Source organism: Erpetoichthys calabaricus, chromosome 1, assembly GCF_900747795.2.
Source record: "Erpetoichthys calabaricus chromosome 1, fErpCal1.3, whole genome shotgun sequence".
Taxonomy (NCBI): Eukaryota; Metazoa; Chordata; class Cladistia; order Polypteriformes; family Polypteridae; genus Erpetoichthys; species Erpetoichthys calabaricus.
The window spans coordinates 19,631,450-19,703,538 of NC_041394.2; the positions used below are offsets into that span (position 1 = coordinate 19,631,450).

At 41.2% G+C, this 72,089-nt stretch overlaps 2 protein-coding genes across 2 annotated transcripts; one reads left to right on the forward strand and one right to left on the reverse strand.

Moving 5' to 3' along the window:
- Positions 1-8,227: 8,227 nt before the first annotated feature.
- On the forward strand, positions 8,228-10,942 carry LOC114645275 (putative transcription factor Ovo-like 1). The gene is made up of 2 exons (XM_028793148.2): positions 8,228-8,404; positions 10,513-10,942. Exons 1-2 carry the CDS (start codon positions 8,290-8,292, stop codon positions 10,818-10,820), a joined length of 423 nt encoding a protein of 140 aa, XP_028648981.2. The 5' UTR covers positions 8,228-8,289; the 3' UTR covers positions 10,821-10,942.
- Positions 10,943-11,035: 93 nt separating this feature from the next.
- polr2i (RNA polymerase II subunit I) lies at positions 11,036-40,618 on the reverse strand. The gene is made up of 6 exons (XM_028796062.1): positions 40,465-40,618; positions 25,794-25,848; positions 19,300-19,373; positions 16,951-17,025; positions 11,893-11,944; positions 11,036-11,290 (listed from the first exon to the last, which is right to left on the reverse strand). Exons 1-6 carry the CDS (start codon positions 40,524-40,526, stop codon positions 11,228-11,230), a joined length of 381 nt encoding a protein of 126 aa, XP_028651895.1. The 5' UTR covers positions 40,527-40,618; the 3' UTR covers positions 11,036-11,227.
- Between the last annotated feature and the right edge of the window lie 31,471 nt (positions 40,619-72,089).

Genomic DNA, 72,089 nt, shown 5'->3' on the forward strand with positions numbered 1-72,089 from the left:
ACACGGACAAGTTTTCAGTCCAATTAAATCACAGGCATTAATGACAAGGACAGGTCCTGCAAGAGGCATCCAGCCTGTGGCTGTCTTGAAGTGAAGTCACCTTAATACTCACCTGGCAACTGGGGCAGAGACAGTCAAGGCACTATAAAGCAAGGGAAACAGTGACAAAGTGTGAAAAGAGATGCCACGCTCATTCCTGGTGAAGAAAAAGCACAGCCCTGCCAGTGTCCATCGCTGGAGTGAAGCACTGGACCAGCAGAGGGGAGACAGATACGTTCCAGGTATGTGACAATTTGTGTCTAGATATGGGGTGCCATTCCTGGAGGAGCAGCGGCACACAGCAGTGCATTCTTTGATAATTCCAAACTGCTCACTAATCAGCTTCAATTCTGAAATGTTCACTATGGCCACAGTGGGACAATGGCCTGTCCATCTATCTGTCATATAGTGCCTTTAAATCTTCTCTTTCCTTTTATCATGCAGTGTCTTTTAGATGGCTACCAACCTATTATTTAGTGTCTTTCATATATATCTACTCTATTATACATATATACAGTATATACAGTGGTGTGAAAAACTATTTGCCCCCTTCCTGATTTCTTATTCTTTTGCATGTTTGTCACACAAAATGTTTCTGATCATCAAACACATTTAACCATTAGTCAAATATAACACAAGTAAACACAAAATGCAGTTTTTAAATGATGGTGTTTATTATTTAGGGAGAGAAAAAATCCAAACCTACATGGCCCTGTGTGAAAAAGTAATTGCCCCCTTGTTAAAAAATAACCTAACTGTGGTGTATCACACCTGAGTTCAATTTCCGTAGCCACCCCCAGGCCTGATTACTGCCACACCTGTTTCAATCAAGAAATCACTTAAATAGGAGCTGCCTGACACAGAGAAGTAGACCAAAAGCACCTCAAAAGCTAGACATCATGCCAAGATCCAAAGAAATTCAGGAACAAATGAGAACAGAAGTAATTGAGATCTATCAGTCTGGTAAAGGTTATAAAGCCATTTCTAAAGCTTTGGGACTCCAGCGAACCACAGTGAGAGCCATTATCCACAAATGGCAAAAACATGGAACAGTGGTGAACCTTGCCAGGAGTGGCCGGCCGACCAAAATTACCCCAAGAGCGCAGAGACGACTCATCCGAGAGGTCACAAAAGACCCCAGGACAACGTCTAAAGAACTGCAGGCCTCACTTGCCTCAATTAAGGTCAGTGTTCACAACTCCACCATAAGAAAGAGACTGGGCAAAAACGGCCTGCATGGCAGATTTCCAAGACGCAAACCACTGTTAAGCAAAAAGAACATTAGGGCTCATCTCAATTTTGCTAAGAAACATCTCAATGATTGCCAAGACTTTTGGGAAAATACCTTGTGGACTGATGAGTCAAAAGTTTAACTTTTTGGAAGGCAAATGTCCCGTTACATCTGGCGTAAAAGGAACACAGCATTTCAGAAAAAGAACATCATACCAACAGTAAAATATGGTGGTGGTAGTGTGATGGTCTGGGGTTGTTTTGCTGCTTCAGGACCTGGAAGGCTTGCTGTGATAGATGGAACCATGAATTCTACTGTCTACCAAAAAATCCTGAAGGAGAATGTCCGGCCATCTGTTCATCAACTCAAGCTGAAGCGATCTTGGGTGCTGCAACAGGACAATGACCCAAAACACACCAGCAAATCCACCTCTGAATGGCTGAAGAAAAACAAAATGAAGACTTTGGACTGGCCTAGTCAAAGTCCTGACCTGAATCCAATTGAGATGCTATGGCATGACCTTAAAAAGGCGGTTCATGCTAGAAAACCCTCAAATAAAGCTGAATTACAACAATTTTGCAAAGATGAGTGGGCCAAAATTCCTCCAGAGCGCTGTAAAAGACTCATTGCAAGTTATCGCAAACGCTTGATTGCAGTTATTGCTGCTAAGGGTGGCCCAACCAGTTATTAGGTTCAGGGGGCAATTACTTTTTCACACAGGGCCATGTAGGTTTGGATTTTTTTTTCTCCCTAAATAGTAAAAACCATCATTTAAAAACTGCATTTTGTGTTTACTTGTGTTATATTTGACTAATGGTTAAATGTGTTTGATGATCAGAAACATTTTGTGTGACAAACATGCAAAAGAATAAGAAATCAGGAAGGGGGCAAATAGTTTTTCACACCACTGTATATAAATATATATATTACCTATCTATCTGCTATACAGTGCCTTTCATTTTTATTTACCTACCTATCATATAGTGTCTTTCACATGATTTTCTCAATAACACTGCAATTAATATCTATTTTACAGTGCCTTTCATTTCTATTTTCCTATCATATAGTGCCTTTCATGATTTTCTCTATATCTGTAACACTGCCTTTCATATCTATTTTTCAGTGTTTATAGTGCCTTTCATAATGTCTTAACATTCTAATGCAAAGCAGGTGCGCTAACCATTAGGTCACTCTCACACACTGACTAAGATCAGATAGATGTGTTACTTACCATCTGTACTGGCACAGAGTTTAGCACTGCTGCCTCTCAGCTCCGATGACTTGGGTTCAAATTCTGGAGTGCACAGAGTTTGCATTTTCTCCTTTTGTCTGTGTTGTTTACCTTCAGCTTGTCTGCTTTCCATCTCAAAGACATGCATGTTAGGTTACTGGTAAGTTAAGGTGAGTACATGTACATTGAATGGCACCTACCTATGGTTGCTTCCTATCCTGTGCCTGGTACTAAGGAGATCAACACCACATCCTCACAATCTTGGACTAGATAAGCAGCTCCACAAAAATGAATGGATGGATGAATAAAGGTGTGCAAGAAAACAATGCCACACGGATGTAAGGAAACCGTGCAAACTCCACACCATATGTGAGGGGACAATCAGGCCCTGGAACTACAAGGCAGCAGTATAACCAATGGGGCCGCTTTGCCACACACTTCCACCTTAATAAAAGGATAAGTGTCTGTGTATCTATGTGCCCATGCAATTGTTATGTCTCTGTCATTCAAACAGATGGCACATCACAAACATTTGTAGTAGTAAAATGCATTGCATTTGTCATTCCAACAGATGACGCATGACAAACATTTGTAGTAATAGCTGCACTATATGTTGGAGTGACAAGTGCAATGCATTTTATTACTACATGTATTGCAAAAACACATCCCAACAGACGCTGCACCACAAACATTAATGCTGAGGGCTACGGTGATTACTTAGACAAGAAGCACAGCTAGAACTTAGACAGAAAGAAAAGGCACTATTAGATACATAGATCAATCCATCCATCCATCCATCCATGGGCACCTTCACTTGTCTATATATATATATATATATATATATTTTTTTTTTTTTTTACAGACTGTGTCATCATGCCGACATCAAACCAGTCACCCTATCACTCAGTGTCTTGTCAGCCTCAATTGGTCACTGGTCTCTGTCAAAGGGAGAGTCAGCCAGTAGGAGTGTGGAACAGAGATGGTCTCGAGTTGGGTGATCCACAGACATCCAGAGGTGGTCTGCACCCATACTGCACAAACAGCCTCCAACATGTTCCCAGAGCCAAGGTGAGTTGAAACCCAGGATATCAACTTGTTCTCAGGGGCCTGGTGCTAAGCACATACAACTGATCAGTTGGGTCCACATAGGACCCTCTTCACCTATGTGTAAGAGTGATGCTGAATGCCTGTCACTATGAACTCACTCTGTTTGGGAGATTCTGAAGTCAGCTGGAAGAAGGTTATGTGGTCTGATGACACAAAATTTGAGATTTTTGATAATCAGACATAACACTAGTATTGAACACGGCACATTTTTGAAAACACACCATGCCCACTGTGAAACATCAGGTTGTGGAGATGCTTCTCTGCAGAAGGCCCTGAAAGGCTTGTGAGGGAAAAATGAATGTGAAAAATTCACAAAGAACCTCTGGAGGGAAACCTGATGGGGATTTCCAAAAAATCTACGCCTCGGGACAAGATTTGTTTTTCAACAAGACAAGCCCAAGCTTAAAGCCAAAGCTACATGAGAATGGCATTGAAAACAACAATGTCAATGTCCTGACTCATGGAGTGGATGAGTCAGAGTCCAGATCTCAAACCAATTGAGAATTATTGGCTGGACTTGATAAGGTCTGTACACACACGGCTACCATAACACCAGACAGAACTGAGCAGTCATCAAAGAAGATGATGAAGAAGAATTGGGAAAACTGGCAGGGCTGTTAGAGAGAGACATGAGCACAGATTGAAGGCTGTCATCTACTAACCACAGACTTGAAGAGAGTGAATACTGTATATAATCACTCATTTTATATTTGTTATATATTATATATATATATATATATATATATATATATATATATATATATATATATATATATATATATATATATATATATATATACACACAGTGCATCCAGAAAGTATTCCCAGCGCATCACTTTTTCTACCTTTTGTTATGTTACAGCCTTATTCCAAAATGGATTGAATTCATTTTTTTCCTCAGAATTCTACACACAACACCCCATAATGACAACGTGAAAAAAGTTTACTTGAGGTTTTTGCTAATTTATTAAAAATAAAAAAACTGAGAAATCCCATGTACATAAGTATTCATAGCCTTTGCTCAATACTTTGTTGATGCACCTTTGGCAGCAATTACAGCCTCAAGTCTTGTTGAACATGATGCCACAAGCTTGGCACACCTATCCTTGGCCAGTTTGGCCCATTCCTCTTTGCAGCACCTCTCAAGCTCCATCAGGTTGGATGGGAAGCGTCGGTGCACAGCCATTTTAAGATCTCTCCAGAGATGTTCAATCGGATTCAAGTCTGGGCTCTGGCTGGGCCACTCAAGGACATTCACAGAGTTGTCCTGAAGCCACTCCTTTGATATCTTGGCTGTGTGCTTAGGGTCGTTGTCCTGCTGAAAGATGAACCGTCGCCCCAGTCTGAGGTCAAGAGCGCTCTGGAGCAGGTTTTCATCCAGGATGTCTCTGTACATTGCTGCAGTCATCTTTCCCTTTATCCTGACTAGTCTCCCAGTCCCTGCCGCTGAAAAACATCCCCACAGCATGATGCTGCCACCACCATGCTTCACTGTAGGGATGGTGCCAGGTTTCCTCCAAACGTGATGCCTGGCATTCACACCAAAGAGTTCAATCTTTGTCTCATCAGACCAGAGAATTTTCTCTCATGGTCTGAGAGTCCTTCAGGTGCCTTTTGGCAAACTCCAGGCCGGCTGCCATGTGCCTTTTACTAAGGAGTGGCTTCCATCTGGCCACTCTTCCATACAGGCCTAATTGGTGGATTGCTGATGAGATGGTTGTCCTTCTGGAAGGTTCTCCTCTCTCCACAGAGGACCTCTGGAGCTCTGACAGAGTGACTATCGGGTTCTTGGTCACCTCCCTGACTAAGGCCCTTCTCCCCTGATCACTCAGTTTAGATGGCCGGCCAACTCTAGGAAGAGTCCTGGTGGTTTCGAACTTCTTCCACTTACGGATGATGAAGGCCACTGTGCTCATTGGGACCTTTAAAGCAGCAGAAATTTTTCTGTAACCTTCCTCAGATATGTGCGAGAAAATCCTGTCTCGGAGGTCTACAGACAATTCCTTTGACTTCATGCTTGGTTTGTGCTCTGACATGAACTATCAACTGTGGGACCTTCTATAGACAGGTGTGTGCCTTTCCAAATCATGTCCAGTCAACTGAATTTACCACAGGTGGACTCCAATGAAGCTGCAGAAACATCTCAAGGATGATCAGGGGAAACAGGATGCACCTGAGCTCAATTTCGAGCTTCATGGCAAAGGCTGTGAATACTTATGTACATGTGCTTTCTCAATTTTTTTATTTTTAATAAATTTGCAAAAACCTCAAGTAAACTTTTTTCACGCTGTCATTATGGGGTGTTGTGTGTAGAATTCTGAGGAAAAAAATGAATTTAATCCATTTTTGGAATAAGGCTGTAACATAACAAAATGTGGAAAAAGTGAAGTCAAAGGAATTTCTGCTGCTTTGAAGGTCCCAATGAGCACAGTGGCCTCCATCATCCATAAGTGGAAGAAGTTCGAAACCACCAGGACTCTTCCTAGAGCTGGCTGGCCATCTACACTGTGCGATCGGGGGAGAAGGGCCTTAGTCAGGGAAGTGACCAAGAACCCGATGGTCACTCTGTCAGAGCTCCAGAGGTCCTCTGTGGAGAGAGGAGAACCTTCCAGAAGGACAACCATCTCATCAGCAATCCACCAATTAGGCCTGTATGGTAGAGTGGCCAGATGGAAGCCACTCCTTAGTAAAAGGCACATGGCAGCCGGCCTGGAGTTTGCCAAAAGGCACCTGAAGGACTCTCAGACCATGAGAAAGAAAATTCTCTGGTCTGATGAGACAAAGATTGAACTCTTTGGTGTAAATGCCAGGCATCACGTTTGGAGGAAACCTGGCACCATCCCTACAGTGAAGCATGGTGGCGGCAGCATCATGCTGTGGGGATGTTTTTCAGTGGCAGGGACTGGGAGACTAGTCAGGATAAAGGGAAAGATGACTGCAGCAATGTACAGAGACATCCTGGATGAAAACCTGCTCCAGAGCGCTCTTGACCTCAGACTGGGGTGACAGTTCATCTTTCAGCAGGACAACGACCCTAAGCACACAGCCAAGATATCAAAGGAGTGGCTTCAGGACAACTCTGTGAATGTCCTTGAGTGGCCCAGCCAGAGCCCAGACTTGAATCCGATTGAACATCTCTGGAGAGATCTTAAAATGGCTGTGCACCGATGCTTCCCATCCACCCTGATGGAGCATGAGAGGTGCTGCAAAGAGGAATTGGCGAAACTGGCCAAGGATAGGTGTGCCAAGCTTGTGGCATCATATTCAACAAGACATGCATAAACATGCATACTAACAGTAGGATCAAAGAATATTCTGGTGTCTCAGTTACATAACAGCAGGCAACACATTACTAACCCTGCACACACATGTTAATACCATGTCACATAACATATACAATTTTCTGTCATGGACTCCATTCAAATAAACGTTAGTGAGAAGGGTGCAGTCACAGCACATTCCCATGACCACCAGTCATTGTAGTCATATATAACCAGTGACCCACCCCGGCAAAATCAAACACCTTGTAGGGGTGGCTCAGTGTGCATGAGTGCTGACAACTGATCAATGCTCATCTGGAAGTACAATACATAAAATGCAGCCACAAGGAATAAGGGACACGTGTTTTGGACCTCACAAACAGAAGAGAAGCTCCTCTCTCTGATGCCTCTTGTTTAAATGTACTTTGACCAAATAGAAAAAAAGGCAAAGGCAGATATTACAGCTGAACTCACTGTACCTGTCAACACTGCATACAGAGCCAGCTCTATTAGGAGGCACACAATTGGCTGTAAGAAAAGGAGGTGAGGTTACAAGAATTTGGAAATGTGAAAATGAGCTGGAATGTCATCACGCAGTCTAATGTGACAGCCCCTGCATTTTCTAGTCATGTAACTGGACATTCTCAGGCAACAAGATCATAATAATAATTCTTTACATTTATAACACACTTTTCTTGCTACACATAACACTTTAACACAGTGAGTGGGGAGCCACTTTAACCACCACATACAGTATGTGCAGCGCCCACCTGGATGATGCAACAGCACCAGTTTTGTTGTTAGGTGGTGTAGGGGTGAGAGAGACAGGAGCTGATTAAGGAGCCAGAAATACCAGGCCATGGTGGTCAATTTAGCCAGGACATCAGGAGACACCCTATTCTTTACAAAAGATGCCCAGGGTTCTTTTATGACCACGTAGAGTCAGGACCTCGGTGTTGGGTCTCATCCAAAGGATGGCACCATGCTTTACAGCACTGCGGCATTAGGATCCTTAGGGTAAGCGCCCCCTACTGGAAACTGCAAATGCAGTGGTCAAGTTGGACATTCCCCTTTGATGAGAAGCCATGTAGTGTGACAAATATGAAATTATCAAGTGTTATAAGCCTTAAAAAGCTAGTTAAGTAAAATTAGGGTCAAAGAAGCTTGGGCCAGTAGTAGCAGTTATTTGTTGCTAAAGAAAAAAGTGGCAGAAATTAAATCCTGCAGGCACCGTACCCTGCTAGGGTTGGAGTTGGACACCCATGGTAGGCCTTGCTCTCAGCACTCTAGTACACTGTGTCCTCCCTCTCAATTGTCTTTTTCTTTCTAATTGTTTTTTGTGTCCTTATTAGGGTCGGGCAGCCCATTCCCAAGGGGATTTCCTGTGCCTGGTCTGCAACAAAGTGTTTCCACTTCAGCGCATGTTGACCCGTCACTTGAAGTGCCACAGCGCAGTCAAGAAGCATGTGTGTCGCTACTGTGCCAAGGGTTTTAATGACACCTTTGACCTCAAAAGACATATGCGCACTCACACAGGTAGGCACTGATGAGGGATCAGTTTCCAAACTCTATCGTGATTACCATTTTGTAACAGCATGTACAAAATAAGTCACACATGAAAAATAAATTTGTGCAAATACCTTCTTTTTTTTTTTTTTAATATGACAAATCAACTAAAGAGGCCTATCAGCTCCAGCCACCCCAATTCAATGGCCAGGTTGGATCTCTCTGGGCATTCCGATAGCCCCAAAATATCAAAAAGGTGCTTATTTGGTAAGCAGTATCTCTGAACTGACCCAACGTGAGTGAGTGTACAGAAGTGTATGCCCTGCCACAGAGTGGCATCAGATAATGCAGAGGTCCTCACATTCAGTTCTGGGGTCTACCCCCCACTGCAGGCTTTTGTTTAAACCAGTGTAACAATCAGTGAATCTTTTTATCTCTAAAAGTATAGTTAGCTGATCTTATTTCTTCTTCTTACTCTGCATTCAGAAAGTACAATAGTGTGATAAACATTTACAGTATATGACATTTAGAAATGCGGCACGGTGGTGCAGTGGGTAGCGCTGATGCCTCGCAGTTGGGAGATCTGGGGACCTGGGTTCGATTCCCGGGTCCTCCCTGCGTGGAGTTTGCATGTTCTCCCCGTGTCTGCGTGGGTTTCCTCCGGGCGCTCCGGTTTCCTCCCACAGTCCAAAGACATGCAGGTTAGGTGGATTGGCGATTCTAAATTGGCCCTAGTGTGTGCTTGGTGTGTGGGTGTGTTTGTGTGTGTCCTGCGGTGGGTTGGCACCCTGCCCAGGATTGTTTCCTGCCTTGTGCCCTGTGTTGGCTGGGATTGGCTCCAGCAGACCCCCGTGACCCTGTGTTTGGATTCAGCGGGTTGGAAAATGGATGGATGGATGGACATTTAGAAATACTAGCATTATTGTCATAGCTTTATATGCTGAACTTTTATTTTTCTATTCCATCCACCCCCCCTCCCATTTTTTTTTCTCAGGACTTTACTCTCTTAAGATCCTCACACATTTTTGGCAATAATCAGTCACAGATTTCACTTGCATAATCTTAGCAAGTTTGGGTCAGCTGTGGCACAGTGTTCTGGTCCCAGTTGTGTAGCCCGATATTTCCAGTGACTTGGTCCAACCACAAACAAATAATTTTGAAATTGTCCTAGTCATAGGAGCGGGCCTGTATGAGAGAGAGAGAGTGGAGAACTAATGAGCACTCATCTAGAAGAACAATGAGTATAATGCAGAAAAAAGCAATAGGGAGCGGGGTTGTTTTGGACCTCAGAAACAGACAAAAGGCTCATCCGTCTGATGTCTCAGGTTTGTTGTACCACAAAAAAAAAAAAAAAAAAAAAAAATAAAGCACCAAGATTGGGGATGAACACGCAGTACCTGGAAAGCTTTTGTACAGCTCTAGCAAAGTCAGGAACCTGGAAATGTGAAACTGTGTTGGACACTCAAACAGTCAATTGTCATCCACCATGATTCCTAGTCATGCAATTTGACATCCTCAGGCAATGAGATTAGTAACTGTAGTCATCGAGTATTGACATCCCTTCGACTAGAAGTCTTGTAATGTGACACTGGCTTCAACTGTATCCTAATAATGACAATTCGCACCGAGCCAACTAGACAGTGGGGCAAATGACAATGAATGCTGAAAAGCCACGGCTCCCTCAGTGTCCCAGCCAGTAACAGTCTCATTAGTAGATAATGGGTTAAATGACCCAAACATCTAGAACAGGAAAGTGAACATCATGATTTTCAATCTTAAAAACCAAGATTAAATACACTAAATTATCCCTCCTGGTAACATGCATAAATGCTTAAAAAAAATCTGCAAAAAAGCAGTAAACTCATCTTTGTACACAGAAACTGAGAAACAATACCTTGTTTAGTTATGGCAGGAGCCAAATTAAAAGCAGAAGTTGGCTACAATGATAACCTGTAGCCACAGTGGGCCTGTAACAATCAACTTAAGATTGACATAAATATTTGCCTCCTAGCCTTTGCTTATGTCCCACATGGAAAAAACTGCAGCTCCCCATGACCTTATAGTTTAAGTAAATGAGTTTAGAAAATTGATTGAGCATTATTTATTAGTGCTTACTATGGATGTCTTCTTCTTTGTAGGTATACGGCCATATCGATGTGAACTATGCGAGAAAGCATTTACACAGCGTTGCTCGCTGGAGTCGCACCTTAAGAAGATTCACGGAGTGACCCAGCAATATGCCTACCGTGAGAGGCGTTCCAAGATTTTTGTGTGCGAGGACTGTGGCTACACATCAACCAATGGAGAGGAATACTATTTACACATGCGGGAACATCACCCTACCAGCCCTGCACTTCGGCGCTATTTCCGCAAGCATGCCGCCAGCACAGCCACCAAGCTAGGCACAGTGCTGTTCTACCGTAATACAGGAGCCTATTACCTCTGAAAAGGCACAAAAATACTCATCCCAAGTACTAAGCCTTAACTGTGATGGTTAGACCTGCTCAACTTCACACCTAAAAACAAAACAAACAACAAATGATAGCTGTAATACTTGGCCTGCTAAATATGAACAAATACAAACCATTCACAAACATCTAAACATTGTACACCAAAATATAACTGCACATGTGCATTAAAAACGACAAACCTGTGTATGGCTTGTTTAAAAAAATCTCTTTTATTATTGTACAAAGGAAGCAGTTTTGAAACATGCTCACAGTTCACATGTTCAGACCTTCTCCAATGTTTTGTATAAAGTCATACAGGATCTTCTTATTTACAACGCTGATTAGAGCTGATTAAAAAAAAAGAAACACTAAAACCCATAAGCGAAGAAAACTCTGGTCTTTCTTATTCAGTCCAGCGATGACCACAATGTGGTGCTGTGCATACATAATACAATCTCATAGCGTCCTGAAAAAAAAATAAAATGTGACAAAAACAACACATGTGAGACTTTCACTTACATCACCAAGCAATATGATGAATCTGGAAAACATCCTGCACTTTTAGTGTAAGAATAAGAATGTGGCCACATAATGGCACAGGGGTTAGCACAATTTCTTCCAGTTAAGGCCTGGTTACTGTCTTTGTGGATTTCATACACTCCCCTTGGCTGTCTGTAAGTTCTCCAGTTTTCCCTCCCGTATTCCAAAGAAGTACATGTTAGACTGAATGACACCTCTAAATTGGCCCACTGTGAATAAGTGTGGGCAGGTGTATGAATGAGATTGCTCTGTGATGCATAATGATTAAACACTTAAAATGCAATAAGGGTGTGAAAACTTTCTTTATGATTTTCAGCAAGACATCAATTGCAAAGTATACATACTTTCTGGTATTTCTGATGTAAACTAACATATTAAAATGCAACAGCATGGCCTGAACTTAAATGAATAAACTACTTTGGGGGGTGGGGAGGGGTGGGGTGTAGGTGTTGGGGGAAAAAATGAAAAAAAAAAAAAGCCAATACAGAACAGGGTTACCAACCTTTACTACATATGCAATAAACATACCTCAGCTTTCATACTGTGAGACTGGAAGAATACTGCCTCCTTGTGGCCACACCTAAAGAATTGGGGGAGGAAAAAAATGAACTTTTATAGTATGTTACTATAGAAAGAATTGCACCATTACAAATAAAGCAATGTGTTGTCAAATTTATGTATAAAACACTCATTTCATAGTGCACTTAGCTGGAAAATAAAATTTGGGGGCTCTCAAGTCATAACAAATCTCAAATCAATTGCCTGGCAATGTTTGTCAATGAAGTTTGGGTTATTCATTCATCTATACACTTTCCTAAACCGCTTATCCAGGGCAGGATCATGGGGCAGCTGGAACCCATTGCTCCTTTCTCTGGCTCAATTATTAATGGCAATACCTGGACTGGACACCAGTCCATCACAGAGCAAGAGAAACATGTCCAAACCCCATCTAACAAAAACATACACATACACACAGTCTAGGGCAAGTTTAGTATAATACACAAGAGTTATATGAAGCTACTTGGTGCAGAATCTACAGGAAAATTAAGTTGTTAAAAATAAATCTATAAATGATGCGACTTTAATAGTCTGGATTCATATCCCAAAGATTTAGATTTTCTGTGTCATAATACCTATTTTATAATAGCCAGTTGTTCTATTCTTGCAAAGTGGCAGAATGTTTTGCAAATATACATGTATAGAATACCATTAAATTATACCTGGCTGGAACACATGGAGAGAGCAGGGGACTGAATCTGTTGCATGATGAATAGCTTATACATGTAAGAACTTCATTGTACTCTGTACACATGAGAATAATGACCTTTTAAACATAAATACCTATAAAACCAATGCCAGGAAGAAGGACTGGTCTAGAACAAGATGTCAATGTTAAAATAGTAAACACTGTTTAAACTATAATAGAAATCTTTAACTATAATTAACATTTTCCAAAACTACAATACTGGAAAGGTATCAGAGGTGTGGTTAAGGGCACAAAGGGCAGGGACGTAATCAGTGCGAGTGTATGACCCGCTAGCCATGTTTTTGAAAGTTTGGCCCTGTGCCTTATTAATTGTCATCGCAAAGGCAAATCTAACAGGAAATTGTCTTCGTGTTAAAGTAAAAGGCAAATTATCCGCGACAAACAAACTGTTTTACACGCTGCATACCAAACCCGCGGCGTAGTAAACGCTGCATAATCACGCCGCTTTTTTGATGTTTTTTAATCAGAGGGAAAAAAACGGAACATTTGCAAAATCCGTAGTGCTGCTTTCAGTAAGTACAATGCACACGCGTTTAATTTGTCGGCCACTTTTTGCCAGCCGTCTTTTCTGGTTTGGGCTGCTTCTACAGTGTTACCGCTTGTGCATATTAAATCTTGAAATCCTTCGAGTAACTAATTATTTAACTAACACCCACCCACCCAGCTTGTGTGAAAAAAATGCGCCCGTTCTTTCATCATTTTGTTGCAGCCTATCAAAGACATGCTGATCTTGTTTTCTAGACTCAATATACATTGGCTTTTCACTCAGTGCGAGGGCACGCATTCATTTCGGATTATTACATCCAGCTAGTGAATTTCCCATTGGGATTAATAAAGTATCTATCTATCTATCTATCTAGACTAATCTGCTACACGGCTGTGTTTGAAAAACCGACTTATCCCGGATGAGTTTCATCGGCATTAATGATTAGGAATCTGGTTGGAACAAAACCCTGCATCCACAGGGGTTCACCAGGACCGAGTTTGGGAAACACTGCTGAACACAAACGAAACCGACTCAGGTGAGGAGTGGGGGTGGGCAAAGTAGTTGCAGCTATTGGTTATTCAGTGTTGTTTGCCTGGGTGTCTGATCTGCGTTGACTGACATGGCTATTTTCTGCGTATCCCATGGTTGTCTCCCAGCAGTGTGAATGCCTTGAGAGACAGGGCGTCCTTGTGTGGTGAGTTGTTGTGAGTTTGTGACCACCTCGCTGACGTTATCCCAATGTTGGCAAACAAAGCCAACAGCCATGATCCGAAGTTTGATGTCAATGACATTTTTCCAAAAAAAAACCCGACTGAATGAAACAAACAGTTACCTGATGCAGGAATTTCTATAACATTGAAAGAAGTGTTGTTTCCATGAAATACATTTGAAGCCGTAGCCATGGAGGGCAAAAGAACAGTCAACGTGTTTCACAGCTGGATTTGGACAGCAGCACAGACCAAAGCGAGTATGTGTTTGATGAGCTGTTCGAGTTGCCGGAGGGGTAGAGTTTCTGGGCGGGGCTTCGTTGTTCGTTTCCCATGGTTTTCGATGGTGGACGTGGTCGGGTGTCGTAACCGAAATGAATAATGAAAAGTCAACGTGGCTCAGAGGTGCATGTGGACTCCTAGCACAGACGAAAGGGACTAACTGGGTGGTCGGTGAGTTATTGCATCCGGGCACATGAGCAGGCAGTGTGAATGCCTAGAGAACGAGGGTAGACGCGGGCCGGGGAAAACGGAGTGTTGGTGGGCTGGGAAACATCTTTTCCTGTGTTCCTGTAGGACCATCTAAGAAGACGCATGTTTGTCGCGGATGCGGTGGACGCCGGTCGGGGAATAAGGAGTGTTGGTGGGCGGGGAAACGTCTTCCATGTTCCTGCAGGACCATCTAAGAAGACACATGTTTGTCGCGGATGCGAATTGCTGTATGTAGCGTGTAAAACAGTTTGCTATGGTGCACGCGGTCGTGCGTCGTAACCGAAAAGTCAACGTGGCTCAGAGGTGCACGTGTACTGTAGGACAGACGAACATAAATGACGGTGTTTTTTCCGAGTCGTCGCATCCGAGTTGGTGGCCGTGGCTCTGCGAGTTGTCGTTGTATCCAATGGTCTTAGAGTTGGTGGGTGTGGCTCCTTCCTGCGTGTGCCATGGGCGTCTTACTTATCGGCGGCTTAGTGAATCCACGCCCCTGCCGGCGTGCTTTCCATGGGTGGCTACTTGTCGGCGGCTTAGTGAATTATATATATAGATTATATGCTCTGGGTTATATAGTTATGTCTAAATACCTTTGGACTTTGGTAAAATTGTTATTTTAGCTTTTTACCAATAAATATTGGTGCTGAAGCTGTATACTGAATGTGAGGTAAAAGTGTAGAATGCCAGCTTTAATTTGACGCTATTTACATCAAACTTGGGTGAATGGTGAAGGAACTACACACGTCATCCCCTTTTTATCTATTGGGCAATTAATTGACTGATAAGCTGCATGGCCAGGTGTGAGAAGTCACATCATTATTTCATTGACAATTAAGCAGGTAAAAGATCTAGAGGTGATTCTAAGTATGTAATTTGCTTTTGGAAGCTGTTGCTGTAAAATCTCACTAAGAGGTCCAAAGAGCTTTCAATGCAAGTAAAGCAGACCAAAATTAGGCTGCGACAACAAAGAAAAACCCATCAAAGAGATAGCATAAATATCAGGAGTGACGAAGGAAACAATTTGGCACCTTCTTAAAAAGAAGCAAAGCACTGCTGAGGTCAGCAACACCAAAAAAGCCCAGACCACCACAGAAGACAACTATGGATGGATGATCACAGAATTCCTTCCTTGATGAATAAAACATCTAACCAAATCAAAGCCAGGAGGTAGTCTGCAGTCAAGAAAAGACTTCATAAAAGCAAACACAGAGAGTTTACCACAATGTGGAAACCACTGGTAAGCCTCAAGAATAGGAAGGTCGATTAGACTTTGGTTGAAAACATATAAAAAAACGCCTGCCCAGTTCTGGATCAATATTTTTGGCCAGATGAAACCAAGATCACCGTGAATCAGAATGATGGGAAGAGTATAGAGAAGGGAAGGATCAGTTCATGATCCAAAGTGCACCACATCATCTGCGAAACCTAGTGAAGGCGTTGTTATGATATAGGCATGTATGGCGGCAAAAGAAACTGTGAGACAAGTGTTTATTGATATGAAGGCCGACAGAAGCAGCAGCAGGATGAATTCTGAAGCGTATATGGTAACACTGTCCTCTCAGATTTAGCCAAATGACGCAAAATGGATAAAGCAGCACTTTACAGTACAGGTGGACAACGATCCAAAACATACTGCAAAAACAACCCAAGCGCTTTTCAGTCACCTGACCTCAATCCAACTAAACATGCATTTCACGTGCTGAAGACAAAATAGGAGGCAGTAAAGTCCATAGAGGGGCAGGGGCTATGTATAAAAATGGACGTCATTCCTAAATGGCTCAAATAATATTTTTGTAAACCCCCTTGAGTTAAAGCTGTAAGTCTATACTTCAATCACATCTTGCATGCTTCATTTTAAATCCATTGTGGTGGAGTACTATGGCTATGGTGGAGCTTCACATGGCTGAAGAAACATTACTCACAGCCACTATCATAAAGTAGGGAGTTAAACAACTGGGCTGTACAGTCACAAGACCTTTAAATTGGCTACCCTTCACTGCACAGCAGCAGCACATGCAGGACATCTGCAGTGCAGTTAGTCACAATATATAATATAAAAGTGACGTCCCAGCAATATTGAAGCTCTAACCTGAGTTATCTTTGATGTTCTATTTTTGATATTCCACCTAATCTCTATATGTGTCGTGCAGCATAATTATCAACATTTCTGTTGTGCTAAAGGAAAGGAATTCTGGAGCATATCTTCAACTCCTGCTCCAAGGCACTGGGAGAAGAAAGGTATTGGCGGCACCATGATCAGGTGCTCAAGAAAGAGCATCTGCAATGTTCTATACTCTACTCTACCCTACCCTACCCTACCCTAGATACCAGAGGGATAACCAATGAAAGCATCTATAAAGGAAACAAAAATGCAGCTAGAAGAACCTTGGAATTAAAAAAAAAACCTGTAACCATCTGATTAAATATTATTTTTGCTCCTCTTTCGGGTGATTTTTTTTTGTTGAGCTCTCATAAGGCAAAGCACAGCTTTAGAGAGGAAAAAGATAATTTTATGAAAACTATTTGGAAAATGTTTTACATTCATGGTATTGTATCATATAATGTGCAGCTGTGATTTGATTTTTTTTTTTACATCTATCAAGATACTTTAATGTTCTACTTTTGAAACAACATACTTTGGACAGGGATGATCTTCAGTTCTTGGCAGGGTAGGATCCTGGGCAACATCTGCAATGATCTGCGTCAGCTCACTGCAAACAAGAGACGTAATTTGCATGATGAATACAGAAAGGGAGAAAGAAAGAAAAAAGTGATCACACATGCAAAGTGTTCATTAAAAATGTAAACACACATTCACAACTTTTATATTTTTGGCCTATTAATGTAAAATTAAATAAAATGTAACTAAAAAAAGTGAAAAAAAAATGCTCTTATCTACAGAAAATCAATTACAGGAAAAAAATCAAAATAGGTTGAGTAAATTTTCATACACCTCAAACAGTAACTGGTAACAGAAGTCATTCTTTAAATATCAGCCATCATTCATTTTGAATCAGTCTGTCTCCACATAGCAGATTTTGATTTTACAATGTTTAACTGTTGAAATTTAGGTACATTTGTAGAGAATTGATGATCAGCTGAACTCCAGGTTATTCTATGCATTATCATTTTGGTAAGGTCTGAGATCTGAGAGGTCTCAATTTGTTGTCCTGATGCTCCTTCTGTTGCTTATACTGACAACACAGAATCATTGTGTATCTCACAGTGCTATAATGAAATTTATGAAAACCTTCATTATCATGCTACTCTTACACATCCATGTAGGGCTAACAATCCAATTTACAATAGTATGATCATAATTGCACCATATGTCTTAACCTATGAAATAATGGACTTGATTATGACAAGATTTAAGGCCTCTGGGCTATGTTTTTGATCATCCACTTATTCACCCATTTCTCCTTTTGTGATGTACAACTCATTGAAAACAAAGGTTCTTATTATTAAATATTCTGGCCACAACACTGGAGGCAAGACCACTGTGTAATAGCTGCAGGAGTAAATGCAAAATGTTTTGCATGATTATCATAATCTATCTTCCCCACTTCAATTCTAAATTCTACAAGTGCCCAGAATTCAGTAAGAAGTTCTATCTTTTTTATGGAGAACCATTCAAAGAATTATTATAGGACTAAAAGTCAAATTGTACATGAAGTGAACATACTTGAAGGCAGTCTGTAGTTCTTCTAATAATGCGGTATTAATGCAAGGGCTGATGGAAAAATTTTGGGACAATGCATGTCATATGTCTAAAGAATATTTGTGGTTGTAGGCTTAAAAAAAAATAAAAGAAAGCAGATTCCCCCATTCACTTTTTTTAGTGTACCAAAAATTTTTCAAAAACGTGCAGCAGGAAATTTTCAACATCTTCCTCTGAGCAAAAGTCTTGCCTCTTTTCATCTCTTTCATTCATGACCACCATCACAAATTATGGGTTATACTACTAGGTGTGACAACTGAAGGAAAAAACACAACTCGGTCCAATTATGGATAAACAGTCACAAGGCCTTCAGCTTGACTTTCCACCAGTATACACAGACATGTGCAGTGCAGTCAGTTGTAACACTTTTAATTGTCCCTCATGATTAAAAAAACAACACCCAGGCAGATTGCATTTCTACCCCAAGACACCTTTGATGTTCAACCTGGTCCATCCAAACTCTAAGTGGATCAGGGCAGAAGTACCAGTATGCCCAGTGTTCCAAAGGAGAGGAGCACTGCAGTAGATCCTCAGCGTCTGCCCCCAATCACCGGGAGAAGGACAGTATTGAAGACACTATAACCAGGTACCTAGGGAGTTCAATCATATGAACAACATCAGCACCTCTATCCAACAATATGCATCAGCAGGTTTGCAAGAGCAGCACAGCAGACCCACTTCCAAAAGAGAATACTTGATTGGGTTCCTCATGTCTGTGTATGCTGACTTAGGGAACCAGATGAGTTTCCCCAGAGTCCACCTGCATGACCGCCTTGAGACTTGAAGTTATCTTGCTGTTTGAATTGAAAAGGCAAGTGATCAAGCTGAAATTGACTGTTCCCTGGAAAGACAGAATCGAGGAGGCTAAAGATATAAAATGGTCAAGTATGAATACCTTGTGAAGCAGTGTTGCAGCCGGGGTGTAAGTCTGATGTGAAAACGTGGGCTGTAGTAGTTTCACAGGTAAGTCTGTCTGTAACGTGCACAGTGTATTGGGAGTAATGAGAAAGAAAAACAGAGTTTGATGGCTGTGCTTCAGAAAGACTGTGATGTGGAGTGTGAATGATACTGGGACATAGGCAAAGGCCTGAATGCCTGAGTGACAGTATCTGATGTTGAAAGATCCAAAACACCTGATAACCCAAGGCTACATCACTGATGATGTATCTCAGTGAATCAGAAGATATATAATTCAAAAAGTCAATAAAAACAAATTTACATTTTAAAATATGAAGAAAAAAAAAAAAAACAACTTTATACTTACTCAACCTCGTGGGTTATCTTGTTAACATAAATGCAGCTATTGTCCGCTTCCTGTTGATAATCACAGTTTCTGCACTAGAAAGACAACACCGCATTTATTAATCAAATGTTTGAGGTTAATAGAAGGGTTAATCAACACGCATAGTATGCCTAAATGAACTGCACAAATGAAAGAATGCTATTAGCAGATTGGAGTGGGACACATTCCAAATGAATAATTAAGGATATTAAAGTATATTAAATGAACTGACTGTGCTAATCAAATTGAACATCAATAAAACTAAAGTATAATGATAATCTTTAAACATTTAACCGTGAAACCTGTTTACGGATCCCTGTCAATGTATGCAAATAATATAAAAAACATCATCCAATCAATACATGACGTTGGAGAGATTTTCTTTTTCCTAGAGGGACACTTATGGAGAACTTTCTGTAGCACGCCAAGAATGTAATGTAATGTAAGAATGTAATAAGTCATAGATGATGAACAACAAAAGACAATGGTCTGTGAGCTTTAATGCAAGTTTTACCATAATTCAATTTGAGAGATACTTACACGTTGAATTAAATCATTATGCAACGCATTTAAAGAAGAGAGTGCCATATGGTTCTTTTAAGTGAATTTTAATTGTGAATTTCCCCTTATGTGAATTTCCCCTTGGGGATTAACAAAGTATCTATCTATCTTTAATTTTGCTGTGTCTATGTCTCATATGCTATACCAGTTTGAAAATGATTATTGTTGGATTATTGTCTGCATTTTAAGCCATGTCATTGTTATGATAAGTTGGTACTTTATAAAGTGAGGGTCCAAACAAAAAAAAAAGAAACCCCACATACTGCTTCAAAACAGCTTGATGCACCCCTGCACACACACGTTTAGACATGTATTTATGGTTATGGTGATACAGTATGTTAAGTTATGTCTGAAATTAATTCCCTCCTTTTCCTTTTAAAAATTCTGGACTGGTGGGTGGTGGTGAGCTATGAACAAAGTTAAGAATTTAACAGCAATTTCAATGTTTATTAACATCTCACATTTATTGTAACTTAGTATTTCCAAACCTAATGAATCCGATTCAGACTGGCAGGGGGGAAATGAATGTAAACTCTGCAATTAACATTTTAACATTGTTGATTTAGTCAAATATATCTCTCTATTATAAAAAAAACTCTTGGAAGGAGAAGAGACGTGACTGTCTCAGAGAGACACTTTCACGTCCCGCGAGACGAGTCTTCGTGCCAAGCGATGTCTCGCGGGGCTTCCGGCTCCAGGTGTAGTTACAAGAGCTTATGCAAAGAGATTTGGAAAAGTCCTGTCCATGTAACCACACACACGGTTCAATCATTTCTCAGTTGTGTGAAAACTATTCATCAGACATATTTCTTCTAGAGAGAAAAAACGATATTCACTCACGGGCAGTTATACGTTGCATTGTCACGATGTAATTCCAAACACAGAAACAAAATTCAGTGCGATATTGATGAAAAGGTAAAAGCAAAAAGAGATCGAATATATGGACATAGGTGATATGACAGAAGTGCGCTGCGCAAGATGCAGATCACACGGCATGGCGGCAGCAGCAGCAAGCCAGCAGCTGATCGAGCAAAGAGGAGGTAAAAACAGTGTGTGTGTTTCCCATTGTATCACCGTTTAAGAGGGGGTGTCAGAGGAGTAGCCGCGTCTCCTTGGGGTGTGTTCAGCCCCCTCTCTTCACAACCTGAGCGGCAGAGACGCAAAGTGGGTAGTGTTTTTCATTTGTTGGGGGAAGGGGAAGCGAGCGAAGCCCTCTAGTGTGTGTGTGTGTGTATAATATTTGACAATACATAACATCTCATTTGTACTAATGGCATATATCCACTTTGTCTTTTCTAGCTGTTTAGCAGTTTATGCTACATGCATTAAGCCATGGGGGAAAAAGTAACTACACCCCAGAGAAACTGCTGACTTTTTCAAAATATCTAAACAAGCAAACATTAGAACTTTACACAAACAGTGTCAAAAGGCAAAGGAAATATGTTTGAACAAATGACACCTAAAATTGAAATGGAGTATTCATTCTCATAGTCTACACTAACAAAAATGTAGATTTGTCACATAGAAAAAGTCAGACCCTAGATTTATCACCAGTTCAAATCCAGCAAATCAAGTGTTTCAGATTGGGTGCCAATGATTAGGGAGGTAAACAGGTGGACCCTGTCTTATTTAACCTGCAGATATCGAGGATCTTGTGTTCTCTGTGCTATTGACATGTGTGGTGTCATCGTGCCAAGATCAAAAGAGCTCTCGCAGGCTCTTAGAAAGAAGGCTATGGATGCTTAGAAGTCTGGCAAGGGATTTAAAAAGATCACCAAGTTGTTTGAAATCAATCTTTCCACTGTAAAAAAAAAAATCAAATGGCACAGATTTCAGATGACTACTAATTATAAAGTATCTATCTATCTATCTAGCTATCTAATTTATCCAGGACTGGCTGGCCCAGCAACTTAAGCCCAAGAGCTGATAGTTTGATACTAGGAGAAGTCTCCAAGGACCCCAAACCTTCATTGTGGCATTTGCAGGAAACTCTTGATAAAGCTGGTTTCAAAATGAATGCATCTATAATCAGAGAGAGTGTGCAGGCTTAGTTTGAAGGCTTAGCTATCCAAAAAGAATGTCAGAGCAACACTACAGTTTACCATTGAACATTGCTTTAAGCAGTACATGCAAGAAAACCCACAAACAACTTGCAATTGAAGGAATTTTGCCAGGAGGTAAAAAAAAAAAAAAATCTTAAAGTCAATGTCAGAGACTGGTGGGCAGTTATGCAAAATGTCCAGAAGTAGAAAATTCTGCTAAAAGAGGGAATACCAGCTTCTGAAGCCAAGGGTATACTTACTTTTTACCCCAGTAAACCATTAATGATTGAAAAGAAATGTTCTTTGTGTTTTTATTCAAATATATCATTGTTTGTATGAAGATTTGCTATTTACCTGTTCAAAAATATTGAAAAAGGCAAGTTTCCATGAAATATGCTTACTTTTTCACATGACTGTATCTGTCAGAATATTCCCGAATACAGCAATTAACTATTTCCCCTGATTATCAAAGTATTAATCATAGTGCACTTGCTGCACTAACTGTACTACACATGTGACAATAATGACCCTTTACACCTATATTAAATTTTCATAATGATGCAATCATTGCAGCACCAAATTTTAGGTTTTAATTTAATGTGTTAAATTTAGCAAATAAATTTGTAATTGGGCATTACATTTGCAGATATATGCTCCCTACTGAGATTACGTCATCTTCTTTTCACTCAACAAAACACAGGACATGACCAAGGTACATAAAGTTTTGTACACAACTCATATCTAATACTTTTAAAAAATTCATAATAATAGAAATAAATTTACTAATCTCATTCTTACACAGTCAAGGTGTACACGGTTTCTCTGCCCAAATGGAATCAAAGTTCCACAGCTTGTCTCCAGCTACTGCTTCTCCACCACAGCATTTTACTGCAAGCTAATTGTGGTTGTTAAAATCCTAGCCACTACACAACGTAACATAACACACCAACATATGCAGTGTGGCGCCTTTATGTTGGCCACCTTACCAACAGTCCACCTCTATGAAGCCAACACTGGAACTAACTTTAGAGGGTGCGGTACGTAATGCAACATAACACTTTTATGCCTAGTTAACCGACCCTAGTATCATGGGAAGGTTATTGCTTATCCCAGCAGAACTAGGCGAAAGGCAGAGAAACAGCTCTGCACAAAGCAGAAGGCTCACTTCACTTTCTGTGTTTACCCAGTTGCCTTCTAAATCTTTTTTCCATCACTCATCAGGGGTCTCCAACCTTTTTTCCCCTGAGGGCTACTTTTACAAAATGAAAATGGCCGAGAGCTCCTCATGTTTTCTAACTTTTATTGTCATAGCGTATTCCATCCCAAACAAACTGAATAAGCTTGTTTGCCTGAACATTTACAAAATGTTGGTGTCCACAACTCACATTTTGCATTAAAACGTCACATAAAATATTTATTTCACCTACAAGTGCATTTTGTATGTCTGTATGCATTTTCTTGCGTATCTCACACTATTTAATTAAAACATGAATGCTGTCAAAACTAAACAATGCAATTCCAAATCCAAATCCACAGATATGACTTATTCATTTGTCATTTTGTTCCATGTCACTGTGTCACTTTATTCACATATCCAGTTCCATGTGTGATGTGTTTTTTAGTTAGTCAGATGACCGGCACTGCATGGAGTCAACAAGAGAGGCAGGTGTGTGGTGGAGTGGAGCCACTGAGGTTGACTCTTCTGAAGTCATTTCAATGTTCGTCTCTCAGTCTTATTATGAACTTTGACTTCATGACATTCATGTCAGACTCACAGGAGTATGGAGACCCAAACAAAGCAGACATTTTCAGAGCTGCTTGGTGAAGATTCTTAGAGTTATCTGGCTCTACTAAGCTCCAGAAATGATGAGAATGCTGTTGAGTCTTTAACTGCACATTATTTTGAAGGTTTACTAATATCTAAAATCCAATGTCTGTCTATATGTACAGTGTAATATTCAATCATTTTCCTTAATAAATACATGACCAAGTATAATATTTTTGTCTCATTTGTTTAACTGGTTTCTCTTTATCTACTTTTAAGACTTGAGTGAAAATCTGATGATGTTTTAGGTGATATTTATGCAGAAATATAGAAAATTCTAAAGGGTTCACAAACTTTCAAGCACAACTGTATGTCAACTTTAAACGAGAGAACTACTTAACTGACTTAAATCGGGTTTTTTCCATAATTTGCTTTAACATTTTGGTCCGGTGGATTTTGCGACTTCTGTCATTTCACTATGCAACAGAGTTCGCTTGTGGTACCAATTTATTTGCGCGAATCCGAAATCCGCACAACGAGCCGAAGGGAGGGGCCTTCCTCACTCACCCGCCAGCTTCAGGGCGTGTTCCTTAACTCCGCTTAGCTAGCGAACGAGAGAACAATTAAATTCAACTTTGATATTTAAAATAAAGTGTTACTTAGGTCTTGGTGAGTTAGAGTCCGGATATTCTCTCAAGTGTATGCCACATTGAAAAGACAGATTACAATTCAGATTATGAATCATGATTTTGTGTTAAAAGGATTGTGATATGATTTTTTGGAAAGATCGCCCACCCCTAATTTGACTAATCAAGTTTTCAGATTTATGTACGATTCATTAACAACTTTGGCGAGCTACTTGGAAAGGGATGGCGAGCTACCGGTAGATCGCGAGCGACGTGTTGGAGACCCCTGCTCTACATGGTCCCAAGCACCTCCAATATTGCCTTCTCTGACCTCATCTCATGCCCGCCACCTGCCATCCATCTTGGTGCCACAGTAGAGTATATGATTAAATAAAATGAATTACATTCAGAAATTTTGATATAGCAATGAATGAATGAATCAAATTCAATTAATCAATTTCATTAACTGGGTAGTTCAAAAGAATCAAAATGTCCATCACTACTGCAGGAACTCCAGTGCCTATCTAGAAAGAACTGTACACAAATCAGGAACCCACCCTGTTGAGTGTACCATTTCATTGCAGGGCACACAAACAGTGCCTCAAAAATTACATTTTACGACAGGCTTAATCCAGCTCAGTGTCACAGGAGGACAAACACTCAATTTAGAGTTACCAATCGAGCTAACATTCAATTATTCAATGTGGGAAGAAAACTGAAGAACCCACAAAATAAATTTCCATAGAAAACTGCTGTTTTTACAGGCGACACTCTCTCCGGAAACAGATCAATTTACTTGTTAAACAATCAAAGACAAGTGAGCATTACAATGAATGGAAGGATAGAAGCTTTTTACACCTAGGAGAAGAAATTAGTTTACTAGATTAACACATGTACATGCATTTCAACAGACAACCTCCTTTTAGAATAATTTTGTAAATTGTTTTGTGAATTTATTCCTCACTGCGTAAAATGGGACAGAAAATGCATCCCTATTTGCCATGATGTCAGATATGTAAATCATAAGGCAGGAGGTCTAATCTTTACCACTCACACACTGTGTGACCCTGATCAAGTCATTTAGCCTTCCAGTGCTCCAAATGAAGCAATATGCAAAGAACTCTACAGTACACTTTGAGTAAAAGATTCAATTTAATAAATACATTTGATGCATGTGTAAAGTAAAGATTATTTCTTGAAGATATAGATGGTCATTATTATGATTTACTTCAAAACAGTGGATAAAACACATAGGCAGTATAGTGTAGTGGGCCCACTGCTGAAACTGCGTGACCATGAGCGAATTGCTTCATCTGACCATGCTCCAATTGGAAAAATGACAGAAAAAAATGCAAACAATTGTGTTTCAAATGTACGCTTGCCTTAGATAAATAATAAATAATGCTAGTAAATAATAAATTGTTTAGATGTCCCAGAATTCACAAAAGTATATGAAAAATGCCAGCTAATGGCAGAACTCACCGCGTAAAGTAGTATGCGATTTTCTTTGTCTTCTTTGGGATATAACATGTTATTACTGAGGGGAGAAAATATACAAAGATCAAAAGCTAAGAATACATTTAAATAATAGTTAAATTCAAATATATAATATACATATACACACGTACTCATAGTATAATAGAACCTTTATTTAGAAAGGAATCGCTTAAAAATTGTTAATGTGAAATTGTTAAATGCTGAAACAGTTGAAAAAAAAATTACTGTATAAAATAATGTTTCTTTTTATTTTTTTACAATAAAAATATAGTTCACTTATTAAAAATGTGTTACTGTTTTGGTAATACCATAAATACTTATCAAATAAAATTTAACAAATAATCCATTTTTTTTTACAAAACAAATATTATATTTGAAAAATTTACCTTCAACACAAAAATGTAAAATGTGGGAAAATGTCAAATATGGGAATGATAAATTGAGTGATGCTGTATATTAAGTAAACAAATGCTGCATGTGAACGTAAAAGCAAAGCAGCTAATAAAAAAAATCTTAAATGACAGTAACGTAAAATGAATTACTTCCTGTAAATATAACCTATGAGTTCTGATGTACAGGTATGCATTGAAAGCAACAGTATAGAGCAAGTTTACAAAGTGTTTAGATGCTGTTAAATGCTGCTGCCTTTTTTGTCATTAATACAACATCCTAGAATACAAATACAACATCATTAAATCGAAAAAGAACATCACTGCCTACGTACTTCTCAAGTTCGCTATACGCTTATACACCATTTGCACATTATAATACACCAGTAACGGCATACTGCATGGTAACGTGCAGTGAATACACTTGACTTATAGTTTTCATCCTCTTTCTCTGCATGTTTATCATTCGTTTGCTCAGAGGTTGATGCTCTTGCTCCTTCCTGAGCATCTTTTCTGTTCTCCACTCTAGCGGTCCGCTTCTTCTCTTCTTTCGTCTGCATCTTTTTTTGCGTTAAAAACTGATTAAGTCAGTTGTTGTGTTGCAATTACTTAGTACGTTTTCCTTAATTTTTCACTTAAGAGGGCACTTAAGAGTTCAATCTGCCTCAAGAATGATTTAACATATGAAGAGGTAGGGGAAGTGACGGTGAAAGTGGTAGGGATGAGAATGGCACCCGTACACATATGCCACACAGCCACCCTGCTGCATGTTGCCGGGAGTGGATTCTACAATACAATAAAAATAAAAAAAGTAATAAAAATGATCACCCCAAAAGCAGACAGTAGCAGTCACGCAGTACATGTATACAAAATTTCAGGTCAATAGGTCAAACAGTTTGATTTAAAATCCTGGACAGACAGATGGACAGCCACAGTAGCGTATTATCTAAGAAGATGATATATGTCAATACTGCAACAGTAGAGCCACCAAATGCCACAGGATAAGTGTTATCATTTGGCCAAAGCAATGGACTCTGCATCAGGGACTTTAATGCAACAGCATTCGGTACATTTGGCCCGTTATCTGCAATCTTGTAGCTACTCCTGCAAGCCCCCAGGCAGCCAGTGCGACTCTCAGTTCTTAAAAAGCTGTGTCTCTGTTGTTGAGGAAAGCAAGAATATCTGTTTGCAATTTGCTTTCAGTGTACTGTAAATTCTTCATCAATAAAATTAACCATTTTGTACAGGCATGTTTCTGTAGTTTTAATCATTTGGAGCCTTGCCTTTTTCATAATAGTGTGTAATGCCTACAGTTATCTGATTTTGTTTTCAATGGCCTGCTGGATATGGACACGTGTTATGTGTAAACAGGTAATGGTTATCGGTGTCACAAACCTAACCGTTACTGGGACCTGGTGTTGCTGCCTTAGCTTTCACTCACAAACTGTACTACATGAATGAATTTTGGATGGCTGAATACATGTTGGAGTGAAGTACTGCAACAGTATTCATTTTTGATCAACATCATCACTATTAATAACAAAATAATGTCCAATTATGGATAAGTCTCTTAATTTTTTTTTACTAAAATATGTAAAAAGTGCATGATGATTTAAGTTCAAAATCTATATATTTAATTCTCTAAGCCGCCGCTAGAGCGGCACGACACCCATGAACGCACACAGGAAGGAGCCACGCCCACACCCATGAAAGCACACAGGAAGAAGCCATGCCCACCAATTCTAAGACCATTGGATACGACGAAAACTCGCAGAGCCACGCCCACCAACTCGGACGCGACGCCTCGGAAAACACGCCGTCATTTCTGTTTGTCTGTGCTACAGTCCACATGCAGCTCTGAGCCACGTTGACTTTTCGGTTACGACGCACGACTGCGTGCAACATCGCAAACTGTTTTACACGCTACATACAGCACTTCGCATCCGTGACAAACATGCGTCTTCTTAGATGGTCCTGCAGAAACACGGAATACGTTTCCCCGCCCACCAAAGCAGGACCATGTAAGAAGAGGCATGTTTGTCGCGGATGTGAATTGCTGAATGCAGCGTCTAAAACAGTTTGCGAGGGGTATCCCATGGGATCCTTAAAACAATCCTTTAAAACTGAGGTTAAAACACAATGAAGGAAGCAGTCTTTAAAAACCAATAAGCCCTGTGTGCCTCTGTTTCATTAGCGTCTCACCTGCTTCACCGATGCAGGCCCTGCAACAGTCGAGACGCTCTCTCAGCAGCTGGCCTTCTCTGTGCCTGACTCCACTATAGGCTGCAACAAAATTCTGAAAGTATGGGCGCATTTGTTTCACACAAGCTGTGTGTGTGGGTGGGTTGGTGTTAGTTAGTTAATTAGTTACTCGAAGGATTTCAAGATTTAATATGCACAAGCGGTAACACTGCAAAAACAGCCCAAACCAGAAAACACGGCTGGCAAAAAGTGGCTGACAAATTAAACGCGTGTGCATTGTACTTACGGAAAGCAGCGTTACAGATTTTGCAAATGTTCATTTTTTTCCCTTTGCTTAAACATTTAAAAAGCGGCGTGATTATGCGGTGTATACTACGCAGCGGGTTGGTATGTAGCGTGTAAAACTGTTTGTCGCGGATAATTTGTCTTTTACTAATACACGAAGACAATTTCCTGTTAATACTTCCGTTACATTGATATAGCGGTGTTCTCAGTATTCAAAGCGCTATCCACACAGGGAGGAACCGGGAAGCAAAACCACAATCTTTCACAGTCTCCTTACTGCAAAGCAGCAGCACTACTACAGCGCCACAAGGCACTTAAAGAATACACCGGGCTCGATTTTGTTTTCACTTCTGTTTACAGCGATCGGATCGTAGCGTGCATTGTTGCAATGTTACTTTTCTTGGTGGCTTATTACATTACGGATGTTTCACATGTTCATTTTTTCCCCTGTGCTTAAAAGACACTAAAAAGTGTTTCTCAACTGTGACTCCGGAACATCTCAGTACGCAAGCTATATTAAGCGTCAACAACACAGACTCGCTACACCTTAATCTACAAGTGCTGACACTTATCCCTACCGACGAAGTAACTTTCACCAGCGTGGCCTTCTTCGTCACTGATGATCCCGCTTTCAGTCACGGACAATTATATGTTGCTCTCTCCAGAGGCCTATCTTTTCATTCACTTACAGTGGTATCCACAAACCCACCCCATTTGGACAACTGTGTCATTCAGGAAGTGTTCACCCATCAATACATAATTATGCGGCGTATGCTACGCTGCGGGTTGGCTAGTTACTTATACTTCTCTTTTTTTTCTGGAGCCTGCTGCAAACAAGGGAAAAAGAAATCCGTAACAACTAAACCTCCTAATCATGTCTTTATTTTGTATACATCAAATTACAGTCACCTCAATGATTATGTTAACAAGCAGGTGAACCAAAAAACTGGCCACTGACTGTAAATAAATAGACTTATACTGATAACGCAGCCCTAATATGGTGAGCAGACAACCTCTTTTAGATCCCTAAAATATCGGAACAGTCAGAATTTATAAAATTCTAAAGAATGTCTGGGATTTTGTATTACTTGCTACACAGACCAAGTATTTTTCTATATATTAACTCTTTCAGGGCTGATGTCAACGTTTGTCGAAATTCAGGGGTAGAGGACGGTAATCAGCTGTAAACTACGACAAAACTTGCCCTTCCGTTTTCCTTCAACTCTCTTTGCTAGAAGGAAAGTTAAGTAGCTTTGTTGATTTGACCAAGCAAACAATTTCTAAAATGGCATCGACATGTAGCAAGAGACTAAAGTGGATATGCAAATTAAAATACTCCATGGATGTTTTACGTATTATCACTGAATCGGACTTTGACTTGTCAGACTTGAAATTTGATGCAAGTGATCAGGAGATGGAGATCGAAAACAAAAATGAGGTACTGGCATCAGCCGATCAGTCCCCAGCTGATCTTGTGCTGCTGAACACGTTTGGGTAGCTGATGCGCCATGGCAGCATTCGCCTGGGAGGACTACCACTTATGATGACGAGAGGTACAAACTATACTGCGTCACACTGTGACTGCCACCGCTGTCCACCTGCTGTGCAAAGACAGCCAAGGCAGCCAGCCCACTGTGCATTCCTGCTGGCCATCGAGGTGCCCCTGCACAGCCAGAGAAATGCCAAACATGCGCCAACAGCTGCCACAGACGTTTTAGATTGATTTACGTGTGAAACCATTGCTTTGTGTGCTTTTCAGAAAACTGAGTTTTTTGGAACAAATATTCAGCCCTCAAAGAGTTAAAAAAATAATAATCATTCAATGCTGGTAGATGTTTTGAACTTACACACACACCAAAACTTGATGAAGGGGCTGCTAGAAAACTCAAAAAGGTTTGTTCAGAGAAAAGCATGCATGGCAGTTTGGCTCAGTTCCTAGAAGGACAGGGCAGAGCTGTGTTACAACTGAACACCATCACCAAAAGTCCAAAAGATGCACCAACAAAAGCATAGAGTGACCATGTAGGTGTCTGGAGCAAATAAAGGCATAAGCAACTTCACACATGTACACTCAACATTAAAACTTCTTTTAACAAAAATGGCACCTCAGTGGGCTGTCTAGTGAGACCCGGAAAAATAAATAAATAAATGGAAGCTGTAACTTACAGGTCAGTGGAATGCATAACCAAGTCTGACTTCATACTGCATTTGTAGACGTTTTTGTCATCATGGGTAATGATAATGGTTTAATTTCTTTCACTATGTCTCAAAATATCTGTTTAAATGTCTTACTTCATCAGATGTTTTTGTTTTTTGGTGTTGATCTTCATCTTCTTTATTTTATGTGTTGTAGCTTTGATTTGTTTTTCACAAAAGTAGAGTTGTTTGCATTTGTACCCAGCTGGGATGGCACTCGTAATTTTGTTTTATATTATTTTGCAATGACAGTAAAGGCATTCCATTTCTATTTCTATTTCTATTCTAACACCTTTACATTAAGGGGAAAAACTAAAATAAAAATTGACTGCAGTATAAATACAACTGTATGTGGAACGGTCTGCTAATATGGTGGCCTAACCTACACAATGAAGACAAAAGAACACTCCAAGCAACGCCATGAAAAGTACAAAGCAGGGGATGGAGACAAGAAAATATCACTGAAAATCAAAATATATCAGTCACTAAGAAAAGGAAAGAGCGTGGCAGAGCTGTAAACTGGCTAGATAGACCAGGCAGTCCACAAAAACACATTGATCGAGCAAAAGAAACGACGAGTGAGGGGGGCCATCAAGTAACCTCAGAGAACTGTGAAGACCATAGGGGTGCTTCACCAGTTGCAGTGTTATTGGAGAGTGAGAGAGAGGTTAGGAGCAGGCGCTGATGCAGTGCATTGCCGCACCCACCACATGACAAACCAACTCAGGACCCCAGGTTAGAACCCGAGTGCAGCCATGCAACGGGTGACACCTCAGCACCACACCAGTTCAGATGGAGTGGAACAGTGTGAGGTTTTTTTTTTTTATGGTGGCTGGAGTGCCAATTCTGCCACCAACCCCCAGGTTTTCCCCTGCAGGTTGGAAGGCCTATGTGGCAAAGAGAAAAACACACAAGACATCACAGCAGAAGGCACATGGAAGACTCTGAAGTCCACTGAAATTAAGGTTCTATGGTCTGATGAGACAAAAATGGAGTTTCCTGGTCATCAGGCTACAAACTCCATGCTTAACAGTGGAAGCTGGAACTGTAGTGGATGGTCTGGCTGATTTTATGGTCATAACAAACGATAAAGCTTTAACGTATTTCACTGTCTCAAAATGTTTCAATAATAAAAAACATTTTTGCAGTCAATTAGAATTTTTCCTAAAATATGATGCATTTAGACGGTATTATTTCATCAGATGCTAAGACGTTTCTTTTAAAAGGGGACAAACAAAGTTAAGAAAAAAAATAAGGCTATTTTTTTTTGTTTTTTGTTCTTTATTTCGCCTTATACAATTTCTTGTATTAGGAATTTGGTAGTTTTCGCATACCCCTTGGGGTCAGAGCGCAGGGTCAGCCATTGTACAGCGCCCCTGGAGCAATTACAGGTTAAGGGCCTTGCTCAAGGGCCCAGCAGAGCAGTGGCCTTTTTGGCAGTGACGGGGATTTCGAACCGGCAACCTTCGGGATACCAGCGCAGCTCCTTGATATTGGAACAGTTTAAAAAGTTTAATAGAGCTTATATTCATCTTTTTTTTTGGTTACAAAAAGTAATATAGATTTAATAGTCCACAGACATGTGTGGAGTATCAATTACCAATACAACTCGGAGTCCTGCCATGTGCAAAAGTTTGCTGACGACACTGCTATCGTGGGCTGCATCAGGAGTGGGCAGGAGGAGGAGTATAGGGACCTAATCAAGGACTTTGTTAAATGGTGTGACTAAAACCACCTACACCTGAACACCAGCAAAACCAAGGAGCTGGTGGTGGATTTTAGGAGGCACGGGCCCCTCACGGACCCCATGATTATCAGAGGTGACTGTGTGCAGAGGGTGCAGACCTATAAATACCTGGGAGTGCAGCTGGATGATAAATTAGACTGGACTGCCAATACTGATGCTCTGTGCAAGAGAGGACAGAGCCGACTATACTTCCTTAGAAGGCTGGCGTCCTTCAACATCTGCAATAAGATGCTGCAGATGTTCTATCAGATGGTTGTGGCGAGCGCCCTCTTCTATGTGGTGGTGTGCTGGGGAGGCAGCATAAAGAATAAGGACGCCTCACACCTGGACACACTGGTGAGGAAGGCAGGCTCTATTGTAGGCACAAAGCTGGACAGTTTGACATCTGTGGCAGAGCGACGGGCGCTGAGCAGACTCCTGTCAATCATGGAGAATCCACTGCATCCACTGAACAGGATCATCTCCAGACAGAAGAGCAGCTTCAGCCAACAGACTGCTGTCACCATCCTGCTCCACTGACAGACTGAGGAGATCGTTCCTCCACCACACTATGCGACTCTTCAGTTCCACCCGGGGGGGTAAACGTTAACATTATTCAAAGTTATTGTCTGTTAAATCTGCATTTTTATCACTCTAATTTAATATTGTTCTTTATCAGTATGCTGCTGCTGGAGTATGTGAATTTCCCCTTGGGATTTATAATCTATCTATCAATTACCATCCAATGCCCCCATTGCAACCCCTCTATCCTCTTTTTGAAAAATAAAACAAGGTCACCCAACTTTTTTTTTTTTTTTTTTTTAAATAGAACCTCATGTAAAACATTCTCGCACTTTAACTGGTTGTGTTCAGGATTTAAAACAAAGATGAACTTGTCTGAACCTGTGTTTCTTTCAATGTGCTCTAAAGGACTTTAATATAATTAACTTTGCAACAAACCAGTCAAATGCTGTCAGTTAAAGGTAGCCAGTTCACAGGAATTCCAGTATTTCTCAGAGAATTTCTAGTAGATACATAAAGGAATATTTTAACAAAACGAAAAATGACAATGTTTGGAGACCCGGGTTTGCTTCCCAGGTCCTCCCTGCGTGGAGTTTGCATGTTCTCCCCGTGTCTGCGTGGGTTTCCTCCCACAGTCCACAGACATGCAGGTTAGGTGGATTGGCGATTCTAAATTGGCGCTAGTGTGTGCTGGGTGTGTTTGTGTGTGTCCTGCGGTGGGTTGGCACCCTGCCCGGGATTGGTTCCTGCCTTGTGCCCTGTGTTGGCTGGGATTGGCTCCAGCAGACCCCCGTTACCCTGTGTTCGGATTCAGCCGGTTGGAAAATGTTTGGATATGCTTACACAAAATGGCGAATAACTAAACGGTTTGCATTATTAAACAACTAGGGGGCTCCGCCCCCTGCTCGCTTCGCTCGCCAACCCCTGGCGTTGGGGCATGACAAAGAGTGAGATGTATGAATTAGATATAGAATAGTGTGCAGGTGTGGATGATGTATATAGAAAGCCAAAAATACAGTGTTTGGCACAGAGTAATGGTTTAGTGGAATATGTCTTTGTACACAACATTAGTAGTAAAGATGGTGTCCTGTCCTTGAATGAGTCCTCCTTGGCATGGAGCATTTATAACTTTAACGTCAGATGAATGTCGAACACGTGAGAAGGCAACATAAAGTTGTCCATGTCCAAAAATGGGCTCAGAGAGGTAGATGCCAACCTTGTCCATGGTTTGTCCTTGTGATTTGTTGATGGTCATGGCAAATGCAGGTTTAATGGGGAACTGTCTGCGTTTCAATGTAAAAGGTAACTCTAGGTCAGAACTCGTAAGGTCAATTCTAGGAATGAGAACAGTATTGTTAGCATGTGATCCTGTAAGAACTGTTGCTTGAATAACATTGTGTGTCATGGTGTTGACGACTAAACGTGTGCCATTGGATAAACCCTGTTTTTTTTTTGGACATAATATAGTGCGTTGTGTTAAAAGGGGCATTTTGTCTAATGAGACCGCTGTTCCAAATATCTCCGTAAGTAAGTCGTCGCAGATTTTGGGTTGAGGAATTGTAATAATATCTGGGTGAAGTCCATCTGTATTGGTGAGGGTACAATGTTCTAGTTGTAATAACCAATTGTTATATTCGTGATCTGGAAATCGCATGTTTTGTACCAAGTGTATCTTTAGAAAGCCAAGCTAATTGTTCGCGTAATATTTTTTGTTCCGCGGTTTTAGAAGCGCGCCGAGGTGAATTTTTTTGTTTGATGCGGGTTCGTGTTTGTGGTCCCGTTACTCGAGCCGTCTAGTTTTGTATCCGTGATCGTGAATTAATGACTTGTTTGATCTTTATCGTGAGGAATATGGATAAGTAATAAGTAGGATCGAACTCACTGTTACTATGCGGACTGTTCGTTTCTTCGTATTATCACCAATCATGTCTCGAGCCTGTATATGTATTGTAGTTCGGTCTCGTGTTGTTTATATGACGTCGTCGCGTATTTTAAGGTGGACTGAATAATAGCTGAGCGCACGGTATGTGGAGCAATAGCTAAGCACTGTCTAAAATCTACTCCTAATAAAAGTACCTTCACTCGAAAGGGAATATTATTTTTCATCAACGCAATGCCAATTGTCCGCGTATTTTAAGGTGGACTGAACAATAGCTGAGCGGATTGTAAGTGGAGTAATAGTTAAGCACTGTCTAAAATCTTCTCCTAATAAAAGTACCTTTCTCGCAAAGGGAATATTCTTATTCATCAACGTTTGTAGAAGTTTATCAATGGTGTTGAGTAAGTGACTGGATGCCATTGTACATTCATCTATAATTAATAGTGTGGCAAGACGGATGTCACGTGCATTGTTACTGTGAATTGTCATAGTGGATACCGATGTTTATGTGATTGGGACCGGTATTTGGAATAAGGAGTGACATGTGTTTTTGGAGCCGAGACATTTTTTCTTCCGCAGTTTCAGAATAGCTTTGTAGGTGCCGACGTGATTTGTGCATATTTGCGTTCTTGATTTGTTTCAGGGTGCACTGTTCCAATGCAATGTAATATTTGTCCACATACGCGAAAGCAGTATGGGTCATTGCCTTTTGGTGACATGATATTTACTCCGGTAGATGCAAAATCAAATGAAGTATTGTAGGATGTAATGCAGATGAGCCGCTGTGTATTTTTTTTTTTCATGCGGGTTCGTGTGTTTGGTCCCGTTATCCGAGCCGAATCGTTTTGTACCCGTGAGTGTGTATTCATGACTTGTTTGTTCCTCAGCATGCGAAATATGGATAAGTAATAAGGAGGATCGCACTCACTGTTAATATGGAGCCTTTTCTGCAGTTGAACGGTTAATAGTGCTTTATTGTAAGGAGATCCACCTATGCTGCCTAGTGTGAAGGTGTTGAGATGATGTATGTTTAATATGGACGGTTCCTTTAGAAATGGGGCTTTGGGTGTCACTTCTTATTGATGTTATTGTGTTTGTGGGTCTGATTCGTCGTTGTTGTGAACGTTTCTTGTGCCATGTCTCGTCTCTAATGGGCTTGGCGTGGCGGTCACGGCTTCTTTTTTTTGTTGCGTTAGGAGCTTGTTAAATCCTCCTGTTTGTGTGGGTCCCGTTTCGTGTGCATTGTGATTCGTGCGGCGCCGTGTGCTTTTTCGGTGTCTGAGCGGGAGGGGGGGGATTGGTGGTGCGCGAGCTTCTTCTTTCTTTTTGTGTGCCAGGGGCTTGTTGAATCCTCCTCTTTGTGTGTGTCCCGTCCGTTGCTTGTAGGGTGGGTGGGGTGGTTTTGGGTTCTTTTTTTTGTGTCCCAGGGGCTTGTTGAATTGTCCTCTTTGTGTGTGTTCCGTCCGGTGCCTGTGGGGGGGGGTGGCTTGCAGGTGGGCACGAGCGGCTTCTTTTTTTTGTGTGCTAGTTTCGTGTGCAATGGGTTTTGTGCGGCGCCTGCGGTTGACTCCTTTTTTCTGTGGTCGCGTCCGCCTCTCGCGGAGCCTCATTTCTTGGTGCGCCTGCGCAGTACGTCTTTTTGCGGCTACGGCCCATGGCCGGATGTCCCTGCGTCCATCCGGTTTAGCATTCTCGGTTAGTAATATGGATGGTGCCTCCAAGGGGTGGCCACTACATTTTGCACCCTTTAAAAAGTCTGAGAGACTGGCTGGGGCTGAACTTTCAAGGCACTAGCTGCAGTAATACCAGTGACATTTCAAGGGCGCTCCTCTAACTTGTTTCAGGGGGCAGTCACTAGATGGGCGGGTTTTCTGCCCAATTGGAGAAGTTTTAAAATCATTCCTCAGGTAAAGATTTTGCAGGGTACACTTTTGTTTTTAGGCTATTTTGCAAATGCACCATCAAACCCATATTGTCACCTCTTGCTGTAAATGAGCCGCCACCACCACTGGTCTACAGCATGCTTGAAACACCAAGGTAAGAAACTTCAGCCCCCAAAGTTCTTCATTGTTATCTTCTTCTATAATACACTACCGTGGCTGTCCGTTTGTCTGTCCAGGATTTTAAATCACCGGTAGCTCGCAAACCGTTTCACCTATTGACTTGAAATTTGGTACACATATACTACGTGACGTCTACTATCCGCTTTCGGGGTGATGATTTTATTACTCTTTTTATTTTTATTTTATTGTAGAATCAACTCTCGGCAGCGCGCAGCAGGGCGGCCGTGTGGTGCATGTGTACGGGCGCCATTCTCATTCCCTAGCACCTTCGCTAATCATTCTTGAGGCAGATTGAAGACTTAAGTGCCAGATTAAGTTAAAAATGAAAGAAAACATACTAAGTAATTGCAACACAAAAACTAACTTAATCAGTTTTAATGCAAAAAGATGCCGGCAAAAGAAGAGAAGCAGCGGGCTGCTAGGGTGGAGAAAAGAAGAGCCGCTCAGGAAGTAGCAAGGGCATCAACCTCTGAGCAAACGAATGCTAAACATACAGAGAAAGAGGATGAAGAGTAACTAGGAATGCTCAAGTCAAGTGTATTCACTGCACGTTATCGTTATAGCAGTGTGCCGTTACAGGTATATGTATAACATTACTCCTGAAAGACTAAGAGGGAAGCTGTTCAATGGCATATACATATATCATGGCATGGAGAAATCACCTCACACTTTCAGATTTAATATTGTGGATTAGGGTCATAATTGAAAATATGTCATTCATTGGGTGGTATCTAGGGCCATTCGGCGGGTTTCGCACTTTAATTGCGCTAGAAATGTTTCTGGGACTTGACAACCCCGATTCTGAGTGCTGCTTCTGAAAATGCTGGGCGGTTCTGGTGAAGTGATTTTGTCTGAATAGTGTCTACTTATGATGCAAACTACGGCTACAGAGTAGCCCAACACTAATTTAGCCAATTAGCTAACTTTAATAACAATAATAATAATTCATTTTATTTATAAGGCACTTTACATCTGTAGTAAACCTCAAAGTGCTACATAAAAAAAAATTAAACAAAGACACAACAAGATAAAAACAAAAATAAAACAATAATTAGAGTCTATTTTGTTAATATGCCTTCCTAAATAGAAAAGTCTTTTAACTGTTTTTTAAAACAGCCCACTATCTGCTGTGTTCTCAGGTTCTCTGGTAGGCCATTCCAGAGCCGTGGAGCAGTAACCCATTGTATGAAGTTTGGTCACAGGGGGGGCGAAGGCGGTAGGTATTTGCAAAACGGAGGTTTCTTGCAGTGGATTGTAATATAAGGAGTTCCTTAAGATATTGTGGAGCATTTTCATGGTGTAGCGGACAGCCGGGTCCCATGCCCGGCAGGGATGCCCCTTCTGCATCTGTTCCGGGGGAGCAACCATGGACGGCTTAATACCTCCCCTGGGACGCTTGGTGGCAGCCTCCCTGGCAGACAGTGATTCCCCAACCATTGGCATGGCTCCATGGGAGATGGAGTCCTCCACAGCTTGGTTGGGGGCTCGGATGGCCTGCATGGAGTCAGCAGCCCGGCTGGACGTATCTTCAGCCCCACCCGGAAGGGCAATTAGGACCAGGTGGTCAAGCACCTAGAACGCTTCCAGGTGGGATATAAAAAGGGCCAGCCACCACCACTCGAGGAGCCAGAGTTGGGAGGAAGGAGACAAAGCTTGAGGAGGAGTAAAGGAAGAGAAGAGTGTTGTGTGGTAATTGTGCTTTATGGACTCTGTATTGCCTGTGGGTCACGGGGAAGACGTGCGCCAACGAGTGAAGAAAATAAAAGCCTGTATTAGTTTTATACGTGTCTCTGTGTCGGGTCGGGCGCCTATATAGCGCCTTTGTTAGAATGGATACACTGGTGAGTAAACAAACAGAGTTTGTATTCAATACAGAGGTGGATAGGGAGCCAATGAAGTGACCGAAGGATTGGTGAGATATGTTCATATTTCCGCACCCTCATCAGGATCCTTGCAGCACTATTTTGAATTTGTTGGAGCTTTTGAAGGCTCTTGCTGGGGATCCCGATGAGGAGTGCATTACAATAGTCCAGCCTGGAGGAGACAAAGGCATGAACCAGCTTTTCAGCATCACAGAGGGAGAGGCAGGGACAGAGATTGGCTATGTTTCGGAGATGGAGGAATGCAATTTTACAGAGGTGATGGACATGTGTATCAAAAAACAAATGGGAGACTAATTTGAAACCCAAATTAGTAACAGAAGGGGAGAGGGTAATGGTATGGCCAGAAAAGGAAATACAATTTATAGAGGAACGAAGTTGATGGGGGGTACCAATTAAAAGAGCTTCAGTTTTGGTGCTGTTCAGCTTAAGAAACCTAGTGTATTAGTGTAACTGCTGGCAAGGTAAGTTTAGTTGCATTACAACTGCATGCTGATTCTAAGAGTAAGAGTTTCTGAATGGGCAACTATTTGAATGACAGGGACATGCACAGAGAACATAAATATATGTTTATAAAAGTATGGCTGTTTGCTAGTATACTTCTGTTTTCTGCTGTCACTGAGATGTTGGCAGCATGGCATCTAGACACAGTGGAAGCACAGGTACAGATTTTTATGACTCTCTTTGACTTAACAACAATATAATGATGATATTTTCTTAAAAATTGAGTGTTTTTTGGGGAAAAAGGTTACTTTCATATACATATATTTTATGTACATACATAAACACATACTGTACATACATACGTATATATTAGATACACTTACAACTATCAAGTGGATTATTTATTTTAACTGACAGAAAAGTGTACAGAGAACATAAACACGTGTATATAAAGTATGGTAACGCATTAGTATAATGTTTGATGTGTTTTCACTGTGAGTAGTTTACTGTGGAATAAACTGAAAATGAAATCTGGCTGGTGGTGCCTTTTAGTTACCCAGACCAACAACATTTCTCAATTCATAATTCGCTCTTACTTATATATGGAATGCATAACCCGGCTATCAGCATCAGATTATAATTCTTAAGTACAATATTCATAAGCAGTAGGCTCCTATGGAGGATTCCTTCATATTGGAATTTGGCAAATCGGTATTTAATAAGCCAAAATTATTTGATTTCTGCTAATATGATATTGCTATTACGTGATCGCACTATTATTTTAATAACTTGTAACTTGCTTATGCTGTAGACATCTAGTCTACTACAAACCTTTTGGGGGTACCCCTAGTACTAAAAGTGTATGTCCTATGGAAAAGAAAAACAAAACAACAACATGAATAAATAACACACACACTAAAATAATGGACAGGTTACCGATTAAACCCGTCAGGGAGTTACTAGAAGCAGATATACTCGCTGAATTCAAGCGGGTACGCAGGAATTTCCTCCATAACCCACCTGTGTTCAAGAATATATTTTTACAAAACGATACTCATCACGGAACTCACCACTCCTGGCAAAACCTGATGCCCACAAATCGAGGACCATACGAGCCGCCTTCAACCTCCATGCCTCGTCCAAGTATATAAACCCACACGCCGCTTCTTTCTTCTGACAGACTTTTCTGAGCGAACGTAACTAACGTAGGCAGTCGATCCCGAGAAGAACGTCTCGCAGGTTAAACTGAGAAGGCGAAAGTTTCTTTAGCTCCACCTACAGGTGGAGGAACATCATTGCGGCTTTTTAATGTTCAGGTTTACCCTGCGATTCAGATTTGGGCTAATTCTTGTCCTAGCGCTATATTAATGTACTGATGTTGAGGCTGAGAGATAAACAAAAACTGTAACTTCATACTGTTGGTAAACACAGTTTCATAATAGTATTTCCAGCATCACAGCAACAACAACAACAACATTTATTTATATAGCACATTTTCAAACAAATGATGTAGCTCAAAGTGCTTTACATGATGAAGAAAGAGAAAAAAGACAAAATAAATAAGAAAATAGAATTAGGGAATACTAATTAACATAGAATAAAAGTAAGGTCCGATGGCCAGGGAGGACAGACAGAAAAAAAAAAAAAAAAATTCCAGACAGCTGGGGAAAAAAAAATCTGCAGGGGTTCTGAGGCCACGAGACCACCCAGCCCTCTCTAGGCATTCTACCTCACTTAAATGACCTCAATCAGTCCTCACAGCTCCAAAAACCCAGGTACAATTTGTGTTCACTGTTTATATAAGGGGCGGCACGGTGGCGCAGTGGTAGCGCTGCTGCCTCGCAGTTAGGAGACCCGGGTTTGCTTCCCGGGTCCTCCCTGCGTGGAGTTTGCATGTTCTCCCCGTGTCTGCGTGGGTTTCCTCCGGGCGCTCCGGTTTCCTCCCACAGTCCAAAGACATGCAGGTTAGGTGGATTGGCGATTCTAAATTGGCCCTAGTGTGTGCTTGGTGTGTGGGTGTGTTTGTGTGTGTCCTGCGGTGGGTTGGCACCCTGCCCGGGATTGGTTCCCTGCCTTGTGCCCTGTGTTGGCTGGGATTGGCTCCAGCAGACCCCCGTGACCCTGTGTTCGGATTCAGCGGGTTGGAAAATGGATGGATGGATGGATGTTTATATAAGGATTTTCTCTGCATGGAATTGCCTGTTTTCATTGTGCTCACATGGGTTTCCTCCAGATGCTCCAGTTACCTGCCACAATCCAAAGATATGCAGGTTAGATGGACTGGCAATGTAAAACAGTCTTATGTGTGTGTGTGTGTTTGTGTGTGTATGAGTGTGATCACCCAGCAATGCATTGCTGCTCTGTCCAGGGATTGTTCTTATGCTTCATGCCATCGGGTTCATGCTTCTCCGCAACCTCACTCAAGATAAAACAGGTTTAGAAAATGGATGAATGGGTGAATGTGTGTTTACGAGTTCTCCCCTTGTCCTCATGGATTTTCCAAGATGTGCCATCATCCCAAAAAGGTTTACATTAGTTTAACTAGTGACTGTAAATTGGACTCATGTGAGTGAATAGGCCCCAAGATGGATGGATGTCCCATGCACAGCTGATTCCGGCCTTGCCGAAAAGAATCTGCCACACTGCCCTACCCTTCATGTATTGAAATAAGCAGGTTTGGAAATTCAAAACTTTAAATGTAAAAGTGTCAGACCTGACTCTTCCAGATACGTGGAATCATTTGTTTTAGCTGGAAAAAAAGCAGAGTTTACTCACATGCTAAAAAAAGAAAAGATGGTTAACAATATGTTTTAGCTGTGCAGCCTTTATTAAATGTGTTGTTTTTGTCTGCAGTAAAATATCATCCTGTTTTATTAAAACACCTGGGGCCTCATGTATAACACCGTGTGTAGAACTCATACTATAACATGGCGTAAGCACAAAAGCAGGAATGTGCGTACACACAGAAAAATTCAGATGCAGGAATCTGTACATACGCAAACTTTCACGTTCTTCCGCTACATAAATCCCGATCAGCGTGAAAAGTAACGCACGTACACGCACCTTCTGTCCCGCCCCAACTCCTCCCAGAATTACGCCTCTTTGAATATGCAAATCAATATAAATAGCCTTCTGTGAAAAGACAATGGGAAAACGTGCTGCTGCTTTGCAGTAAGGAGACTGTGGAATATTGTGGGTTCGCTTCCTGGTTCCTCCCTGTGTGGATAACACTTTGAGTACTGAGAAAAGCGCTATATAAATGTAATGAATTATTATTATTATTATTAAAAGCACAGGGGAAAATATAAGAATTTCAGCAAATACCAAGTGGAGGCAAAGGAAAAACGTACTATTTTTTGGTTTAAACAGTATAATAATCAACAAAAGGAAGTTAATCGAGTGACAGTGTCGGAGAAACTCGAAAGCTCAAGTTCACAAAGTCGCACAGTGCCCGAAATAAAAAAGAAATCACATATCAAAGTTGCCGTGAAAGGCAAGTCGTAGCCCACCATCTGAGTGTCATATGAAAGCTTATTAGGGTACAGACAAAAAAATAGGCACACAGTGGGAAAAAAGCACGAAATGTCAACTTTAATCTCGAAATTTCCACTTTAATCACGTAGTTTATTTTGCCATTAAAGTAGAACATCATAAACTTCATCTTAAAATCATTTAATTTACTAGTTTCTCAAATTCCATTGTAACCAAAGTAGCATGTTAAATGCTTTGTTCTGTATTTGATCTTTTTTGTGCTCTGTGTGTGAATCACTACCTGCTTCTTAAACTGGCTTTCTTTTTCTCCGACAGGACACATAATCCATTGCATTCGTGATATTACAGCTCTCTGAATAATTAAAATACTGAGATGTATACGTGATATCTTTTTCAAGATGATAGGAATGAAAGCATGTTATTAAACATGGGGACACGGTGGCGCAGTGCTTGTTCATGTCTCACGCAAGAGGCTTGCTGCGCCATGTGCGACCTTCAATGAAATAATTTATTACAGAAGTACTGTCTCTTTCAAACGCACTAACCTCCAATTCCTGTCCTTACTTTTCTTTCTCCAAAAACCCAATCGCCACACAATCAGCTCTGTAATAGACGTGAAGCCATTTGTAAGCTTAGAACGCAGTTTCTTCAAAACTTTTAAGGAACATTGAAATATCTTCATAGTACATGTTTAATTATTCTATCCATCTATCCTTCCAGTGTCGCATCAGCACCAGCAAGAATACAGCGCAAGGCAGGAACAATTACTGAACTAGCTAGCGCTGCGGCACCGTGTCCTCACATGTTCAATTATTAACAATAAAGATTATTTAAATGAAGTTAAAGTTTTATCTGTATAATATAATCATCATATTTTGCTGCATTTCATCTTAAAAATGATATCGTCATCATATGTAAATATGCACTTTATAAAGTGGCGCAGGTTGTGCAATATTATAACTGTAGTGCAAGTTTACAGTGAGGTGATTGTACTTATAAGTAAACAGTTCTACAAGGAGCACTTGATGGACTAATTGAGTGCATTTATAGTTCTTGGGATGAAACGTTTTACTAAACTGTGAAGTCCGTACAGGAAAGTCTCTGAAGCGTCTGCTTTATGCTGTATCCCGATAATTCTCTTTCCAATCAGCTGCTGCGGTGATTCCCCACTCAGATACAGTGATATAAAAACTCATAGTGGTGCAGTGAGAGTAATATGGAAAAACATGATCCGCTGTGGCAACCCTTAACGGGAGCAGCTGAAAGAAGAAGAAGATGCAGGGAGAGTAACAACGCTAAAGCAGTTATGGTATTTGGAATACTACGGCTATTCCCTGGACCATTATATCGCTGCAGGTTAATTACAATCAGATGCATTACACTAATAAACAATATGCAGTTATTTTCAGTGTATTTATAAAGCCGCATCAGGAATGTGGATCTAAGAAAGAAAGGGTGACCACACAGGAACAGTAGCACTGCTTTGATGCTGGGTGCTGCCAGTCTGCAAAACCGAGCGGAGAAATTGCGTACGCCAGGGTATGAGGTACCGTGGAAATGTGCATGGCTTTACGCCAAGTTTAGGTTTTATACATCGCGATTTGAGCGTGGAAACGTTCGTACGCAACATTTCTGTGTGTATGCACCGTTTATACATGAGGCCCCTGGACTTTATAGTACCTATGAAAACTCTTCACCCCTTTGGAGATTTTCACATTTTCTTTTTACACAACACTGAATTGCACTAGATTAAATTTGGATTTTTTGACACAAGAAAGAAAGAAAGACTCTTTAATGTCAAAATGGAAACAGATTTCTGCTAATTGATCTAAATTAATTATAAATCATCTTCTTCTTCTTTCAGCTGCTCCCATATATGTCCTTCCTCACCACATCCATAAACCTCCTCTTTGGCCTTCTTTTTTTCCTCTTGCCTGGCGGTTCCATCCTCAACATTCTTTTCCCAATGTACCCCTTGTCTTAACTCTGCATGTGCCTAAACCATCTCAATTGAGCCTCTCAAACTTGGTCACCAAACTGTCGTACCTGTGTTGCCCCTCTAATCTACTCATTCCTAATCCCCTTCTGCCATCGTTACTCCGTGTAAAAATCGTAACTTCTTCAACTCTGCCACTTGCAGCTATGTCTCCTGTTTTTTGTCAGGGTCACCGACTCCAAACCATACAGCATAGCTGGTCTCACTACAGTTTTATAGACCTTCCCTTTCACTCTTGCTGTTAATCTTATATCATAAATCACTCCTGTCACTCTTCTCCACCCAGTCCACCCTGACAACACTCTCTTGTTCACCTCTGTGCTGCACTCTCCGTATTTAAATTCATCTACCTTCACCACCTCTGCTTCTTATAGTCACACCCTTCCACCACTTCCCTCTTATTCACGCACATGTACCCCATCTTACTCCTACTGACTCTCATTCCCCTTTTCTCCGGTGTGTACCTCCACCTCTCCAGGTTTGTGTCAACCTGATGTATGCTTTCACTGCAGATCGCAATTTCACCCACAAACATTATAGTCCACAGAGACTCCTGTCTGTCTTCATCTGTCAACATGTCCATCACCACTGCAAACAGGAAAGGGCCCAGAGCCAATCCTTGATGTATTCCCAATCTCACATTGAACCAGACTGTCATTCTTACCACACAACTCACCGCAGTCACACTGTCTTCATACATATCCTGTACCATCGTCACATACTTTGCTGCTACTCCCGACTTCCTCATACAGGACCATAACTCCTCTTTTAACACCCTGTGATACACTTCTCTAAGTCCAGTAACATGTAATGGAATTCCTTCCTTCTCTGTAATTCTCCATCAACACTCAAGCAAACATCACATCTGTAGTACTCTTTCCTGGCATGAAATCATATTACTGCTCACAGATTGCCACCTCTACTCTCGGCCTACCATCCATTTATCTTTCCCATAACTTCATGGTGTGGATGATCAACTTTATACCCTTGTAGTTACTACAGCTCTGCACATCTTCCTTATTCTTGAAAATTGGTGCTAATATACTTCTTCTCCACTCCTCAGTGTAAGTACTGTATACCCCCCCCACACACACACACACATACACACACACACACATATATATATATATATATATATACATACTTATACTGACTTATGAAGGTCAACACACATCTGCCTTACTTGAACGGCATGTTCTCTTGTCTTTCCTATGTTGAAGAGTGGCTAAGAGCAATGGGACTCTGTGTCACATCATATTTATACCCCAGGGACACAGGAAGTCATTACTTACTAATTAAAAGTTCCAATTTACTCTGATCAACTTAAAAAACTAAACTAGAAATTACAAAAATTCTTCAATTACATTTATTTTATAGGAATTGTTAGGGGTACCAATAATTAAGTGATTTCATTTAAAATATATATTTCTTAATGTGGGATTTTTCTCCCAATGAATAAATGTACTTCAATTAAAGGTTGAATTTTTCTCTTTTTTTGTGTTGTGAGCCTATATTTTTTGGGGAAAAAAAAGAATTTATTAGAAGCCTAAGAACATATCTTAACCAGGGGTTCCAATAATTGTGGAGGGCGCTGTATATACTTTTAATTTAAGTCATTTTCAGTTCATCAGTGTCAAAAAGCCCAATTAAATCCATTGTGAGTCAAGATGGTGCAGACCTATAAATACCTAGGAGTGCAGCTGGATGATAAATTAGACTGGACTGCCAATACTGATGCTCTGTGTAAGAAAGGACAGAGCCGGTTATACTTCCTTAGAAGGCTGGCGTCCTTCAACATCTGCAATAAGATGCTGCAGATGTTCTATCAGACGGTTGTGGCGAGCGCCCTCTTCTACGCGGTGGTGTGCTGGGGAGGCAGCATAAAGAGGAAAGACGCCTCACGCCTGGACAAACTGGTGAGGAAGGCAGGCTCTATTGTAGGCACAGAGCTGGACAGTTTAACATCTGTGGCAGAGCGATGGGCGCTGAGCAGACTCCTATCAATTATGGAAAATCCACTGCATCCACTAAACAGGATCATCTCCAGACAGAGGAGCAGCTTCAACGACAGACTGCTGTCACCGTCCTGCTCCACTGACCGACTGAGGAGATCGTTCCTCCCCCAAACTATGCGACTCTTCATTTCCACCAGGGGGGGGCTGGGGGGGGGTAAACGTTAACATTATATAAAGTTATTGTCTGTTTTTACCTGCATTATTATCAATCTTTAATTTAATATTGTTTTTTTTGTATCAGTAAGGTGCTGCTGGAGTAAGTGAATTTCCCCTTGGGATTAATAAAGTATCTATCTATCTATCTATCTATCTATCTATCTATCTATCTATCTATCTATCTATCTATCTATCTATCTATCTATCTATCTATCTATCTATCTATCTATCTATCTATCTTAACTCTTGAAGGCAAAGGTTTCCATTAGCTATTCTTTTCAAAATGAGCTCTTGATAAGGTCAGAGCAGAGCTACAGCTTGAAAAAGGTAGCAGAAAAACAAAACATCAGGACAGAGCAGAGGCGCCATGCAGGTAGCCTCAGTAGAGAATCTCAGGCAGACCACATTCATTACAGAAAGCCTGACTCAGACTTGTGCAGTCACGCAGTATTAAGCACACGGATTGATTTCCATGGTAGGGAAGTGCCGCAGTCTGATCGAAGGCAAAACTTTCACATCAGCACAACAGAATGTTCAGCTTTTAAAATGAAATGTTAAGTTTGTGGGCTGAAGCTACTAACATTTGGTAAAATGCAAGGCAAAGCACAAATTTATAAGATAAAATGTAAGCTTTTTTTGCAAGCACTTGCTGAGCCAGAGAAGCAGGTAGGATTTACTGCTTAAAAGTTACAGGCGGCAGGTCAAAATTGACAAGACTGAATACAGCCATTCCCTTTAAGCTCTCAGCTACCTAAGTAAAACTAGAAATGTAGAGCCCACCTACATTGTTCTGATGGGGGCGTCTATACTCAATGAGCAAATTACAGTATTAGGACCACCTATTCACCTGCTTATTTGTACAATTATCTACTCAGCCAATCATGTGACATCAGTGCCATGCCTAAATTCAGGCAGATTCAGGTCAGGTGCTTCAGGTAATGTTCACACCAAAGACCAGAATGGGGAAAAAATGGGGACTGTGAGTGTCAGACATGCTGGTGTGAATGTTTCTGTAACTGCTGAACTCCTGGGATTTTCACACACAACGGTCTCTACAGAATAGAGATAGAATAGTGGAAAAAACATCCAGTGAATGGCAGTTCCCAAAACTGTTAATACAATACAATACAATTTATTTTTGTAGAGCCCAAAATCACACAAGAAGTGCCGCAATGGGCTTTAACAGGCCCTGCCTTTTGACAGCCCCCCAGTCTTGACTCTCTAAGAAGACAAGGAAAAACTCTCAAAAAAAAAATGGAATAAACCTTGGGAAAGGCAATTCAAAGAGAGACCCCTTTCTAGATAGGTAGGATGTGCAGTGGGTGTCAAAAAGAAGGAGGTCGATACAATACAATACACAGAAGTAGACACAATTAATCCTCAATGCAGTGTAGTGAAATGTCAAGCAAAATGACACCTTTTATTGGCTAACTAAAAAGATTACAATATGCAAGCTTTCGAGGTACTCCTCAATACAACATAATAGTAAAATAAAAATATTACAAGCACAGAGCAGAATTTAACAGCAGATGATATCACATAATAAGATTTGAGAACGGTCAGAGGATTCTGGACAGACTGCTTCAAGCTGACAGATAACCAAAGCAAAAATAAGCATCTCACAATGCACAAGTGAGCAGAAGACCACATCAGATTCAGCCAAGAACAGAAAGTCAAGGCTGCAGTGGGCACAAGTTCCCCAAAACGGGACAGATGAAGACTGTGAAAGTGTAGTCTGGTCTGATGAGTCTCGAATTCTGTTGAGGCACACAGATGGTAGGGTCAGAATGGGGTGCCAGCAGCATGAATCCATGCAGCCAACCTGCCTTGTGTCATCAGTCCAGGCTGCTGGTGATGATGGTGTGTGATGGAGTGTGGAATGTTTTCTTGCCACATTTTAGGCCTTGTAAGACGCTAGAGGTCGCTGTTGCCCGTTTCAACCCAACAGACATCTTGACATCTTGCCTTTAGAAGGGGCCTGAGTTGCCTCGAAAGCTTGCATATTGTAATCCAGTGGTCCCCAACCTTTTTGACAGCAAGGACCACTTTATTAGATGCAAATTTTTCCACGGTTTTATACACAATTTACATAACATTTCAATTATTATTGTTATTAAGCAGTTCGCATACGTTTGCAACCCGAGATTTTTCTTCTTTTTTTGCATATAACAAAGACATATGCTTTGCATTTGCCATTCCAACAGACTGCACATCACAAACATTAACACTGTTATTGTTTTTTTCGTGTCTGCCGTTTCTATAGGAGGGTGACAATGAGTTAAAATCCAATGGATGTTTTTCAGATGTTGACAAGCAATAAGCAAAAGGTATCAGTGAAAACCACAGAAAACAAAAACAGTACGAGAAAAGTTCAAAGAAAGAATTTTTTTTTTACATTGTTTCTGTTTGGGGATCGTTGTGTAGCCTAAATGTGTACAACTGAGCTGCGGCCACAGATCTAACTGCTCTGTGGAAGATTCATTCAGGCATTTCAAGGTCACTTCATTGTAATGAAAGCATCTGCTGAATGTACTTCGTAGTAACGCGATTTCTATAGACTCGTGTCATATGGGGAAACTGTCGGGACCATAAAAATACTTTGTTGTAATACGCTCTCACCTCGGTCTCTCTCCTCTCTCTGCACCGCTGCAAAGCCCCGCCCGCCAAGCATTCTGAAAAGTCTGAGTGAGTCTCCGTTGCCGGCAGTTCTCTCGCGGCCCGGCTGGTTGGGGACCCCTGTTGTAATCTTTTTAGTTAGCCAATAAAAGGTGTCATTTTGCTTGGCTTTTCTCTACATTCATAATGGCTAACACGGTACAACACCCTAGTACAACCCAACAGACAGACACACTGAACACAGGGTAAAATCACAGAGAAGGCTTTTAATTCTTTACTTCTAGTTTGTAGTGCCCAAAATCACCTCCACCACCATTCACAGGCAATACAACAATGATAAGCACAATAATCAACACAAATCTCTCCTCCACTTCTCCCAGCAAGCTCTGTCCACTATATCCCAAATCTGGCTCACTTGCTGGGTCTCCACCAGTCCTTTATATAGTCTTCGACCTGGGTCAGATGGAGAACTGTATTTTTCTTCACGTCTGTGCTTCCATCCCCATGACTTGTAAACAGTAGGAACTCCCCAGTCTCCCTGCTGTGTCTCCTGGCAGCACCCACGGTACCCAGCAGGGCTGTGTTGCTGAACTCCAAGTCCCATAGAGCCCTGTGGGCATCTGGGGCACCACTGTAGTCCAGGGAAGCAGCCATCTATCATCCTGGGGGAGGCAGTGTCCCTGATAAGCTGCCTTCTGTTACTGGGGTGTCCTGGCTGGGATAAACTGTCAGCCGTCCCTTACAGCCTGTTAATACCAATTAACCATCACTTGAATGTCATAGCCTCTCTGAGTTTTATTGCTGACTGTGTGCATCATTGCTGACTTCATGTCCACCATTTATTCAGGCTTGTATTTATTTTCTGTTTCATTGTTGTTTTCATCATTTTTTAATTATTATTTTTCCTATTTTGTTATGTTTTCTTTTTTATTTAATACCAGTAATGGCGCACTGCTATAACGATAACGTGCAGTGAATACACTTGACTTGACCATTCCTAGTTTTCATTCTCTTTTTCTGTACGTTTAGCATTCGTTTGCTCAGAGGTTGATGCACTTGCTGTTTCCCGAGCAGCTCTTCTTTTCTCCACCCTAGCGACCCGCTTCTTCTCTTCTTCTGTCGGCATCTTTTTGCGTTAAAACTGATTAAGTCAGCGTTTGTGTTGCAATTACTTAGTACGTTTTCTTTAATTTTTCACTTAAGCTGGCACTTAAATCTTCAATCTGTCTCATCTAGGGATCTTGGACAGACAAATGAACAGCTATGGTAGCGTATAATATAAGAAAACTATGAAACACATGGATCTCCAGACCTCAAATAAAAGTGGTTCAAATAGAGTGAAATAAACTTTTCAGCTTTGACAAGGCAGTGTTTGGTTTTCATCATGTGAAAATACAGCTTGACGGTAAACACATTGATGATGTAATTTTCCAAAGCAGTTCTCCTCTGTCAGTATGCCTTTCTCTCATGTTCTTGCTCTTACATTCTGAATCCCTCATTTAGTGCCTTCTGTGATGTGCCTGACGCTCAGCAGATGTCACTGCTCTTCTTTATCCTTCTTCCTATTACAGAGTTCTTTATCACATTTCATGATCAATAAACACAATACTTACACTTCATTATGAACTCTGCAGAGGTATGTAGCATGTCCTGGAGGATTATCAATAGATGGGCTTGCGAGAATCGAGCTTATTATTGCAATAAACTTTTTGCCCACCAGTAAGGTGCTCAGAAGTGGTGTCACTTTACTTTCTGTTATGTTACTTTGTCAATCACTTTACTTTTTCGAGGTTGCAGTGATCTCAAATTTTTTAACCGTCCGGAGATAAACTTTTTAGGAGATGTGCATAAAAAAACAAAACAAAGAAATAACACAAAAAAGGTATAACTTGCTGCGGTGGGTTGGCACCCTGCCCAGGATTGGTTCCTGCCTTGTGCCCTGTGTTGGCTGAGATTGGCTCCAGCAGACCCCCGTGACCCTGTGTTCGGATTCAGTGGGTTGGAAAATGGATGGATGGATGGGTATAACTTGAAACAAAACCAAAGCCCAATATGAGAGACAATAATTGTGGCCAAGAGAACAAGACCGTCAAAATCAAATGTACACCCTATGAACGACAGCATGCAGGGACTGGCATCTCAGCCGGGGTTGAACAGGAATCCTTACCCAGCCAAGAGGCCACTGCAATGAAAGGGCCAGAGAAGATGATTATTTCTGATCATTCTCCACCCCACCCCACCCCACCCCCGATATGCTAGTTGGCAGCCTCTCTGGTTTAGGATTCCTACACAGATGCCTGCAGGAAATACTGGGACCTGTAGACCCATGGAGCAGCCCTGTTGGGTTCCATGAATGCCGCCCGGATGGCTGAAGGGACTTAAAATCCCTACTTTTTACCCAATTGTGCTTGACTCACTCAGAATATGGAACCAACTTAGAAAGCATTTTAAGATGGAAAATCTTTTATCCATGGCACCTCTGCAAGAGAACCACCTCTTTCAACCCTCACAAACATATCCAGTCTTTAATACGTGGATAAGATTTGGGATTAAAATGCTTGGAGATCTTTATATAGACAACATATTTGCATCTTTTGAACAATTACTTTCCAAATTCAACCTCCCAGCTACACATTTCTTTTACTATCTTCAAATTAGAAACTTTGTTAAACAGAAACTGCCCGATTTTCCCCACCTCGTACCCTCCACCATGCTGGAAAAAATACTGCTCAAATTCGAGGAATTAAACACCATTTCCGCATTATATAAAATCTTATTAGAGTCCCTACCTTTCAAAGACCCAAGAGGACATTGGGAAAAAGATCTCTTAATCAATATATCAGAAAAGGAGTGGAAGGTAGCAATGCAGAGAATTCACTCAAGCTCCATATGCGCAAAGCATAGAATTATTCAACTAAAAATTATATATCAAGCTTATCTGTCTCGCTTAAAACTGTCCAAAATGTTTACAGGGCAAGATCCAACCTGCGAACGCTGCAACCAAGCTCCTGCCTCACTGGGTCACATGTTTTGGGCCTGCACCAAATTAACATTTTGGACCAAAATTTTTAAGTGCCTTTCAGACAGCCTTGGGGTCACAATCCCTCCTAACCCATTAACAGCTGTGTTCGGTGTTCTTCCAGACGGACTTGAAGTGGAGAAGGACAAGCAAACGGTAATTGCATTCACTACACTTTTGGCACGCAGACTTATTTTGTTAAATTGGAAGAATCCTAACTCTCCTCTGATAAGTCAGTGGGAAACTCATGTTTTATATTATTTGAAATTGGGAAAAATCAAATTATCAGTTAGAGGATCTGTACAGAATTTTTTCAAAACCTGGCAGGATCTAATCAATAATATTTTAGAATAAGAGAAATAATTATTACCGCTTTATTTCCCTTCTCCATTTTTTTTTATTTACCTATATATATTTCTTCCTTTCTTTTGTTTATTTTTGCCCTATTCAAAAGCCCTAAGCAATTCTCCTTTGGCTAAGCTCTCCTTCTCAAGGGTGGGGTTTGATTTGTCTTTAATTCTTTTTTGTTATGAATTAATCTCTATTGTATGGAATGATTACAATAAAATTAATAAATAAATAAAATTTAAAAAAAATACCTACTTTTTGGGATTTCCAATTGACTGGGAATTACTGTGCCCCGGCATCAGAAGGAACTGCTCAATCTCATCCAGTCAAGTCAGAGCCTGGAAGAGTGGAAGGAAAGAATGAGAGAAAAAGAACTGTATTATGTTTGTGTAAGGTATTTGGATGAATAAACCTTTTATTTAAACCAGGATCTGGGTCTGTGAGGTTGCGCCTGGGGTTTGTGGTGCTGCAGCGCCCCCTGGTGGTCACAACACAAGAAAAAGTGCAATGATAAGCTTTCAATACTGCAGAGATTTGGTATCTGCAGATCGGATAAGGATTTACACTCACAGCCATTCTTTTATCCCATTGTGTTGATTACCCATGGGTTCCAACCTCTGAGGTCATAACCCTAGCAGATCTGGAAGCACACCTAACAGTGGCAAGAGCCAAAATCATACCAAATCATGACTACATTGGGTCATACGTTTTTGATTAAGGCCAAGATCAAGGTTCTAACCCCAGCAGTTCACGAGTACCAGCAGGTTGCCACACCATGTGTGCTCGAAGCTCAGCAGATGCCACAGCTGTTGCGAATCTGGCTTATAAGGCAGGGAAGGAACCCTGACCAAAACATAATAACAACTGTCATTCTTCTTATTCCTACAATCATGTAATCAGCTTCTGCAATTTGCTTCATACTCAGCAGATGTTGCTGTTCTTCTTTTTCTTCCTAAATTTTTCACCTTCTCGTTCAGTTTGCTGTAAGAAGCACATGGTGCTACCTTAAATTTGTTGATTTACCAGTACATATCAGCTCATAAGATTTCAATTGAGAGCAAGATCAAGGTTCTAGTCATGGTATTTCCCAGGTAAAATGTGTGACAGATTGTGAAAGAATAAACACACAGAAACTCAGGTTAAGAGATGGGGATGCTCCCCTTATACTGGGTGTAGCATCCAGTACAAAATAAGGGTCAATATCAAAGCAAAACATTTGACAAATTAAAGTTCTCTCTCTGGTCCTTATATACAAACAAAAAAGGAAGTGCAATTAACGGGTAGGAGGTGCATGGGAGGCTGGAGCTGACGTCAAACGTAGTGGCCGGAGATGATGTCAGGAGTGTGGTTGATGGACTGTAGTCATCGGGGCCATCCGGAATCATGGCAACCCCACGGAGTTAGCCGAGAAGTCTTTTGTGGGAATGGGACGTGATGACCGGTATGGCCGTTTTATTCTGTTGTCTTTCTGTGGAGTTAGGAAAAAAAGCATTAGTACCTCGTTTTATCCCCCTGTCTTTTGTTCTTGCACACGCAATTGAGCCTTCTGACTGTCCCTTAAGAGCGCGTGTGTGACAGTATATATATACTGCTCAAAAAAAATTAAAGGAACACTTTTTAATCAGAGTATAGCATCAAGTCAGTGAAACGTCTGGGCTATTGATCTGGTCAGTTAAGTAGCAGAGGGGCTTGTTCATCAGTTTCAGTTGCTTTGGTGTTAATGAAATGAACAAAAGGTACACTAGAGGGGCAACAATGAGACGACCCCAAAACAGGAATGAGTGGTTTAACAGGTGGAGGGAGGCCACTGACATTTTTCCCTCCTCATTTGCTTTGTCACTCATTTTGCATTTGGCTACGGTCGGTGTCACTACTGGTAGCATGAGGCCATACCTGAACCCTACAGAGCTGGCACAGGTACGTGGCATTGCCAGAAGGTTTGCTGTGTCTCCCAGCACAGTCTCAAGAGCATGGACGAGATTCCAGGAGACAGGCAGTTACTCTAGGAGAGCTGGACAGGGACATAAAAGGTCCTTAACCCATCAGCAGGACCCACCGGTATCTGCTCCTTTGGGCAAAGGGGAACAGGATGAGCACTGCCAGAGCCTACAAAATGACCTCCAGCAGGCAGGCCACTGGTGTGAATGTCTCTGACCAAACTATCAGAAACAGACTTCATGAGGGTGACCTGAGGGCCCGATGTCCTCTAGCAAGCCCTATGCTCACTGCCCGGCACCGTGGAGCTCGATTGGCATTTGCCATAGAATACCAGAATTGGCAGGTCCACCACTGGTGCCCTGTGCTTTTCAGAGATGAGAGCAGGTTCACGCTGAGCGCATGTGACAGACGTGAAAGGGTCTGAAGAAGCCGTGGAGAACGTTATGCTGCCTGTAACATCATTCAGCATGACCAGTTTGGTGGTGGGTCAGTGATGGTATATCTGGGGAGGCATATCCATGGAGGGACACACAGACCTCTACTGGCTAGACAATGGCACCTTGACTGCCATTAGTTATCAGGATGACATCCTTGGACCCATTGTCAGACACTATGCTGGTGCAGTGGCTCCTGGGTTCCTCCTGGTGCACGACAATGCCTGGCCTCATGTGGTGAGAGTATGCAGGCAGTTCCTGGAGGATGAATGAATTGATACCATTGACTGGCCCCACCGGTCACTCGCCTGACCTCAATCCAATAGAATACCTCTGGGTGGGACATTATGTTTTGGTGCATCAGGCGCCACCAGGTTGCACCTCAGACTGTCCAGGAGCTCAGTGACGCCCTGGTCCAGATCTGGGAGGAGATCCCCCAGGACACCATCCGTCGTCTCATTAGAAGCATGCCTCCCCTGACATGGTCAGGCATGCATAAAAGCACATGGGGGCCATACAAACTACTGAGTACGATTTGGAGTTGCTGCAATGAAATTTCAGCAAAATGGACTCACCTGCCTGCCGCATCATTTTTACACTTTGATTTTCAGGGTGTCTTTGAATTCAGCCCTCTGTCGGTTGATCATTTTCATCAAACGATCTGGCATCCCTTCGTTCCTAAAACATTACAATATCAGTCCATATCAGTAGAGATAGCCAGCAGGATTTTTTTCCCTTTGAGATCTGATGTGTTTTCAAAGTGTTCCTTTAATCTTTTTAAATCAGTGTATATATATATATACATACACATACTCATATGAAAAAGTTTGGGAATCCCTCTCAACCTGCATAACAATTTACTCTCCTTTCAACAAAAAAGATAAGTGGTATGTGTGAAAATGCTGGTTCTCCCCATGCTCCCAACACCTTCCGGGAGCTCTAAACCCAACACCGTCGGTAATGTCACAGAGACAAGCTGTCAAATGAGGACAAATCTCACATAAAGCCAGGGGATATATCCAAAAAGTGTCAAAGTGCTTTTATTAAAACAAACAGTGTCCAAACAAAAGTGCAGTGCCTCAGGTTCAATAAATAATTAAAGCCATCAAAACAAGTGTCCCGTGGGATAAAAATCAAATAAATAAATCCTTTAAAATACAAGGTTAAAATGCAGTCTATATCATCCCGATCTTGGAACACCCTTCGTTCTTCCCAGCTCACCCATAACTCACAGCCAGCGGATACCCCACAGCTATGAGCTCCGAACTTTCAGTGGGGCGAACTAGCCCCTAGAGCGCCACCAACTAACACTCCTTCGCAGGGCCCCAGCTCGTTCGGCTTCCTCTTTTCAGGTGGCCAGATCCTCTAGTCAAGATTTGTTGTTTGGTGAAAGTCAAATCCACATACGCTGTCACGCTTGGGTCACTGAGTTGCACAGATATACAGGAAATTTTAGAGACAGAAACATTATTCAAACACTTCAAACAAACATAAGTCTCTTTCAGGAGTGAATCAAGCTCCATGTGTAGTCAGAGGGGACAGTTCCGTCTCTCAATTAAAAGAATAGAAAATCTTCCTTTTTACAGGCGTGCACCTTGGGAGTGGGACCCCCAACAGTGAGCAGAGGATGTCTGGGGGAGAAGAGAGAAAAGGCAGTGAAACAAAAGGGGTGCTGCAATGCCCCCTTGTGGTCATACAGGATTGTTTTGCTCTATTTATTTGGGTTTAGAATTGGGACTTATTTGCTTAGAGCTGCCATTTTAGTCAAATCAATTTAGCTTTTTTTCCCTGCTCTTCTATTTTTTATCTTATTTTGCTTTTCTTCAATAAATCCGTTATTTATAAACATTGTTGCTTTGAGTTGTCTCAACAAGCCAGAGGTTTCTGGTTAGCATCTCTTTTTTTGTATATTGTGCGTCATCAAACATAATAAAATCAATAAATGCAATATCAATAAAACATTTAATATTACATAAGTTAAAAAAGTAACCAAAACAGAATTAGTAATCTAATATGACAAATTACATTTCAAAAATAACAAAAAGATTAAATAAATAACAGATAAACCTGAGTCAGGGCAACAACCATAGCTGTACCATAACAGAGGGCTCCATCAGTCTGCTTTTCTAAAGGATGTTTGTGATTTCAGTACACAAGTATACTGTATTTTGATATTCCTCTAGAATGTTTACTCCTAAAACTTGTTTTTGGTTGCTGCTAACCGGCCAAACGGCATGTGAAAGTCTCACTAGCAGTGAACACAGGAGAGTAGAGAGGCTAGAGAGGGGTAAAGCGAGGATTCTATTGAATTATGACATAGCATAACATTCTCAAACCTGTTTCATCCAGTTCAGTGTGCTGGGGGGCTGAAAACAACTCCAGTTGCATCAGGTTCCAGACAGAAACCAGGCCAGGATAGCACACCAGACCATTACAGAGCCCACTCACGCATTTGACCATGCTCTCACACACACAGAGCCACTTTAGCCAACCTTCATGTCTTGCTGGATGTGGAAAATTCAGAAAACCAGGAGGAAAACCAAAAGCTGCATTTCATTATGTAAAAACTATCTATGTTGCCTGTCAAACAGAGATAATAGAATGCAATTAAAAACATTTGATTTTTGAGATTTCTTGCCTTATGTGTTCCATTGGCACTCCTCCTATGCCTTTCTTTGGTCTTCTCCCGTGTCTCAGCCTCTCTTGCACGATGCTTCCTCACTCAATCACATTTCTGTAACTCTGATTCTCAGATTCTTTCAATTTGAGGCATGCTGCTTGCCACTTGTCTGCTGTTTGGCAACCACCAATGGTAGATAAGCCCTCATTACCCGCTGAGAAAACACCATTTGCATTCTTTCAAATACTGGCGTGTTTGGAAGCGACTCTTAGCGTTCCTCCTGTGCCTATATGAATCTTATCTTTCCCCATATAAGGACATAACTAACAAATAAATTGACCTTAATTTATGACAAATGATAGACAGAGCTTTATTTGTCCCTAGGGGTAAATTTTGATATTTACAGAAGCTCAATAATAATTAAAATCCATCCATCCATCCATTATCCAACCCGCTATATATCCTATCTACAGGATCACGGGGCTGTGCTGGAGCCAATCCCAGCCAACACAGGGCGCAATGCAGGAAACAAACCCTGGGCAGGGCGCCAGCCCACCGCAGAATAATTAAAATAAATGTATTAATATTATAGCTAAGAAATACACACAAGAATTTCTGAAAAGTAAGACAGCCTCTGACAAAGCTTTATAAAGAATCAGCCACAGTTCCAGTGAGGTACTATAAAGGTGTTTTACTGTAGGTAGAATATGAAAGAGCCCCAGTCGTGATTCTTTTCACAAATCTGCTGAATAATTCTCCTTCATGTTATTGAGTCAGAGATGTCTATGGTACTCAGTTTTGTCTTCATTCTCTTCTTTGTTAATACATCCAGTAGGGATGCCCCATAACTGAGCCTGACTTCTCAATCAGCTTATTGATTCAATCGGCTGTTCTTAAAGTGATATTACCAGCTGAACAAACCACAGAGTATAAAATCACACTGGCCATCACAAAGCTGTAGAACATGTAAAGCACTTCACTGTCCACATTAAAGGAGTACAATCACCTAAGAAAAATGAGTCTGCTCTGCCAGTTCATGTACATTTCCTCTGTTTCACTGGACTAGTACATCCTGTCAGGAGTGGACCACCACTACATCCACTCCTTGAACACTGACTGGACACAGAGGCTGTTTGGTGCAGTGAGAGTCAATAAGCAGTTCCTTGGTTTTAGTGATGTTATGTTGCAGACAATTCTCTTTCCACCAAGAAACAAAGTTCTCCACTTGAATCCTCTCCTCTGTCTTATCCCTTTCATCAAATCACCCCTTTAGTTCAGAATCATAATTTATGGTTTGTTTCTTTATCATCTCAGTGCCTTTAAAGTCAAAGACACTCCCAGATCTTTTATGGCACAGCTCAGTGTTACTTGATCATAGCCACTCTGTTTAAGTTCTGCCATTACAATTTATAGAGAGCTTCTTCCATCCATCCATCCATCCATCCATCCATTCATTTATTCTAGCCTACATACCTATTAAAAATATTAAGAAGAGCACCTCCCACCTTCTCTAATCATCTTCCTTGCCTTTCTGTCTCCTGTATTCGCCCCTTCACTTTCCCCTTCTAAATCTCTTCTGCTTTCTCTATTCCTGGACATACTTCATGAAAACCCAGCAGGCAGAACTTTACATTTTTAACATTCCTTTCATTTTTCAGCCTATAATTAACTTTCACCTTTTCTTTTAAATGGCATGCTGACACAGCATTACTCTTACACCCTTTAAAAATAGCAGTTGTTTTGCCAGTTTCAGTAAAATGCATTCTCACTGTCCCAGCTTAGTCTGTACTACTGTCAAGGAGGAAATCTCACCCTGATAAGGGCTGGAGTTTACACCTACTGTACTGTTACAGAAGTGATGTTGTATAACATTCTACTGTATGAGTTATGAGCACATGAGAGCAACAGTTAAAAGGGATATTAGGAAAACTAAAAGGCAGTAAAATAGTGTGGAAAAGGAAAAAGCTGACCAGATGAGAGGGGCTGGGAGTGTGCCCTGATAGCATGTTGCTGCACCCATCACACAACGAACCACCTGGTTTGGAACCCGAGTGCAGCGGGTGACACCTCAGCACCACACTGGAACAGTGTGGGGTTTTTGACGGTGGCTAGAGTGCCAATCCTGCCACCAACCAGGGGTGGACTGGGCCGTTAGGGCATTTGAACAATGCCCGGTGGGCACAGACTCTGGTCTGGTCATGGGCCAGCCGTTTCATTAAATACATTTTATGTACTAGTTACTGTTTGAAATTAAAATTAATTTTTTAAACTACTAAACATTATCTGTCTGGTACTGCGATTTATATAGTCCTATATAATATACCGTATTACTTCATCAAGTTGTTTTAGTTGTCAGTACACAACGTTGCAGCAAAAAATTTGGTCAAAACTGCCTTTTGACTGTTTCTGTTTCGATACCGCTACATTTCGGTTAGCATATACATTATTGCAATTTATTTTATCTCACATCTAGTATTTAAAATCTTCCATACTAATAATTAGTTTAGCTTATGTATTATGCATTTTATTGTTCTCTGGTTGCCAGCGAGAGCGATAATTAGTGGTTTTCAGCTGCGATTATTAGTATGATGAAATAAAGTTCTAAAGCACAGGATAGGAATTTTTCATATTAGGATGGAACATTTATAGTTTATCGTTAAGTTAATGGAACATTTCAATCATGTGAAGTTTTCATTATTACATCGGTTATCATTTATTCCACTGTAAATGAGCAGCTACTAGCCTGCTAGGGTACTGGCACTTGGACATGACATTGACATTTGACATGTACTCTAATAAAGTTTTTTATTTTTCATTAAATTTTATTTCTAAGCATGTCTTCAAATTTTAAGCTGTGTCTAAACAACAGTGTACAGATTAAATTTGGCAACAGTTTAGCTCGAGTTCATATCATAGGCTCATAGCAATTAGCGAGCCATGTACTCATCACAAATTTTAAGAAAATTACAATGAATAATGGACAGAGTGGGTCAATTTCGTCACCTCCCTCGTTGAAGGATGCCCGGGCCAGTTTTGAGACCCAGTCCGCTCCTGCCACCAGCTCCCAAATTTTCCCTGCAAGTTAAGTCCTTCTTTAAATATTTTAGAGGTAAAGGAACAGTCAAAAAGGAGATGAGGTGTATTAAAACAATAAGGCTGAAAGTTAGCATACAGCCAATTAAACAGCAGGTTCATATTTACAGTTGATAGAAAGTAGTCAGACCTCTTCATTTTCTGCATACTTTATTGTCTTGTAGATTTTATTTTAAATGGATAAATTTGCCATTTTGCACATTAAATCTACACTCCATAGTGTCAAAGTAAAGACACATTTTCAGAAAGGTTTGCAAGTGTATTAAAAAATCAAAACCTAAAATCTTTCATCCCTAGAAGTATTCGGTCCAATTGTTGGTGGCACTCTAAACTGTGGTCGAGTGCATCCTGTTTGCTTTACTTCTCCTGGAGATGTTTCTGAAACATTATTGGAGTCAAATCAAATCAAATCAAAATTTATTTATAAAGCACAATTTAATAAACACCATCAGTGTAAGCCAATGTGCTGTACAATGAAATCAAGAAATATCAATAGTAAATCAATAAATAAGCAAAAAACAAACAAAATTACATAAATACTAAAACAAATAAATTAAAGGAACCAATTAGCAGATAAACAATTAACAGGAAAACAGTGAATATGAAAAATTAATAAACTGATACCAGAGTTACTCAAATACAGTTAAAGGCAATCGAAAACAGGCGTGTTTTAAGTCTTGATTTAAACATTTGAGTTAATGATGCTGACCTAATTTCAACTGGAAGATCATTCCATAACTTTGGTACTAGAACTACAAAGGCACGATTACTTCTAGTCTTCATTTTAGACTTTGGCATGACCAGCAATTGCTGTTGAGAGAAACGTAAGGAGAGGACTGGTGAATACAGGAACAGCAACTCGACCAGACAGGATGGAGCAGCACCATTCATTGACTTAAAAACCAAAAGTAAAATTTTAAACTGAATCCTAAATTCAAGTGGAAGCCAAAGAAGCGAGGACAGAATTAGGGTAATGGACACAATTTTCTGAGAACCAGTAAGAAAATGAGCAGCAGCATTCTGAACCATCTACAGCTAAGAAAGATGAGATGTACTGATTCCAAAATAAAGTGAATTACAATAGTTGAGGCGCGATATAATAAAAGCATGGCATAACTTCTTCAAATCTGAGTGCCTCAGGAACAGCCCTAGGAGTCCACCTAGGAGTCAATCAGGTGTTTATGGTAGAGTGGCTGAATGCAAGGCATGCCTGAGTAAAAGACATAGAGAGGCATGCAAAAGGTTGGGCCCCCTTGCTTAAAATGTCTCTTGTTACTGTAAATAGTGAAGTGGGCAGAAGATGAACTGATCACCAAAAGGCATAAAGTTACAGATGGCACATTTCATTTCAGCATTTTATGCAAGATTCATTAGAATTGTAAAGTGGAAAAAGGGCAGGAACACCATGCAAAGGTTTGGGCCCCCCAGATATTTGAGGTGTCAGATAACTTTCGCAAGGTGGTCTCAGACCATCATTAGCTTGTTAGGACTATGGCTTATTCACAGTCATCATTAGGAAACCCCAGGTGATGCAAAGTACAAAGCTGTCAAAATTCTCTTGACACCTCAAGTCCTCATTCCAACAATCAGCAGCCATGAGCTCCTATAAGCAGCTGCCTAGCACTCTGAAAAATATAAGATCTGAAGGCTACAAGAAGATAGCAAAGCGTTTTCAGGTTACTGTTTCCACAGTTCGTAATGTTAGTAAGAAATGAAAGTTAACAGGAACAGTGAAGGTCAAGTTGAGGTCTGAAGACCAAGAAAACTTTCTGAAAGAACTGCTCTTTGGATTGCTAGAAAGGCAAATAAAAACTTCTGTATGACTACAAAAGACCTTCAGGAAGATTTAGCAGACTCTGAACTGGTGGTGCACTGTTGTACTGTGCAGCGACACCTAAACAAATACGACCTTCACGGAAGAATCAGCAGAAGAACACCTTTCCTGTGTCCTCACCACAAAATTCAGTTCCTGAAGTTTGCAAATTAACATCTAAAGGCAAACAAGCAGTTTGGAAACAAGTCCTTTGGACTGATGAAGTCAAAGTAGAACTTTTGGGACATTGAGTGCAAAGATATGTTTGGAGAAGAAAAGGGGGCCGAATTCCAGGAAAAGAACATGTCTCTAAATATTAAGCATGGCAGTGGATCGATCAGCTTTGGGCTTGTGCTGCAGCCAGTGGCACAGGGAGCACATCATTGGTATAGCGAAGAATGGATTCAATTAAATAAATACCAGCAAATTCTGGAAGCAAACATCACACCATCTGTAAAAAAGTTGAAGTTAAAAAGAGGTAGGGTCCTACAAAAAGATAATGAGCTGAAGCACACCTCATAATCTACAATGGAATACCTCAAGGGTTGCAAGGTGACAGTTTTGCCATGGCCTTCAAAGCCCCCCGATCTAAACATCATTGATGCAAAAGACACCACAAAAAGGTTTGGGGTAGCCACCCCGTATGCTTAAAAGTTGGTTGATGAAAAGGCAAAAAATAACAACAATAAGTCTTTACAGACTTGAGTCCAAAACAGAACTGATTTGAAAAAACAAAATGGCATTTTTAAAGTCAGTTAGAGGAAGTGATGTCATCAGGTCCGGAACTGGAAATTATGTCATCTGGCCCAGGATGAATTTCCTGTGGTTGGTCTGCTGAAAAAAGAGAGAAAAGATCAGTGCACTCTGCCTCCCCCTGGTCCGGCATGGAATTACCCTCTTTTGAGCCCTTTAGCTGCCTCCCATGTGCACGTGTGTGACAGTGGATAGATCACAAAAGAGCAGTGCATGCAAGATGGCCCACAAACCTTGCAGAATTACAAGCCTTTTGCAAGAATGAATGGGTGGAAATACCCCAAGTAAGAACTGAAAGAATCTTGGCTGGCTACAGAATGCGTTTACAAGCTGTGATACTCGCCAAAGGGGGTCTTTCTAAGTACTGACCATGTCGGGTGCACAAACATTTGCCTCAGAACCTTTTCTTTTTTTTGTTTTTTTGTACCTGTGAATGATGGAAATAAAAATGTAATCTTGCTTAAAATATTAAAGAAATGTGTCATCTTTAACTTAATGACTTTTGGTAATCAGTTTATCTTCTTTATCTTCTGCCCACTTAACTATTCACAGTAACAGACATTTTAAGCAAGGGGGCCCAAACTTTTGCACGCCACTGTATGACAGTTTCAAGGACTCAGACCACATGAGGAAAATGAGTCTCTGGTCTGAGGAGGCTAAAATTCAACTTTGTGGGCTGAACTCCAAGCACCATGTCTGGCAAGGACCAGGCACTGCTCATCACCTGCCTAATACCATCCTTACAGTGAAGCATGGTGGTGGCAACATCATGTTTTGGTAATGTTTCTCAGTGGCATGGATAGGGAGACTGGTCAGAACTGAGGGGAAGATGAATGCAGCCCAAATGCAGAGAGGCCCTTGAAGAAATCCTGCTCCAGAGTGCACACCACCACAGACTGGGACAGTGGTTCACCTTTCAGCACCACAAGGACCTGAAGCAAACAGCCAAGACAATGTTCAAGTAACTTTGGGACAAGTGTCTGACTGTCCTTGAGTGGCCCAGCCAAAGCCCAGACTTAAACCCTTAAGAAAATCTGTGGAGAGACCCGAAGATGGCAGTTTACAGACACTTCCCATCCAATCTAATGGAGCTTGAGAGGAGTTGACAGGATAAACTGCTCAAATACAGGTGTGCAAAGCTTGTAAAAACTTTCCAGTAAGACGTGGAAGCTGGGATTGCTGACAAAGGGGGTTCTACAAAGTACTGAATTAATGACTGAATATTTATATAAATGAGGGATTTCAATTTTTGATTTTTAATAAATACGTGAGACTTTTTAAAAATGTATTTTCACTTTGCTATTATGGGTTATTGAGAGTAAATTGATTGGAAAATGACACAATAATCCATCCATCCATCCATCCATTTTCCAACCCGCTGAATCCGAACACAGGGTCACGGGGGTCTGCTGGAGCCAATCCCAGCCAACACAGGGCACAAGGCAGGAAACAATCCTGGGCAGGGTGCCAACCCACCGCAGGACACACACAAACACACCCACACACCAAGCACACACTAGGGCCAATTTAGAATCGCCAATCCACCTAACCTGCATGTCTTTGGAACGTGGGAGGAAACCCACACAGACACGGGGAGAACATGCAAACTCCACGCAGGGAGGACCCGGGAATCGAACCCAGGTCCCCAGATCTCCCAACTGCGAGGCAGCAACGCTACCCACTGCGCCACCGTGCCGCCCACAATAATCCATTTAAACTTAAATCTACAACACAACAAAGTGTACAGAAAATGAAGGGGGCTGAAGACTTTCTGAATTCACTCTATGTCAATTGACAGTAATTTCACTCTTCTCATATCACACCTGCATAATGGTGAGCGCTTACAGTACATTAAAGGTTCAAATTCTGACATGGGCACCATTAGTATAGAGTCTACACATTTTCACTGCAGACTTTGGGGTTCATTCACATCCCAAAGCTGAGTGCCAATGTGCCCGATGCAGCTGGGATAGTCTCCAACTCCACGTGACCTTTTACTGAAATTAGTGGTTTTATAAAATGAATGAACGAATATAGCTAAAGCATGTGACATAAAATCTACATGTCTCTCATCTTCATCAGGCCTGTTAGCGCGACATGTCACATGACAGGATAAGGTCACTTTCAGCATCATGATAAAAGGATCCTTCTGGTGAATGCATCAAACATTTAGGTCTGTAAAAAAAGAAACCCTGTGTTCTGCAGGCAGGCAATGTGGTCTAGTGGCTGAGGGGCCTGACTATAAACTACAAAGTTTATGACCCTGAGAACCATTTTTGTTTGTTCACGACTGTAAAATATGTTTACATTAATAACTGTGCTAGAGCTCTGTACTTGTAAAGTGCCATTGGGTTGTGTTCACAATAGAAAGGCATTTTATGATAAAAAAAAATGTTTTTTCTGAACTGCTAATGTGTCCTTAAACAGATTTACTTACTAATTTTGTCCAAAAAACAGTTAATATCATGACCATTTAAGTATTAATCTAGCAGATTTATACTTTGCTTTGATTTCATGTTAATGGTGGCATAAGATCCTTTCGTGACATGACATTGGGGTAAGGCAAGAATCAAACTCGGACAGGGCAGCAGCCCATGGTAGGGCTCACCGACGCACATTTGAGAACCTCCAATTCACATATCTCTATGATGTGGAAAGAAACCCATCTGAGATACTGGGAGCCTTGGGATCATCAAATGAAAATATTCTGTCATCTGACTGGGTGGGCCAAGGCAGGCTCTATTATAGAATGGCCAGCAGGGGGCGGGCTGGGAGGCCAGTTGGCTGAGGTCTCCAGGACTGTGGCTGTGTCTGTCTTTCTCTCTTACAGTTGACTATGGACCACCCAGATGTTTATTTCCTCCAGGGATGCTGCTGACTGAGTTTTTGTTTTCCTCTTCTATGTTGTCAGCTATCCATAGTCCATACAATTCATTAATGGACGGACAGCGCTGGCTCCATTTATGTTAATAAATTTCAAACTACTGTATATAGATTTTCTGTCTGTTTTCCTGTGTGCACATCAAGCAATTAGTATTCTGTAAAGGGTTTAATTGCATTTAGCTGTGAACTTGTCACATCTCTTATAAGCCTGCACTCTGTGAAGAGTACTATACAGAAATAAACTGAATTAAGTTAAACTGAGTCTTTGCAGGATTTGAACTTTAAAACTTAGATCAATGAGGATCCATCATTCTTATGTTATATTAGTAAGAACAGTCCTCCTTCCTTTTCTCTTCACTTTGTACACCTCATACAATAAATATAACAACAGGTCTTGTCACCTGCAGAACATTTCAGATGGTTCTGCACTTATGAGTTTATATTAATAAGGGGGATGAGACAGAGGAGAGGAGTCAGGCAGGGAACTTTGTTTCTTGATGCAAATTAGAATAGAATTGACAGCATCTTAACATCAGCAAAACCAAGGAACTGCATATTGATTTTCGCCACACCAAACAGCCTCTATGTCTGGTCACTCTTCAGGGAGTAGATGTAGAGATGGTGCACTCCTACAGGTACTTGGGGTTCAACATTAATGACAGATTGGACTGGTCTTGGAACACAGAGGAACAACAGAAGAAAGGGCAGAGCAAACTCTTTTCTCTTAGGGGGGTGCATTCCTTTAATATAGGAAGTGACATCCTTCACATCTTCTACAGCTCTGTGATGGTCAGTGTGATTTTCTACACTGTGGTGTGCTGGCCTGGTCACATCACTTCAGGAGAGGCCCACCGAACAAACAAGCTGATTAAAAGGGAGGTCTCAGTTGTAAGACACACTCTAGACCCCCTAGAGGTCGTAGTGGAGGAAAGAATTAAAACAAAACTGAGTGCCATTATGAACAGTGTTGCACATCCAATCTCTGACTCAGTAACACTGAGGACTTTCAGCCAATGAATTATTCAACAAAAGTGTGTCAAGAAACGCAACTGGGGCTCCTTTATGCCTACAGTAATGCACCTGTATAGCACCTTAATGGGACTAGGACAGCCGAGCCACAAGTTTTCTTTGTTTTTCTTACTTTTTAGTCATTCTGTTGTGTGTTCAGACCATGGTGTGTTTATTTATTTGTTTGTTTGTTTGTTTTATTTGTTTGTTTGTTTGTTTAAGGACCTTTTGTAAAAAGCCAAATTTCTCATTTGGAAATCTATCTATCTATCTATCTATCTATCTATCTATCTATCTATCTATCTATCTATCTATCTATCTATCTATCTATCTATCTATCTATCTATCTAATTCAACATCCATCATGAAACATTTTCATTTGGTAGTCCACTGTACATTTTATTTTACATAAATGCAAATTCCACATGCAGGAAAAGTAAGCAGAGCCCTCTATCAGTACCACAAATGCCTCAGATTTTACAATCAGGTGCTAATGATCAGAACCTCATTATACAGGATTTTGTTTGTTGCTGTCTTATTTAAACCTCAGACATTAAGTTTGTTTTGTTCTTTGATTGATGAAGTATGTGTTATCACGATGCAGAGATCAAAAGAGCTCTCTGAGGCCTTCAGGAAGAAGGTTATAAATGCCTAAGAGTCTATGAAGAGATTTAAAAAAAATCTCCAACAACTGGCCACTCCATTGCCTAGAAGATCATCTGTAAGCGGAGAAGGTTTCAATCAAGTGCAAATGTGTCCAGGCCAGGTCACTCCAGCCATATACTGAAAGAAGTCTCTAAGAATCCCAGAATTGTAGACTGGATCTTAACAGGCTGCTCTTGCCACTGTTAAAGTGAATGAGTCTAACATTAGAAGGAGGCTGCACAAATTTTAACTACACTGAAGGTGTGCCAGGAGGATACCTTTGCTGTCAAGAAAGAACAACAGACCTATGCCCATGACCACTTAGGCAAAGGCCAGGACTTCTGGAAAAACATGCTCTGGGCAGAAAAGGCAAAGATTGAGTTAACAATCACAGAACCAAAAGACATGTCTGGTGAAAACCTGCAACCAGGTGTAAAGCATGGTGTTGGAAATGTTCTGATTTGGTGCAGCTTTGCTGCATCAGGTCCTGGGCAGCTCACATTCATAGAATCCACTGAGGATAATGTGAGACCATTACTCAGTAACTTGAAGATCAACCAAAAGTAGTCCTTGCAACATACTGTAACAGCGACCTTAAACATACCAGAAAATCCACCAGAGAATGGCAGAAAGAAAGAAACAGAGAGATCTGGAAAGGCCAAGTTAAAGTGTAGATCCTATTAAGATGTTATGGGGGGATTCAATAATGGCCTGTGCACGCAAGACACCCCAAAAAATATCACACAGCTGAAAGAATTCTGCATGGAGGAGTGGGAAAAACATTCACCAGTCCATCTCAGAGATTGCTTGACAGTTAGAGGAAATGCTGACTTAAGGGGGCAATGCCGCTATTAGAGTCAAGAATGGGCTTATTTTTCCATAGATGGAAATGACTTGTCTGTGTTTTTGTTGAATAAATTATTGCACAGTCAAATTTTCATTTTATTTCCAAATACATTACTTTTATCTAAAGATACTGTTTGAATGAACATCAAATCAAAAGAAAAAAAATCTACAGGGGTGTCTTTACTTTTTCACATGACTATATGTGAGAACAGAATGTTAATGATAAAAAGGAAAGATCTGAGAGGAAATGTACGGTATAATAAACAAAGTTAATCAAAGCAGATTAAACAAATCCAGCTCTGTGTGTGCTTTGCATTCAGCTCAGTAGTCAATATCAACCTTTAGAAGCTGCTAGGGATAAACACCACAATGCCTGCAATTATTATTAACAATAAATTAACAAAGTAGAATAATCCTCTATATACAAGCCACAGTACCTGTCAGACAGATAACAGAATAATTCAAAAATATTTGCTATTGCTTGCCCTACATGTACCTTCAGCGCCTTTCCTCTGTACATGTGTGACTGTCTCTTAACCAGCTCTCCCTTTTTCAAGTGCGTTCCCACAAGGCCTTCTTCTCAGACTCTGTCATTATTTTCAAGACTCCTTTCTTGCCTCCTGTCTGGTTTTGTACTTGCTGTTGTGGACACCAAGGCTCCCCAAACCCGACACAGACAGACACCAAGCACAAGTTCAGCAACACACATAGGCTTTATTTAGTGGGAAATGTTTACTAAATTGTTTCCCACCAATGGACAGAAAAATAAGCACAATATTTGCAGTACACAGTACTTTTCTTCTCTTCTTTCTCTTCCCCCCTCTGTCCCCTTCCGCCGCATAATTATGTATTGATGGGTGAACACTTCCTGAAAGACACAGTTGTCCAAATGGGGTTGGTTTTGAGGATATGACTGTAGGTGAATGAAAAGATGAAACTCTGGAGAGGGCAACATACAATACAGCATTTTACACGCTGCATACAGCGATTCACATCGAAGCATAGACACTGCTAAGACCATGGGATACCCCTCGCAAACTGTTTTACATGCTGCATACAGCGATTCACATCCGCGACAAATATGATTCTTCTTAGATGGTCCTGTCGCGTCCACCCTCACTCTCGAAGCATACACACTGCCTGGTCATGTGCCCGCTCGCAAGAGCAACTAAGAGAGACCCACCCATCAACTGTAAGACCATGGGATACCCCTCGCAAACGGTTTTACACGCCGCATACAGCGATTCACATTCGCGACAAACAAACTGTTTTACATGCTGCATACAGCGATTCACATCCATGACAAACATGCTTCTTCTTATGGGGTGGGTTTGAGGATACAACTGTAAGGGAACTCTGGAGAGAGCAACATACAATTGTCCGTGACTGAAAACTGGAGGACCACCGCCTCGCCCCCACCTCCCAGAGCGAGGGACGGGGCTGGACGGCAGTCGCGTGCGGAGGGCGGAACAGGGTGTGAAGGGAAGGACGCCCAGTGAGGACGATGTATTGATGGGTAAACAGTCATCTCTTAGTCATCGTTCAGTACGCACTGCCTACTCATGTGCCTGCCTCCAACTCCTCACCTGAATTACTTTCGTCTGTGTACAGTCCACATGCACTTGTGAGTCACGTTGACTATTCATTTTCCAAACACCGCCCCAGTCAGTTTCACATCTGCTACAGTCCACATGCACCTCTGAGCCACGTTGACTTTTCATTGTTCTGTTTGTCCGGGCCGGGTGAGGTTTCCCGTGTTGAGTCTAATTAAGCCAAAGGCTCCACACCTGGTGGTGCCCTTCCGTCAATTCCTTTAAGTTTCAGCTTTGCAACCATACTCCCCCCGGAACCCAAAGACTTTGGTTGCCCAGCGGATCAAGGGAATAACGCAGTCAGATCGCCAGTCGGCATTGTTTATGGTCGGAACTACGGTGGTATGTGATCGTCTTCGAACCTCCGACTTGATTAATGAAAACATTTTTGGCAAATGCTTTCGCTCTCTCGCAAATTGTTGGTGGGCAGAGCTCTGACGTGCGTGTGCCATGGTCGGCTGCTTAGTGAATTGTTGGTGGGCAGGGCTCTGTGAGTTGGCATGCGTGGCTCCGTCGTGCATATCACATGGTCTGTCTTGCATGCTGCTTCTTGTGTGCTTTAGTCAACAAACAAACTGTTTTACACGCTGCATACAGCGATTCACATCCGCAACAAACATGCAGGCTGCCCGGCAGGTCATGGGAATAATGCTGCTGGATCGCCAGTCGGAATTGTTTATGGTAAGAATTACGACAGTATATGATCGTCTTCGAACCTCCAACTTTCGTTCTTGATTAATGAAAACATTCTTGGCAAATGCTTTCGCCCTCACGCAAATTGTTGGTGGATGGGGCTCTGTCATGCGTGTGCCATGGAGATGAAAGAGACTTTCGTGGTGTTTGTTGCCTGGAGAGCGAGGGTGGACGTGGGCCGGGGAATAAGGAGTGTTATGTAGACAAACATTTTCCGTGTTCCTGCAGGACCATCTAAGAAGAAGCATGTTTGTCGCGGATGCGAATTGCTGTATGTAGCGTGTAAAACAGTTTGCGACGGTGGATGCGGTTGTGCGTTGTAACCGAAAAGTCAACGTGGCTCAGAGGTGCATGTGGAATGTAGCAGAGACGAACGCGAATGACGCCGTGTTTTGTGAGTTGCTACGTCCGAGTTGGTGGGCGTGGCTCTGCGAGTTGTCGTCGTATCCAATGGTCTTAGAGTTGGTGGGCGTGGCTCCATCCTGCGTGCTCAATGGGTGTCTTGCTTGCGCTGGCGGCTGCTTAGTGAATTATATATATAGACTAGCTGATTACCCAGTGGCTTCGCTCACTGAATGCAAGGGAAAAAATAAAATGTAGTATTTATAAAATAAGTTTGTTAATTGCCAATTTTATTTTTTAACAATTAAAGAGCACTTACAATAACATAGAAATCAATATAAACAACATTATTAACATTATTATCATATGAGAATATGAAGTAATATATAAGAA

Excerpts from the sequence above, each read along its gene's own strand:
- LOC114645275 (XM_028793148.2), top strand. The coding sequence starts at position 8,290 with ATGTTGACCCGTCACTTGAAGTGCCACAGCGCAGTCAAGAAGCATGTG. Across the intron at positions 8,405-10,512 it reads ACATATGCGCACTCACACAG|GTATACGGCCATATCGATGT; the intron begins GTAGGCACTGAT and ends TCTTCTTTGTAG.
- polr2i (XM_028796062.1), bottom strand. The coding sequence starts at position 40,526 with ATGGAGGTTGAAGGCGGCTCGTATGGTCCTCGATTTGTGGGCATCAGG. Across the intron at positions 17,026-19,299 it reads AAGATAACCCACGAGGTTGA|TGAGCTGACGCAGATCATTG; the intron begins GTAAGTATAAAG and ends TCTTGTTTGCAG. Across the intron at positions 11,945-16,950 it reads GAAGATCATCCCTGTCCAAA|GTGTGGCCACAAGGAGGCAG; the intron begins GTATGTTGTTTC and ends CCAATTCTTTAG.